The 72,089-nt window shown below is 36.2% G+C and overlaps 1 long non-coding RNA gene and 1 pseudogene across 1 annotated transcript; both read right to left on the bottom strand.

Annotated features, from left to right (window-relative positions):
- Positions 1-22,504: 22,504 nt before the first annotated feature.
- LOC145792196 (uncharacterized) lies at positions 22,505-23,945 on the bottom strand. The gene is made up of 2 exons (XR_014331573.1): positions 23,665-23,945; positions 22,505-22,777 (listed from the first exon to the last, which is right to left on the bottom strand). It is a non-coding gene; the product is annotated as an uncharacterized LOC145792196 (long non-coding RNA).
- Positions 23,946-43,615: 19,670 nt separating this feature from the next.
- LOC145793981 (putative histone-arginine methyltransferase 1.3) lies at positions 43,616-56,051 on the bottom strand (annotated as a pseudogene).
- Between the last annotated feature and the right edge of the window lie 16,038 nt (positions 56,052-72,089).

Here is a 72,089-nt window from a genome sequence, read left to right as displayed (position 1 = left end):
AAACCACTATTAAAAGATTATTGCATAAAAATCTATCGTAAAGAATCATAGGGGTTGTCACTAGAGACAACAAATTATATCTTCAAAAATTTATAAATGAGTTTAAAAGATACTTTTATGGGATTGGCAATTATTTTTTGGTACAGTATTTTTTTTTTTTTAACTTTTAAATTTTTTTACAATAAAATTTTTGCTAAAAAGAGTTAATGTGTCTTGGCTAATTTGATTTTTTTAAAAAACTTTTAATATCCCTCTCAGATAGAAGAATGTGAAAAATAAAAACTTTAGTACAAATTCTAAAAAATTGCATTAAATACAAACAAAAATTCAAAAAATGACTTTTTTTAACAATTGTCAAATATAAATTAATCTTGTTAATTTTTTTCCTTCTCAATTGTTAGCTAAATAAGTAAAAAAACAAACAATTTGATAAATATTTAAACAGTAACCAAACGCAGTCCTAATAAGTCAAGCATTGTGGTATGTATTTAATTAATTGGTGTTGCATGGTAGCAAGTGGGAAGCTTGTTTACAGACAAAGTAGGAAAGTTACGTGAAATATGAATAAAATATACCTTCATTTTAGTTTCACACACCTTTTTCGTTTCCCTTCCTAAATCCCTCAACCAAACACAACGTTAGTGTAACACTCTAATGTACATAAATAAATTTCTTAATGTACTTTTCTCAAATGTAACATTCCAAAAAAATGATGTAGGATTCTTTAAACCATTTCAAAAAGAGTACAAAAATCCCGTAGTAACCTTTGGGCAAATATATAATTTCAAACGGTGAGTATTACAATTATTTAAAGTACATTAAGAGTTTTTTAGTGTTTTTTTTTTTTTGGGTGTTATAATGGAGTACTACGCTTGAGAAAAATACACTAAGAAAATTTTTTGGAGTGTTACATTATTATGTTTGAAAAAAGTACACAGCGAAATTTTTTAGTGTTACATTGAATTATTACATTATTGAAGTGTTATATTAGAGTGTTATATTATTGTGCGTAATGTAAGATTTGTTCCAAATTTAGGAAAAAATCAAAATCTCTATAGTACGGATTGCCTAAATATGTAATTTTACATTTAGAGAAACCCACTTTTATCTCTAAAAAATTAAACTCTAATATGTAAGTGACTACTCTTTTATGTAACTTTAATGAGATATTTGGGTTTATAAGAAAAAATGAAAGATTAAACAATTTATAAGATTACATTTCAAGATTTATTGATACTTCATCCTATTAAAATCTACACCAACTTCAAGTTATCCAAGGTAAAATTACTTTAGTAATTGGCTTCCTCGATTAATGATTCTTTGTACTTGAATTTTTCTATTTAATATCTCAATGCACACTTAACTATTAAATTATATAAAACTCTTTAAATATATTTGAAACATAATCAATGATGGAAAGAATAAAATGGCTTGTTTGGTTTCATATGGGATTTTTTTTAAAACTATTGATGGAAGGACAATCAGCCGATTGGTTTGTTTGGGATTTCACAAAACCAAACTATTGATTGATTAATATTCTTCCCATACGGAACCAAACTATTGATTGATTACGTTTCAAATATTCTTTCCATCACAGTGGAATCCACCTCGGGTAGAATTTTACATAAATATTTGGCGTCTAATATTTTTGTTGGATTATTCCTTATTGATGGAAAAACAATAAACCTATTGATTGAATGTTTAAATTTTATTTTTAACTTTTTAAAAAAATTAAAATTAATTTATTTAAAATAAACTTGAAAAGACAAGAAATATATGAAAATTTTTATCAAATTAATTTTTAATTTTTAAAACCTCAACTAGCAGTTTGTGGATGACAACATGGCAAGTGAGTAGGAACATATCAATATTGGCGACGGTTTAATTTCACGGCCCGTTTGTTTTGCTCTCTCCAGGGCAGATTGCTAGTGGTGAATAGTAAATTTGGATGAGGGGTTGCTGTTGCGTCAATGACATAACAATAATTGTTAATTTAAGGTTTATTGGCTTCATTTGGGAAGAAGGGTTAGGTTGGGTAGGGTTAGGTTTGGATTATTTTAGCCACAAAAAGACGAAATATAACCCAATAAGATAAAATATCACATCCAACCCATAATCATTACATTTTTTCCTCACAAAAAAACAAAAAAAAAAAAAAAAAAAAAATCAAAAAGCCCTTTAGCCCCAGACTAAAAAATTCAAAAAGCCAAAAAACCAACACACTTCCCAAACAAACCCATTTATTTTTATGATTCAAACAGTCATTTTGTAGGGTTCGTCGAGTACTTTAAGCATGTCAAAAATTATCTTAATCAAATATCGATAACCATACGATCAAATTATATTTATCATAAAAAAAAATAAACAAAGTTTTTCTTTCGAGAAATATTTTTTAAAAAAATATGCAATCCGATCAGGTAGCTATCAATATCCGATCAATATAATTTTTGATATGCATGAAGTACTCAATGAACCCTACAAAATAAGCAATTCAGATTATAAAAATAAACACATAATAAGCCTCAAATTGAGGCACATTAGCAACCCAATACCTGTAAATTTGTATCAAATTTGTTTTGTTTGCGGTCCAAATTTGTAATCCATTCAAATTATAGAAGGCTTCACATGAGCGGATTGATAGTTTAGGCGATGAGATGATATTAGAAAATAATCTGTTCGGCTTAGGGTGTTATGGGACGACCGCCTAATCGTTTGGCCAAGTGCAATTTTTTATTTTTTTACTACATTTTGGACAGTACATTTTGAACCTTAATATTTAATTTTTTCTTAAGTAAAAACCATGATTTTTATTTATTTTATTATTTTATTTAAAACTAATTTAATAATCTCCACACTAACAACTATTATCAAAACAAATATAATTTTACGTAACCTCCTTACTATCAATTTCTTTCATTCTTTCTGAAATTAAACGAACCGTATAACTTTACAATTGATTATTAAATAATAATTTATAAGGGTACAAATTTAAAAAGCTTAAGATCATAATAAAATAAAAATTTAAATAGAAACAGTACTTTAATATTTAAAAAAAAAAGATAAATTACAAATACAATCTCTGAATTTTGCTTAAAATACGAATTATCCTCTGTAATTTGAAAAATTACAAATACTTCCCTATTAGAATTTTTTATTTAACAAAATTAATAGAAAAAATAAAATTTATAACTATTCACCTATACAATAATAAAATTATCTGAATTATTAAATGAAATAAAATTTTAACATTATTAAAAATTGTTAATTAACTTGATAATTTGCTAATAAAAAGACATATTTGTTATGAAATTAAAAACCTTAAAGGTATAATATAATTTCTAAAATTAGATAAAGTAATTTATAATTTGAATAAACCTTAAGAGTGTGTTTATAATTTACCTTTAAAAAAATTAAATTATGACCGGTGCACTTTCACTTTTTTTAATCCTGTTTTTCCTTTTCTTAATTCGAATTAAAAAATTCAAGCCTTCCCCTATTAGGAACTTAACATATAATCCACCGAAGGTCCTCCTCTCTCTCTCTCTCTCTCTCTCTCTCTCTCTCTCATCCATCGTAGTTTTCACTATAAAACACTTTCAAAATCACTCAGCAAAAATAATTTTCCCCTTTGACAAAAACCTTCTAAAATCACTCAGCGAAAACGTTTTCCCCTCAAACAAAAACCTACCTACAATGGGTGCATTAGGGAAATGGCTGAAATCACTGATTGGTCTCAAGAAGACCCAATCAAGCCACCAAGTAATCCCATACTCTCAACCATCACTGACCCATTAGCTTGATTTTCTTGTTTTCTTTGTTTGTAGAAAGTGTTTTCAACTTTATTTTATTTTATTTTATTTTTTGTAGGGAAATGTGGGCAATAGTGGTAAGGGTCGAAAGTGGAGGCTATGGAGGAGCGACAAAGCAGGCCACGTGGCTGCATCTGATTCATCTTTTGGGGTTGATGACCTGTTCACTGCTACTGTGCCGACTGTGGTTAGAGCTACGACCAAAGAGTTCATGGTGGTCAGGCAAGAGTGGGCTGCGATCAAAATCTAGACCATTTTTTGGGCTTTTCTAGTAACTTCATTTTTTTTATAAAAAAAAAATTCTCTTTATCACTCTGTTTACTCAATTTTTTTCATAACTATACATGTCTTAGCTATATGTATTTGATGGGTTTGTTTGGGATTGAGTTTTCAATTGCTGATGAATGAAATCAAATTCAATCAAATTCTAGCGGGAGGTGCCACAACTGCAATCTGGGAGATTGGTTGCCCATAATGGCCTTCTTCAGGTATTTGGATGTGAGGGGCATATATGTCAAAAAAAAATTATTGAGTGTCACGCCATGAACTTATCTCAACCCTTTGATTTCAAGTAAGTCCTATGTGAGTCATAGAAATTAAAAGTGAAGATGTGCTTGTGACATTGCTATGTCAACGACATTTGTAACGCCCTCAAAATAATAACAATAAACCCATCAGATAAGACATGCATTTACATTTAAACTAACCGCATTCCTTTCATTCATTAGAATTCCAAGACATAAGTATTACATGTTAACCTCATAACAAAATGCCCTACGGGCTTACAGCTTTCCAAGTTAACACTTGGTTACAACAAAGAGTTCTAACTCGTTTACACATTAAGCCCTTGGCTTGAAATTACATGTAATACATCAAAAGTAAAACGACAAAACTATGCCCGCCACTAGCCTCCCAGCTATGTCCTTGGAGGTGGCATGCTACCTGTACCTGAAAATGATATTCCCATATAGGGTGAGCCACAGCCCAGTAGAAATACACTAAACCAACCATGGACAATGACTAAAACATTAGCAATTGATAGTTGGTCAACACTGATACAATCACATAAATTACATATTTATGTCAACGACTTACAAGTCCCAATTACTTTTCATTTTCCCTTTTTAACAGATAAGCATGCTCGCTCTATCATCATTTCCACAGATATGTATAAAAACTATATCTCACATTCAGATAAGCATAAAAGCTATATCCACAATCTCAACAGATATGTATATCAACAATATCCACAGATAAGCATACAAGCTGTATCCACACTTCACAAAGATAAGCATATGAGCTCTATCTTCACTTCTCTAGACAAGCATATGAGCTCTGTCTACGGAGTTCATCCCCTATCTCCTCCCAATACCTATCCGGTTTAGAGGTACATCCCCTATCTTCCCCTAAACCGCGGAGTACATCCCCTATCTCCTCCTCTACACATAACGTATATAAACACATTGGTTCTATATACAATCACACAATACACACAATTAATGTATTCTATCAACCGTCAAGTTCCATGACACATTCCATTGATTAGTTTTCGTTTACCTAATCATCATGCATTGTCTACAACAATCTCGACTATCCTCCACCGATAGCCCAAAGCAGTTATTTCTAAAACAGAAAATAAATGCACAAATGGATATTCAATCAACATTCATTTCCTCATTTCTCACCAATTAATTATCCCAATTAATTAAACAATGTAATTAGGCCATTTTCCATAATTACTATTTCAACCCTTAGGTCCCATTTTTATCAATGATTCAACAATCATTCCACTTTTCTATGCCAAACATGCATCTAGGTTTATTATGAATAAAACCCCAACTTTTGTAAAATTACACAAAAGCCCCAAACTTTTACAAAATTACCAAACCAAGCCCAACATCTCCAAATACCAAAATTTAAAGACAAAACCCATAGAGAGGAGTAGGTTATCCCTACCTCAAATTCGAAGTCCCAAAGGAGAAGACGACAAAACCCAACGTGCTCCAAAACCCGAGATTTTCAGATTAAAATGAAGCCCTCGACGATCAACAACTTTTTTGTAAAGGCCAAAGGTGAGTAAATCACTCCTACTAGATCAAAACCTAGAGAGAAGGTAGAGTCTAGAGTGAGAGGCTCAACAATGGTGATTTTGGAAAAGTAAGAGAGAGAAGAGAAAGTGAAAAAGTGATTTGAAAAGTCACAACTTCGGGACTTTAACCCAGGTCTCCGCTCGAGCGTAAAACACCCCGCTCGAGCGGCCACTCACAGACTTCCGCTCGAGCGGCCAACCTCCCGCTCGAGCGCAAAATGCACTCGCCCAGCACTTTTGCAGAACCAGGCCTACGCTCGAGCTCCCAACCCTACGCTCGAGCTCACAACACTGCACAACAAGATACTGGATGGATGTATTCCCCGCTCGAGCGCCAACACCTCCGCTCGAGCGGACAGGACAAAAATCTGGGCAACTAGTTTTGGTTTCTAACTCAACCAACCTGTAACCAACCCGCCCAACACATCCTATAACTCAAATACAAAGTAAGAAAGGATGTAAACAAGATAATAAACAACTACCAACATCCACGGACACATGTCCGGATCACGGTATAACAAGGGTAAACCCGGGATCGCTATAACATTAAATAATTACTCCTAAGTCACACGAATGTGCAACCAAGCAATGACGTAAATACCATTCATTTGTATTGGATGTGACAAGAATGCGAAAGTGTAAGCTTGTTCAATTTTACTCAATTAAAACATGTTTAAACCAGTTCAAATCCATAATTGTGATCAATAAGGGTGTGTGTGGTTTGTGTTTTAAAACATGTTTTTGGAAGAAAATTTCTAAAACCATGTTTGCGTACAAATTTTTTCAAAAAATTTTTAAAATTACTTCATTCTCTATTACACATCAATCAATCACTTTTTCTCTCTCTTCTCTCCTCACTCCTCAATCACTTTTTCTCTCACACATATCTACTCAACTACAACAAAATATCAAATTATCTCAAATTTCCAAACTCCAAAACTATTTTCAAAATATACAACCAAACAAATTAAAAAAATTTCTAAACTCACTACTCAAATTTTTTTTTAAAAAATTTATCTCAAAACACAAACCAAACACACCCTAAATGTTTCCAGGTTGATTTGACCAAGGCCATTAACTTGTTGACAAGTTAACCCTTCCATTTGGGGCATTGGACATCCAAAAGTTAAAAAGTTAATAAGAAAAAATATCACATTTAAACCATAATCATTTTACCATTTTTTTTACAAAAGTCAAAAAAATTAAAAAAAATCAACCCAAGCGAATTTTTTAACCAAAATTTTAGAATAACCAAAAAATTTAAAAGTTAAAAAATCAACCCAACTTTTCAAACAAAGCCCTAATCACAACCAATGCTTCATTTGCTGATTTTTTTTTCTCTCTATATTTTTCAGGCTATATGGCCATGCAGTGGTCACTATTGCCCAACAGAAGAGAATTTCATGGAGTTCATTAGTTTCCTCCAAGAGCACAATGTAGACTTGAGCAATTTCATGCAGTTCACCTCCATCTCCCCTGTTATTGCCATCATTACTATTACTATTACCATCATTATTGTTCCAACTATCACTATCATCGTTATCGCCACTATCAATACCCCAACACCACACGATGACTGCCATCACATAGCCAAAATGCACAAGAAGAAATTGCACTTTGGAAACTAAATTTTTAGTCACCAAAAGTAAGGTTTTTAGTCGCCAAAATATTTTCCCTACTAAATATTTTGGTCGCGGGATTTGTCGGGGGAAGATTGTCAGGGAAGGTATTGGTGACTAAAAAAACATTTAGTCACCAAAAGGCATAACAAAATGGCGACTTTAGTAGGGAAAAGTGAAAGGTATTCGCGACAAAAATAGATTTAGTCACTGGTGAGGCAAAATGGCAACTAATCTATTAGTCACTCAAAACATACTAATTTAATTTAAATCACATCTTCAGCTACTAAATTTTTAGTCGCCAAAACTTCAAATAACTACAGCGACCAAATTTTTAGTCGACAATAGTGTTGTTTTATCTACCAAATACTCAGTCGTAGAAAGTCCGATTTCTTGTTTAGCTACTACACAGGTTAGAGACTTGGTCTTCACTTCCATGTCTAACATTTCTTCACAAAATTAAGGTTCCCCCAAAGTCAGTGGCCCAATGATTTTTACTTGATGAAAAGAACTTTCCATAATTTCCAAACTCCACTCAAATTTTATTTTCAACAAATTTCCAAGGAATTTTAGATCTTATTCGAAGAAATCAATCAAACAGTTACCTTATAGTCAAATGTCTTCAAAGGAAATTCAAAATTTAATTTCAAAGTGTAAGACTCTGCCATTAGCCTCATTAGCCTTTATCTAACACTTTTTCATAAAATCAAATTCCCTCAAAAGTCAAAAAACAAAAGATTTTGGTCTAATCAAAAACATTTCTTAATCTAAAAAATTCTACTTGGGTTTTCTTTCAAAATTCCTTCCTCCCAAGGAGCTGTGGATTTTATTCCAAGTATCTAATCAAATAATTGTCTCCTTAGTCAATTATCTTTTGGGGGATTTGGAATTTTATTCAAAATTGAAGATTTGGTCGCCACATCCTTATCTACCATTTTTCATAAAAGTTGAAATTACCCCTAAAGTCAATTAGTTAAAAGATTCTTATTCGATTAAACACCTTCCATAACCTCCAAGGCTCTACTTAAGTTGCAAAGTTTCATTTTTTTAGAAGTTAATCTTTAATCATATGTTTTGTTGGGGATTTAAATTTAAAAAGGCAATAAATCTCTTTTCTTTTCTTTTTTTTCTGATCACTAAGGTAAGAACCCAAATTCAAACTCAAATTCTTTAAAATTGGGAAACCACCCCCCTAACTACTACTGATTACTCATATCATGATCAAAATATGAATCAATGCCTAAATTGAACGCCCAAATCTTTGTAATTGGATCATTGCTCCAAATAACTCAAATAGCCACATAATCAAATCACAGAAATATCAAACTACCCATATTTTGGAATGAAATCACTGCATGTTTGATTGTTGATCCCTAGAATCAAATCAAATCATTTTCAAAATATCACATAAGCACATAATTTGCATTCATGCCTTTTGAAGGGTAGGGTTGCCCTGTCCTAATTTAGAAATGAGATCTAGGATTCACTAAATCATTCAAAGAGGCAATACTAGAATCCTAGAAAGGAGAGCAATAATACAATCCTAGAAAGGAGGGTCTACTACCCTAGTTTAGAAAGTTCTAATGCTCTCTATATGCAATAGGTAAGTTTGGTCACAAAAGAGCATCAGTTATTACTATCAATATACCTCTCATTCCACAAGGGAATGATCAAATAGTACTAATAGCATAATCCGATGCTTGCCTTATTGACATAACATAGTCCGTGAATAGTGTACGGGCATTATGTAACAAACCTAAGGATTGGTGAATAGACCCAATCAATTTTGCTTAACAATAACCATTGGATCTCGAAGTCGTCATCATAAACAAGGAGGTCATAGTTGCCAAACAAAGCTAATTTTGAGGAATTTTAAGGATTCCCACCAAAGTGATGAATCTAAACAATTGTTTTTCCATTATTTATTGTTTCCCGAAATGTACCCCAATTTATTTTCAAAAGTGCATGATCAAATTTCAACTTATATTTTTTTTCAAAATAAAGCACCATTTTTTATTTAAATTTTCATAGTTTTCCATTCATCTTTTTTTTCAAAAGTTTTGAGTTCGGATTTTATACCAAGGAATCAATCAAACAATCATCCTTTAGCCATATATCTTATAGAGGAACCAAAATTTTATTCAAAATGAGAGACTTGGTCATCACTTCCTTGTCTAACATTTCTCCATAAAATTAAGGTTACCTCAAAGTCAATAGGCCAAGGATTTTTACTTGATGAAAAGAACTTTTCATAATTTCCAAACTCAACTCAAATTTTATTTTAAAAATATTTCAAAGGAATTTCAAATCTTACTCGAAGAAATCAATCAAACAGTCTTCTAAGGAAATTCAAAATTTTATTTCAAAGTGAGAGACACAGACATTACCTCCTTATCTAACACTTTTCCATAAAATCAAATTCCCTCTCAAGTCGAAAACCTAAAAATTTCTGTCTAATAAAAAACTTTTCATAATTTCTAAAATTCTACTTGTTTTTTTTTTCAAAATTCTTCCCTCCCAAGGAGCTTTGGATTTTATTCCAAGTATCTAATAAAACAATTGTCTCCATAGTCCATTATCTTTTGGGGGAATTGAAATTTTATTCAAAATTGAAGTTTTAGTCGCCACTTCCTAATCTATCATTTTTCATAAAAGTTGAAATTCCCCCTAAAGTCAATGACTTAAAGATCCTTATTCAATCAAACAACTTCCTTAACCTCCAAGGCTCTACTTAAGTTGCAAAGTTTCTTTTTTTTTAGAAGTTATTCTTTAATCACATGTTTTATAGGAGATTTAAATTTTAAAAAGGCAATAATTCATTTTTTTTTCTTCTTTTTTTCAGATCACTAAGATAATAACCCAAATTCAAACTCAAATTCTTTAAAATTGGGAAACGACCCCCCTAATTACTACTGATTACTCAAATCATGATCAAAATATGAATCACGACCTAAATTGAACCAGCAAATCTTTGTAATTGGATCATTGTCCCAAATAACTCGGATTGCCACAGAATCAAATCACTCCAATATCAAACTCCCCAGATTTTGGAATGAAATCACTGTCTTTCTGATTGTTGATCTCTAGAATCATATCAAATCATTATCTAAATATCACAAAAGCACATAATTTGCATTCATGCCTATTGGCGGGTAAGGTTTCCCTGTCCTAAGTTAGAAATGAGATCTAGGATTCACTAAATCATTCAAAGAGGCAATAATACAATCCAAGATATGAGGATATCCTGCCCTAGTTTGGAAGGTACTAATGCTCTCTATATGAAAAAATTAAGTTCGCTCACAAAAGGGTACATCAGTTATTACTATCAATATACCTCTTATTCCACAAGGGAAAGATCAAACACTACTAATAGCATAATTTGATGCTTGCCTTATTGGCATAACATAGCCTGCAAATAGTGTCCAGGATATTATGCAACAAACCTAAGGATAGTTGAATGGACTTAATCAATTTTGTTTAACACATACCAATTGATCTTGAAGTCATTATCATCACCCATTAGGTCATAGTTGCCCAACCAAGGGAATTTTAAGGAATTTTAAGGAATCCTACCAACGTGATCAATCTAAACAATTGTCTTTTCATTATTTATTGTTTCCCAAAATGTGCCCCACTTTATTTTCAAAAGTGCATGATCAAATTTCAACTTCAATTTTTTTTCAAAATCCTTTTTCAAAATAAAATCTTTTTTTATTTAAATTTTCAAAATTTTCCTTTCCTCTTTTTTTCCAAAATTTGAGGACTTCAGAATTTATTCCAAAGAATCAATCAAACAATCATCGTTTAGCCAAATATCTTATAGAGGAACCAAAATTTTATTCAAAATGAGAGACTTGGTCACTAAGGTAAGAACCCAAATTCAAACTCAAATTATTTAAAATTGAGAAACAACCCCCCTAATTTAGTACTGATTACTCAAATCATGATCAAAATATGAATCACTGCCTAAATTGAACCCCCAAACCTTTGTAATTGAATCATTGCCCTAAATAACTCGGACTATCACAAAATCAAATCACAGCCATATCAGACTCCCCAGATTTTGGGAATGAAATAATTGTTTTTCTTATTGTTGATCCCTGGAATCAAATCAAATCATTTCCAAAATATCACATAAGCACATAAGTTGCATTCATGCCTATTGCGGGATAGGGTTGCCCTGTCCTAATTTAGAGAAATGAGATCTAGGATTCACTAAATCATTCAAAGAGGCAATAATACAATCCTAGAAAGGAGGGTATCCTGCCTTAGTTTGGAAGGTGCTAATGCTCTCTACATGCAAAAGATAAGTTGTCACAAAAAGATACATCAGTTATTACTATCAATATACCACTCCTTCCCGAAGGGAACGATCAAACAGTACTAGAAGCATAATCTGATGCTTGCCTTATTGACATAACATAACCCACGAATAGTGTTCGAAATATTATGCAACAAACCAGAGGATAGGTGAATGGACCGAGGCAATTTTGTTTAACACTTACCATCGGATCACAAAATCATCATCATCACCCATTAGGTGATAGTTGCCCAAGGGAATTTTAAGGAATCCAACCAGAGTGATCAATCTAAACAATTGTCTTTCCATTATTTATTGTTTCTCAAAATGTAACCCAATTTATTTTCAAAAGTGCGCGAACAAATTTCAACTTCCATTATTTTTTTTTAATATTCTTCTTCAAAATAAAGTGTCTTTTTTTATTTAAAATTTCAACATTTTCCTTTCCTCTTTTTTTTTTTTCAAATGTTGTGAGGAGTTCAGATTTTATTCCAAGGAATCAACCAAACAATCATTCTTTAGCCAAATATCTTATAGAGGAACCAAAATTTTATTCAAAATGAGAGACTTGGTCATTACTTCCTTGTCTAACATTTCTCCACAAAATTAAGGTTCCCTCAAAGTCAGTGGTCCAAATATTTTTACTAGATGAAAAGAACTTTCCATAATTTCCAAATTCTATTCAAATTTTATTTTAAAAAAAATTCCAAGGAATTTTAGATATTATTCCAAAAAATCAATCAAACAGTTACCTTATAGTCAAAGTTTTTCTAAGGAAATTCAAAATTTCATTTCAAAGTGAAAGACTCCATCATTAAATCCTTATCAATACTTTTCCATAAAATCAAATTCCCTCTAAAGTCAAAAACCTAAAGATTTCTGTCTGATCAAAAAGTTTTCATAATTTCTAAAATTCTACTCGGGTTTTCTTTCAAACTTCTTTCCTCCCAAGGAGCTTTGGATTTTATTCCAAGTATCTAATCAAACAATTGTCTCCTCAGTCAAGTATCTTTTAGGGGATTTCGAATTTATTCAAAATTGAAGATTTGGTCAGCACTTCCTTATCTACCATTTTTCATAAAAGTTGAAATTCCCATACAGTCAATGACTTAAAGATTCTTATTCAATCAAACAACTTCCATTATCTCCGAGGCTCTACTTAAGTTGGAAAGTTTCTTTTTTTAGAAATTATTCTTTAATCACATGTTTTCTTGGACATTTAAATTTTAAAAAGGCAATAATACTTCCTTTTTTTTTTTATCACTAAGGTAAGAACCCAAATTCAATCTCAAATTCTTTATAATCGGGAAACCACCGCCCTAATTTACTACTGATTACACAAATCATTATCAAAATATGTTTACGACTGATTACACAAATCATTATCAAAATATGAATCACTACCGAAATTGAACCCCCAAATCTTTGTAATTGGATCATTGCCCCAAATAACTTGGAATGCCGTAGAATCAAATCACTGCCATATCAAACTCCCCAAAGTTTGGGAATGAAGTCACTGTCTTTCTCATTGTTGATCCCTGGAATCAAATCAAATCATTTCCAAAATATCACATAAGCACATAAGTTGCATTCATGCCTATTGGGGGGTAGGGTTGCCCGGTCCTAATTTAGAAATGAGATCTAGGATTCACTAAATTATTCAAAGAGGCAATAATACAATCCTAGAAAGGAGGGTATCCTGCCCTAGTTTGGAAGGTGCTAATGCTCTCTACATGCAAAAGGTAAGTTTGCTCACAAAAGGGTATATCAGTTATTACTATCAATATACCTCTCATTGCACAAGGGAATGATCAAACACTACTAATAGCATGATGCCTGCATTATTGGCATAACATAACCCGCAAATAGTGTCCGGGATATTATGCAACAAACCTGCGATAGGTGAATGGACCTAGTCAATTTTGTTTAACACTTACCATTGGATCTTGAAGTCATTATCATCAACCATTAGGTGATAGATACCCAACCAAGGGAATTTTCAGGAATTTTAAGGAATCTTACCAGAGTGATCAATCTAAACAATTGTCTTTCCATTATTTAATGTTTCTCGAAATGTGACCCAATTTATTTTCAAAAGTGCAAGATCAAATTTCAACTTCAATTTTTTTTCAAAATCCTATTTCAAAATAAAGTCATATTTTTTATTTAAATTTTCAAAGTTTTCCATTTCTATTTTTTTTCAAAAGTATTGAGCATTTCGGATTTTATTCCCAGGAATCAATCAAACAAACATCCTTTAGCCAAATTTCTTATAGAGGAACCAAAATTTTATTCAAGATGAGAGACATGGTCATCACTTCCTTATCTAACATTTCTCCACAAAATTAAGGTTCCCACAAAGTCAATGGCCCAAGGATTTTTACATGATGAAAAGAACTTTCGAAAATTTCCGAACTCTATTCAAATTTTGTTTTCATAAAATTTCCAAGGAATTTTAAATCTTATTCGAAGAATCAATCAAACAGTTACCATATAATCAAATGTCTTCAAAGGAAATTCAAAATTTCATTTCAAAGTGAAGGACTCGGTCATTACCTCCTTATCAACACTTTTCCATAAAATCAAATTCCCTCTAAAGTAAAGAACCTAAAGATTTCTGTCTGATCAAAAACTTTTCATAATTTCTAAAATTCCACTCCGATTTTCTTTCAAAATTATTTCCTCCCAAGGAGCTTTGGATTTTATTCCAAGTATCTAATCAACCAATTGTCTCCTTAGTCAATTATCTTTTAGGAGATTTCAAATTTTATTCAAAATTGAAGATTTGGTCACCATTTCCTTGTCTATCATTTTTCATAAAAGTTGAAATTCCCCACACAGTCAATGACTTAAAGATTCTAATTCAATCAAACACCTTCCATAATCTCCGAGGCTCTACTTAAATAGGAAAATTTCTTTGTTTTAGAAGTTATTCTTTAATCACATGTTTTCTTGGAGATTTAAATTTTAAAAAGGCAATCATTCTTTTTTTTTTTTTTTTTTTCATCACTAAGGTAAGAACCCAAATTCAAAGTCAAATTATTTATAATTGGGAAACCACCCCCCTAATTTACAACTGATTACTCAAATCATCATCAAAATATGAATCACTACTTAAATTCAACACCCAAATCTTTGTAATTGGATCATTGCCCCAAATAACTCGGACTATCACAAAATCAAATCGCTGCCATATCAGACTCCCCAGATTTTGGGAATGAAATCATTGTCTTTCTGATTGTTGATCCCTAGAATCAAATCAAATCATTTCCAAAAATATCACTTAAGCACATAAGTTGCATTCATGCCTATTGGGGGATAAGGTTGGCCCTTCCTAATTTAGAAATGAGATCTAGGATTCACTAAATCATTCAAAGAGGCATAAATACAATCCTAGAAAGAAGGGTATCCGGCCCTAGTTTGGAAGGTGCGAATGCTCTCCATATGCAAAAGGTAAGTTTGGTCACAAAAAGGTATATCGGTTATTACTATCAATATACCACTCGTTCCACAACAGAATGATCAAACAATACTAGTAACATAATCTGATGCTTGCCTCATTGACATAACATAACACACGAATAGTGTCCGGGATATTATGCAACAAACCTGAGGATATGTTAATGGACTCTGGCAAATTTGTTTAACACTTACCATCGGATCTCGATGTCATCATCATCACCCACTAGGTGATAGTTGCCTAACCAAGGCAATTTTGAGGAATTTTAAGGAATCCTACCAGAGTGGTCAATCTAAATAATTGTCTTTCCCTTATTTATTGTTTTCCGAAATATGCCCTAATTTATTTTCAAAAGTATGCAATCAAATTTCAACTTCTTCTTTTACAAAATAAAGTGGCTTTTTTATTTAAAATTTCAATGTTTTCCTCCCCTCCTTTTTTTCAAATGTTTTGAGGAGTTCTGATTTTATTCCAAGGAATCAATCAAACAATCATTCTTTAGCCAAATATCTTATAGAGGAACCAAATTTTATTAAAAATGAGAGACTTGGTCATTACTTCCTTGTCTAACATTTCTCCACAAAATTAAGGTTCCCCCAAAATAAGCTGCCCAAAGATTTTTACTTGGTCAAAAGAACTTTCCATAATTTCCGAACTCTATACAAATTTTATTTTCAAAAAATTTCCAGAGTTTTAGATCTTATTCCAAGAAATCAATCAAACCGTTACCTAATAGTCAAACGTCTTCTAAGGAAATTCAAAATTTCATTTCAAAGTGAAAAACTCAGTCATTACCTTCTTATCAACACTTTTCCATAAAATCAAATTCCCTCTAAAGTAAAAAACCTAAAGATTTATATCCGATCAAAAACATTTCACAATTTCTAAAATTCTACTCGGATTTTCTTTAAAAATTCTACCTTTCCACGGAACTTACGATTTTATTCTAATTATCTAATCAAACAATTGTCTCCTTAGACAAATATCTTTTAGGCGATTTCAAATTTTATTCAAAATTGAAGATTTGGTCACCACTTCCTTATCTACCATTTTTCATAAAAGTTGAAATTCCCCGAACAGTCAATGACTTAAAGATTCTTACTCAATCAAACACCTTCCATAATCTCCAAAGCTCAACTTAAATTGGAAAGTTTCTTTTTTTTCAAAGTTATTCTTTAATCACATGTGTTCTAGGAGATCTAAATTTTAAAAAGCCAATCATTTCTTTGTTTTGTTTTTTTTTATCACTAAGGTAAGAACCCAAATTCAAACTCAAATTCTTAATAATTGGGAAACCACCACCCTAATTTACTATTGATTACACAAATTATTATCAAAATATGAATCACTGCCTAAATTGAACAACCAAATCTTTGTAATTGGATCATTGACCTAAATAACTCAGAGTATCACAAAATCAAATCACTGCCATATCAAACTCCCTAGATTTTGGGAATGAAATCATTGTCTTTCTTATTGTTGATGCCTGGAATCAAATCAAATCATTTCCAAAATATCACATAAGCACATAAGTTGCATGCATGCCTATTGCGGGATAGGGTTGCCCTGTCCTAATTTAGAAATGAGATCTAGGATTTACTAAATCATTTAAAGAAGCAATAATACAACCCTGTAAAGGAGGGTATCCTGCCTTAGTTTGGAAGGTGCTAATGCTCCCTATATGCAAAAGGTTAGTTTGGTCACAAAAAGGTACATCAATTATGACTATCATTATACCACTCCTTCCACAACAGAATGATCAAACAGTACAAATAACATAATCTGATTCTTGCCTTATTAACATAACATAACCCACGAATAGTGTCCGGAATATTATGCAACAAACCCGAGGATAGGTGAATGGACCCAGTCAATTTTGTTAAACACTTACCATCAGATCTAGAAGTCATCATCATCACCCATTAGGTGATAGTTGCCCAACCACGGCACTTTTGAGGAATTTTAAATAATCCTACCAGAGTGATCAATCTAAACAATTGTCTTTCCATTATTTATTATTTCCCGAAATGTGCCCCAATTTATTTTCAAAAGTGCGCGAACAAATTTCAACTTCTATTTTTTTTTTCAAAATTCTTCTTCAAAATAAATTACCTTTTTTTATTTAAAATTTCAACGTTTTCCTTTCCTCTTTTTTTTCAAATGTTTTGAGGAGTTCAGATTTTATTCCAAGGAATCAATCAAACAATCGTTCTTTAGCCAAATAGAGGAACCAAAATTTCATTCAAAATGAGAGACTTGGTCATTACTTCCTTGTCAAGCATTTCTCCATAAAATTAAGGTTCCCTCAAAGTCAGTGGCCCAAAGATTTTTACTTGATGAAAAGAACTTTCCATAATTTCCGAACTCTATTCAAATTTTATTTTAAAAAAATTTTCAAGGAATTTTAGATCTTATTTATAGTCAAAGTTCTCCTAAGGAAATTCAAAATTTCATTTCAAAGTGAAAGACTTGGTCATTACATCCTTATCAACACTTTTCCATAAAATCAAATTCCCCCTAAAGTCAAAAACCTAAAGATTTCTAACTGATCAAAAACTTTTCATAATTACTAAAATTCTACTCCGGTTTTTTTTTTTTAAATTCTTACCTCCCAAGAAGTTTTGGATTTTATTCCAAGTATCTAATCGAACAATAGTCTCCTTAGTCAAGTATCTTTTAGGGGATTTCGAATTTTATTCAAAATTGAAGATTTGGTCACCACTTCCTTATCTACCATTTTTCATAAAAGTTGAAATTGCCCTTACAGTCAATGACTTAAAGATTCTTATTCAATCAAACACCTTCCATAATCTCTGAGGCTCTACTTAAGTTGGAAAGTTTCTTTTTTTTAGAAATTATTCTTTAATCACGTGTTTCTTGGACATTTAAATTTTAAAAAGGCAATAATACTTTCTTTTTTTTTTCTTTTTTTTTTTTATCACTAAGGTAAGAACCCAAATTCAATATCAAATTCTTTATTCATGGGTTATCTCATTGTTGATCCCTGGAATCAAATCAAATCATTTCCAAAATATCACATAAGCACATAATTTGCATTCATGCCTATTGGGGGGGGTAGGGTAGCCCTGTCTTAATTTAGAAAAGATATCTAGGATTCACTAAATCATTCAAAGAGGCAATAATACAATCCTGGAAAAGAGGGTATCCTGCCCTAATCTGGAAGGTGCTAATGCTCTCTATACGCAAAAGGTAAGTTTGGTCACAAAAGGATACATCAGTTAATACTATCAATATACCTCTCCTTCCACAAGGGAATGATCAAACAGTACTAGTAGCATAATTTGATGCTTGCCTTATTGACATAACATAACCCACGAATAATGTCTGGGATATTATGCAACAAACCTGAGAATAGGTGAATGGACCCAGTCAATTTTGTTTAACACTTACCATCGGATCTCGAAATCATCATCATCACCCATTCCCAACCAAGGCAATTTTAAGGAATCCTACCAAGTGATCAATCTAAACAATTGTCTTTCCATTATTTATTGTTTCTCGAAATGTGGCCCAATTTATTTTCAAAAGTGCGTGATCAAATTTCAATTCTTTTTTTTTTTTTTTCACAATCCATTTTCAAAATAAAATGCCTTTTTTTATTTAAAATTTCAATGTTTTCCTTTCCTCTTTTTTTTCAAATGTTTTGAGGAGTTCCGATTTTATTCCAAGGAATCAATCAAACAATCATTCTTTAGCCAAATATCTTATAGAGGAACCAAAATTTTATTCAAAATGAGAGACTTGGTCATTACTTCCTTGTCTAACATTTCTCCATAAAATTAAGGTTCCTTACCAAAGATTTTTACTTGATGAAAAGAACTTTTTATAATTTCCGAACTCTATTCAAATTTTATTTTCAAAAAAATTCCAACAAATTTTAGATCTTGTTCCAAGAAATCAATCAGTTACCTTATAGTCAAATGTCTTCTAAGGAAATTCAAAATTTCATTTCAAAGTGAGAGACTCGGTCATTACCTCCTTATCAACACTTTTCCATAAAATCAAATTCCATCTAAAGTCAAAAATCTAAAGATTTCTGTTTGATCAAAAAAATTTCATAATTACTAAAATTCTACTCGGGTTTTCTTTCAAAATTCTTTCCTCCCAAGGAGCTTTCGATTTTATTCCAAGTATCTAATCAAACAATTGTCTCTTTAGTCAAATATCTTTTAGGGGATTCCGAATTTTATTCAAAATTGAAGATTTGGTCACCACTTCCTTTTTCATAAAAGTTGAAATTCCCCCTAAAATCAATGACTTAAAGATTCTTATTCAATCAAACACCTTCCATAATCTCTGTGGCTCTACTTAAGTTGGAAAGTTTCTTTTTTTTAGAAATTATTCTTTAATCACATGTTTTCTTGGAGATTTAAATTTTAAAAAGGCAATCATTCTTTTCTTTTTTTTATTTATTGCTAAGGCAAGAACCTAAATTCAAACTCAAATTCTTTATAATCGGGAAATTTACTACCGATTACTCAAATCATGATCAAAATATGAATCACTGCTTAAATTGAATCCCCAAATCTTTGAAATTGGATTACTGCCCCAAATACCTCGAATTGCCACAGAATCAAATCACTGTCATATCAGACTCCCCAAAGTTTGGGAATGAAATCCCTGTCTTTCTCATAGTTGATCCCTGGAATCAAATCAAATCATTTCCAAAATATCACATAACCACATAAGTAGCATTCATGCCTATTGGGGGCGTAGGGTTGCCCTGTACTAATTTAGAAATGAAATCTAAGATTCACTAAACCATTCAAAGAGGCAATAATACAATCCTAGAAAAAAGGTATCCTGCCCTAGTCAAGAAGGTGCTAATGCTCTCTATATGCAAAAGGTAAGTTTGGTCAAAAAAGGGTAAATCAGTTAATGCTATGGACTCCCTGGACTATGAAGCAATACAATGTGCAGATGTCAATGAGATTTCTAATTCTATCAGAGAACTAGGAATGAACAACTTGCTAGCAGAGTGAATCAAGGTACGAGTACAAATCATATTTGTCAAAATCAGCTTCAAATGGCTCTAGTCGTGTGTAATAACAAGCTAAATGCAGAAACCTATAAATAAAGTCAATAATGATTACATGATTATGCAGGATTTCCTAAAACCGAATGGTTAGAAAACATGGAAGCATTGACCTTGAGTGGTTGAGAGATGTTCCTCCAGACAAGGCAAAGTAAGTCATCTCGAACCACAGACTTGTAATCATGCATAAACCTTACCATTTTGTATAAACAGTGAAACATCTAATGAACCATGATAACAGAGCTTGCTATAACATGTATTTCATCAGGTAGTCTGTTTGTATGTGGGGAAAGATTTTCATTGATAGGGTTGCTTTTGCTACTCATTTAAGTGAATTTAAACCAAAATTTATATATAATCAATTTCATTTTCTTAAATGACCGAGTTTAACTCAAACTAATCATGCTTATTCTCTACGGAAGAGAATTTACTTACTAATTATAACTTAATGATCTTAGTTTAACTTAAGCACCTCACTTAAAGTTTTTTTTCCCTTCTACCTCTCAAGAAGAAATTTTCTCTCTAACTTTATCCATCCTTCTCTCTTTTGTTGTATGAAATAATAGCTTAAGCCACTAATTGTTTCATTATCTTAAGTGACCAAGTTTAATTAGTCTCTAAGAAAGAGAATTTACTGAGTAATTATAGCTTAACGATATTACTTTAACTTAAACACCTCACTTACGGTTTTCTAAATCACCTACGTGTTGATATTCCATTTTTGAAGTTCTTTTGTTCCTTCCTTTATTTCTATCATGAGTAATTGTTTCATTCCCTGTATCAGAATTTCATCGTTTATGCAAGACCTTAGCTACATTTTACAGTGCTAGGGCATTTCTTCAATACAATTGGTTTTCTCTATATACTAAAATTTTGTTTCAGAAAATAAAAAGAAGAATCTCATAGTTAAGGTTAAAAGGGAAAAGAGGTTAAAAGTCCCCCAAAAAACATATAAATACATAAATAAATAAAATAAAGTAGATAATTATTGGACACCCCACAAAATGGAATTTTCCATACAACACCAAGAATATATCTGATAACAAGAAAAATATGGCTTTAACAACAGAATCAAGAGAAGCATATTCTAACATATGTTTCTCCACAACTAGTACTAACTCTGCCGAAGCCACTTCTGCGTCATTTCAGTTCAAAATGATTTAGGTAACTATCAATTATGTCTAAACAGCTAGCATCACAAAGAGACACAGTTAAAAGGGCTTCAAAGATTTGAGAGTTAAGGACCAAAATACTATACAAGCACAAAAGATATAATTGGACTCTACTCTACTATTCACGATTAACCAAATATTTGGAAAGAGCGAAAGCACCAATAAAAGGAAGAAGATGATTCGTAGAAGCAATTTTCCTTATGTAGAAAATTGTGACCTTAAAAATTGTGCCTGACCTAGTCTCAATTAGAGCAATCCTCCCCCCCCCCAAAAAAAAAAAAAAAAAATTAATAATAAATAAATAAATAAATAAGAAGGTTGTTTCTCAATACCACACTTCCCCTGCAAAATAATTCGAAACACAATGAGGTACAAGTCCTTAAGCAGAACTTCACTCAATTTCTAGAGAGCTTGACAAAAATTTCTTAGTTGGTAACTTTTTCAAATCAATTTTTAATTTCTTGTTAAATTGTTTCAAGCATGAATTTATTGATCTTTGATGTATTTTAAATCATGTTTACAAGATGGAATGAAAAGAGGCTTTAGTAAAGCAAAAGCATAGCTATTTTGGGGGTGAGTTTTCATGATTGCGCAGAATTGAAATTGTGCAAAGGCCTGACTTTGATGAATTTTTAAAAATAGTTCTCTACCTCGTAATTTCATGAAATTTTAACAAGCAGTCCCTCCATAAGCCTAGTATATTGTGTAATAGAAGAAAATTCCAATAAATGAATTTTAAATAAATCTCAAACTAGTTTGTGTTTTGTTTTATTACTATGCTGAATTCTATTTTAACCTACTGTTTTCTATAAGTTTTTTAGTCGAGGAGACACTCAAAACAATTCAAAATAAAAATAAGTCAAATTTCTTGAAGTTGTACCAGGGGAGCACAATAAATCACTGCCTTCAAACTCTATTGCAAAATGTGCTAAAATTTTATTGGATTTTCACCAAAAATTTATCATTAGATCTTCAAGTTTTCTATCTGAATCAAAAATGAAAGAGTGAAAGAATCAAGTCTTATTATGTAGCAGACGCATAGAAGAAGTGTAAATTGAATCAAATTATGGTTGAACAACCTCACCTATTCACTTCAATGAAAAGCTAAAACACTTCCACTTAAACAAAACACATTCAGAAAGTAGCATTGACAGCAAAATCGAAAGAAACAATACATACACATACCTGTAGGGCAAAGGAAAATCATATTTGGATATGAGACAGAGAGGGCACAGCTTGTCAATACAAAATCAAGGCATCGACATTTCTACCCTGCAATGAATCCAATATTAAAGAGATGCTCGATAAGGACCAACAACATATGGTGAATGTCATTGTATTTTTATAAGAAAAGTGAGGTCATACCACCCCAGAATAGAGTAAACAACATAAATACAAGATCAGCTCTACAGGAAACATAAGCATGAGATGAGATAAAACTGTTTAAACTAGCAATATTATCATCATGACAATAATCTGTTTGACCCATCATAATCACTTTGTTGCCAAAATTCATGAGCCCATAAGAAGCTCAAGGAAAAGCCAATTCAATGTAGAGAGAAAGCTCATAACTTTGTCTAATTTCTTGATATGGATTCATAAAAAGCAAGCTAACAAATCAACCTAAAAACAAAAATATTTGCGTATAAAACTACGGCATTATGGTAATTATGTAACCATCCTCTATTTTTGGAATTATAACATCAGTTTTTAAATATTTAGCTTATTTTTTTTATTATTTTTTTTAAATGAAATGAAAGAAAGAAAGAAAGATGGAAAAGAAAAGGGAAAAAGATAGCACATAGAACTCTAGGTCAATACCAAATCAAAGCCCTAAATCTAAGAGAACCAAAAACTCTAGATTATAGCATTTCGAATTAGCTAGCTCAGGATCTGCATCCGTTCAATCCAGATCAAAGTCATTCAAATCAAAAACAACATCAGTCAAGTCCATATTTGAGCTTAAAATCTTAGGCCAGAACAATAAATAAGCAAACGAATAAAAGTAGTTTGATCTCAAATCCAACATCTACGAATCGAATGCAAATGACACGCATGAGGTGGATCGAAGCCCTAACTGTTGGAGAGAAAGAGATCGAGGGAGGAGAGAAGACAGAGAAAGAGATCGAGGGAGTGGAGGAGGGGAGAGGAGCCCTAACCTGTTCAGATCAATTGAAGAAGCTGAGGTATTCTTCGTCTGCTCTCTTCTTCTTCTCCTCCTCCTCGTCTTCGTCTTCTGTCTCCACCTTCTTCTCCTCCCTTTTCTTCGTCTTCTCCAATTCTCTCTCTCCCTTTCCTTTGTTTCTCCTTTTTATTTTTTTCCCCCTGTTGCTGATTCACCCGTCTCTCTCTCTCTTCTATTTCTCCCTCCTCCTTTAGTTTCTTCCCTCACTTTTTTTTTATCCTTATTTTTATTAAACTTAAAATTCATAAAATAAATTATTTTTATTTAAAAAGACTCATTTTTTATTAAAAAATTTAAAAAATATGTTTATTAATTTTATTATTATTGTAATTGTATAAAAATTAATGATTTTTCTTTTTATTTTAGACATATAATAAATAAATAAAATTATATATATTAAACGTGTCTCCAGCATGTCATGTCCTCTATTTTTTTAAAAATTTACGTGTCCCGTATCCATATCCGTGCATCATATCATATAACCATGAATATCCCAAGAACTAGTGCAAAACTCAACAATCCAAAGTCAATTACAAGAGAAATACCTTCAATGGGAGCAACAATAATGATTAATAATTGTCGTGTAACAGTTTGAATTCAACAACAAACATTATGAATCAAACCAAAACATGATTCTCCAAGAACCTAAAGGTTCAGATTATACAGAGCTTAGAATTAGAATTCGAAACTCAAGAGATTCATATATCTAATTGAGATAAATCATCAACCACGACAAGCAACGTAAATTATAGTTAAAATTTGAATCAAATTGTTTACCTGAATCGAACATTGAGGCGTACGATTCTCAGCTGACACCTAGCCTGCACCTAGCCCCTACTATCTCCATTGCCTGCACCTAGCCTGTCAAAACCTCCAAATTACATTTCTCAGCAAAACAGTCCCAACCTAACATGGTAACCATCTAATGCAAAATGCTTATATCAAAACAAGGCATGTTTTTTCCCCTAGGAAATTCAATTTTAAATTACATTTTCTTACAAAAACAAACTATTTCTCAACAACTACACTTCCAGTTATCCTCATTTATCTCAGCAAACTCACAGGAAAAATAAATAAAAAATAAAATAAAATAAAATAATAATAAATAAAAATGTGGAATCAAATAGAAATAAATGAGGAAAGTTGAATTGGGGAATCTAAATGAATTTGGTGGGTTTAAAACTTTATCATAAACGGGGTTTAGATAAAAATGAACAGGAAAATAAAACCCACGAAATCTATATAGAATCTCATGTGATTTTGCAAGAAATGTAATCAATCACCTACTTATATAAAAGCAAGAATTCAATGAGAATGCCAAATAGAGAAAATTGGAAAGATTTATCAGATGCAGCTGAGCTTACTGATCTCCGACTGTGCCATGTGGCCGAAGTGGTCTACTTGGGAATCCAGTCAATGCTGGAGAACCAAGTTCGTCTTCGGTGTAGCAGGAGAGAGAGAAGAGAGAAAAATGAAGCAAATATAGGGTTTGTGTTTTGACATATTATTTTTAAAATAAAATTTTTAAGAGAATTTAAAAATTTTGAAAATTTGTTTAATTATAGATTTTGAAAATAATTTTCAAATGTTGGAGTTTGGGATGATTTAATATTTATTATTATTATTTTTGTAGTTGATTAAATGGGTATAAGAGAAAAAGTGATTGAGAAAAAGAGGAGAATGAAAAAGTGATTATTAATGTGTAGTTGAAAAAAAAAGTGATTTTGAAAAAAAATTTAAAAATTTTCAACCAAACATGTTTTTGGAGACAAACCATATAGACTATTTTTTTTTACAAAAAAACTAGGTCTCAAAATTTGGCACCCCAAATTTATCCACAAATGGCTATATGTGGTGGAGATTGAATTCAATTCATGCTTCACTATAGATCATGTATGAAGAAAAATATTATGGCGATTTTTTTTTAAGGTCCCTGATATTAAAATTTTGTAGCATAAAGGGGACTTGATATTTTCATAATATCTAAGGTCCCTTAACATTGATCTAGAGAAAATTCGATTCAGAGAATTTCTCTGGATAAATCACAGAGAAAATTCCAAAGTTCTCTGGACATATCACAGAGAAAATTCCAATTCCAAATTTCTCTGGATATATCAAACAGAAAATTTTACTCATCGACACCAATTTTTTTTGGACACATCACAGAGAAAATTTTACACATCACCCACATGAAATTTCTCTGGACACATCACAAAGAAATTTTACACATCTCCAACACCAAATTTCTCTGGACACATCACAGAGAAAATTTTACACATCACCAACACCAAATTTCTCTGGTTTCAAACCAGAGAAAATTGAAATTTCTCTAAGTTCAAACTAGAGAATTTTTTTTTCTTTTTCCTTTTCTTATTTCAACTTCTATTTATTAACAATACTATTGTTGTTGACCATTACTCCATATCCAGTTTATGCAACCATTTATGTATAAACTAATATTTCTACAAAACCCTTTACAATAACATTAGAATTAAACATTCAAAAAATACAAGGACCAACCAACATTCTAATCCTTAGGGAGCATTTTATGTTGCATGATTTTCTTACCTAGCTAGATCTGGATAAACTTGGCCGCCTTGATCTCGCACGTCTCTAAACATCGAAAGAAATGAGTTGAACCCTTTAGATGAAGCCCCGCCCAATATCCACAGTAGCAAGTTACTAAACAAATTCATGGTCCCAACTTTGTTCACATCTGTAGATGCACATCTTGACCAGGTAGATGTTGTGTTTTCTTGGCAGCATTATCTTTTACTTTTGTGCATAACGATCGCTGCTTCTGCTTCATGTATTGGATGACTAGAGAAATTCTCTGGTTTGAACTAAATTTTTTTTAGGTTGGTCTAGAGAAATTCTCTGGTTTGGATTGAAATTTCTCTAGATTGATTTGAGAGACCTTAGACATTCTCTCCTTGACATTTCATCAAACACTTTCTTTGCTGAATCCATGTCCTCAGCTCCCGAATACACCTTTTTATGTGGATTTCTTCAATAAATGTTGTATGAAGATTTTAAGATTTGGTTTATTGAGATCAACAATAAAGACAATGAAGAAGAAACGAGAAAAAAGTAAGAGAAGCAATGATAAATATTTTTCAGTTGTGCTTGTGAATATGTAACTGATGCATTTTGTTTCTGCTTTCATATCTGCTATAATGCTTTATAAAGATTACTAGTGTTCTGCTTCTTGATATTTTTCCTCCGAGGGTAATGATATTTGTTGACGGAGGAATCTTCATCAGAGGACTAGTGATTGGAGGAACAATAATGAGGACTAGTGCGTTGCTTCATATAAATCTTGTTGTATAAAGCATTATCAAGAATCTTCATATAAATCGACGATCAGCTTTATAAATCTTGTTAGTGCGAATTCCTCTGTCGTAGTCAATGCCAATGAAGCTTTGAACAATGTTGCAGACAAAGAGGAGAGAGAGAGAGTTATTTGGTGCAAGAAGGGATAGGAGAGAAAATGAAAGAGTGGGTGTTATATATGGGTATAGGTGAGGGACCTTAGACTACAAATTTTTTTTATTGTGGACCTCTCCCATTGCTAAAAGTTGGAGAGGGATGTTAGACTAATTTTCTCTAAATAATATGAATGAAATATAAGTTTTTTTTTTAATTTTTTAAATCAGTATTTAAATTTATAATCTAAATACAATGAAAATGAAAATATTATGTATGAATCTTATAAATAGTATATTAAACGGTTGGTGTTGTTTTTGTGCAAAGTGTGCAGCAGACGATGATAAACCACCAGTGTGGAATTGAAGTCAAGGTCCATGAGACTTTCCCAAACAGAGTCTAGAATTAGCTGAAGTCAAGGTCCATGAACCATTTAGTCACCAAATGTAAAATAAAAAATTATTTTTTATCTTTGATGACCAAAAGTTGGTCGCCAAAAACATATTTTCAGCGACAAAAAAATATTTTAGTCGTCGTATATTGAGTTTTGGCTACTAAAGCCATTTAGTCGCCGAATGTAAAACAAAAAATTATTTTTTATCTTTGGTGACCAAAAGTTTTGTTGCCAAAAACATATTTTCAGCGACAAAAAAATATTTTAGTCGCCGTATATTGAATTTTGGCTACTAAAACCATTTAGTCGCCGAATGTAAAATAAAAAATTATTTTTTATCTTTGACAACCAAAAGTTTGGTCGCCAAAAATTTATTCTTAGCGACTAAAAAATATTTTAGTTGCCAAAGAACTAAAATATTTGGAGGGAGACATTTCAAATTTTGGAGGGATTTATAAAATTAATTGGCGACCAAAATGTTTAGTCGCCAATTGTGTAAAATTACCACTCATATATAGTATTTTGTTTCAAACCAAATCCTAAACAAACCAACGCCTCTCTCCCTCTCCCTCTCCGGTGCTCCTCTTCCCTCCCTCTCTCATCGTCGCTCCACCAACCACGGAATAGCTCTCCTCCGCCGCTCCACCTCGCATTCGCCGGCAATCGGAGCACCAATTCAGCTCCTTGTTCGTCACGATCGCCTGAGATCCATCACCCACGGAAGCTCGATTAGTGGCTCCTCCCTTACAAAGAGTGGTGTGGCCGCTGGTTTTATAGCGACCCCGGTCTTTTCCCATCTGATTATTGTATCCGGACTTAGGTTCCGTAGATTTTGTCATTGTATATTGTTGTTGTTGTCCTTTATTCTCTCATTTGGAATTATGGGTTGTGTTGGGCAGGTTTGTTTCAGGTTGGTTGGGTTTAGAAACCAAGTCTTGCTGTCCGGGTTTTTGGTTGTTCGCTCGAGCGAGGAGTTTGTCGCTCGAGCGAGATGTTATTTTGGTTCTTCGCTCGAGCCGGGGTTTGGTAGCTCGAGCGAGAGTTTGCGTCTGGGTTGAACCTGAAGCTTTGCATTCTTGGCTCGAGCGAGCTTTTATTCGCTCGAGCGAGTTAGTTTGTTCTTCGCTCGAGCAATAGTTCCTTCGCTCGAGCGTGTGTCTGGTTACAGACCTGAGGGTTTGAGTTCTTCGCTCGATCGAGCTTTCTTTCGCTCGAGCGAGCTTTTGGGTTGTTGGCTCGAGCAAGGTTTCCTTGGCTCGAGCATGGTTTCTCTGTGTCTGGTCGCTCGAGCGACCAAGTCTTCGCTCGAGCGAGCCTGTCCAGTTTATATACACAGCAGCGGGATTTGATCAGTCTTTTTCATCTTATTTTGATTCCAAACCCTAGGTCCGACTCTTCTTTCTCTCTACTCACCTTCTCTCTTAGATTTGATCCATTTAAGGAGTGTTTCTACCCTAGATCCTTCATTAAAAAGATAGAGTGAGTTGAGGGCTTCCATTTAATCTGAATAGTTGGTGATTTGGAGCACTTTGGTATTTGGGGTATCATCTCTGTCTTCTTCATTTGGGTTGTTCTCTTCGAGGTAGGGATTTCCTACTCCATTTTATAGGTTTTGCTCTAAGTTTTGGTATGTTGATATGTTGGGTTTACTTTGGTAATTTTTGGGAAAACCCTGGTTGTAATATTGAATTAATTTGTATAATTAATTTAAGGGATTTGGGGAAATATGGCTAAATTCATGGTATTGGGGACATTATTGAGTAAATGGTGTAGTTGGTTAGTTTAATCACTCACCTATGAAAATGTTGGAATTATGTTAGTTGATACATTTATTTCCTGTTTAGAAATAACTGTTTTGGGCTATCGGTGGAGGATAGTCGTGATTGTTGTAGACATTGCATGTGGATTAGGAATAACTGAAACTAATCACATTGGTTAAGTCGTTAATTTTGAATATTGCACTGATACAGAAAATACGTGTATTGATTGAGCATTGCATGTGCATTTGCATTTATATTGTTTTGTGTGGGAGGAGATAGGGGATGTACTCCACGGTTTAGGGGAAGATAGGGGATGGACCTCTAAACCGGATTTTGTTTGGGAGGAGATAGGGGATGGACTCCATTAGCATCACTTTTATGTGTGCTTATTATATAGAAGTGTTTTTATTGATACAGCACTAAAATGTGTATCAATCTGGAAGTATGAAGTGTTGTGAATTGAGCTTGAGTCTCATTTGTTTGTTGATATTGGAAGGATGTGAATATGGTATATGTAATTCACTGTTGTAAGTTTGGCCAGGTTCTGAGCCATGTTGATAAAATTGGGAAGTAAATTGTATTTTAGACAATAGTGTAATGAGACTGTAAAAATGAAGTGGTTGATTATCTTGGTTAACCATCTGTCAAATACTATTGCTTTATTCATTTCTTATATGTGGTTTAGTATATTTCTGCTGGGCTGTGGCTCACCCTTTATGGGAACATCATTTTCAGGTTCAGGTGATAAGCTACCTCCAAGGACTTAGCTTTGAAGGACTTGGATTCTGAAGACTATTTTTTTAGTTGTTTGATTTTGGTTGTTAGTACATGTAAACATTCAAGCCTAGGGCTTTTCTTGTATTGAGTTAGAACTCATATTTTTGTATCCAAGTGTTGGCTTGGAAAGATGTAAGCCTGTAGGGCATTTTATTCGATGTTACATATAATGCTTTATTTAGTAATACTCTGATGAATGAATTAGTAAATTGTCTTCTTTAATTAATGCATGTCAATGATATTTAATGGGTTAATTTTGAGGGCGTTACAACTTGGTATCAGAGCGTACCGGGTTTGAATACTTTGGGTACGTGGGAAGTGATTAGTATCACATTGGGTTCGTCTCGTTTGATAGAGACTTAGTGTAATGTTATATGCTTATGTGATAACATGTTTATGTGATTATGTGGGTATGGAATGTAGTTCTAGGATGTTGATTGGACCCTTGAGTTTCTAGTAGTCTTGTTGGAAAGGCACTTGATCACTGCTGCTTCCAATCGGAACTATAGTAACGCATTGGGACTATCATTATCCGGGAATGAAATTCGTAGGTGCTTATGTGATTATGTGCTTACGTGGAATGAATTATTGTTGTCCATTGCATTAGGATGCGAGTGTTTAGCTTCGGCACATTTATTAATGTGCTAATGTCTTTGTTTCCTTTATTAGGATGTCAGGACGAGGACGAGGACGCGGTAGGCGTGGTAGGACGGGCAGGCAGGAGGTGCCTGTGCCAGGAGAAATTCCGGCTGTTCAAGAGGGAATTGGCCAGGCCAATGTGGCCGAGCCAGTAGGCCAGCAGGCTATGGGCGCTCTAGCCCGAGAGATAGCAGGGGCATTCAGGGAGTCAGTAGGTATTCTCAGAGCTGAGAATCAAGCTCAAGTTGTTGTTGCAGATGCAGGACCTTCCTTTCTGAAGAGGGAGTTCTTCCGGTCTAATCCGGATGAATTTGTGGGTGATCCTAAAGAGCCGCTTAAGGCAGATGAATGGCTCGAACAGACAACGAAGACGTTTGAGATGCTTGGCATCGAAGACGAGGGGTTGAAAGTGACCTTGGCATCTTTCCAGTTGAAGGGGGATGCGGGTCAGTGGTGGAAGTTTACTAAGGGGCGTATAGGAGGTACGTGGGAGGCTTTTGTGAATGCTTTCCAGGAGAAGTACTTATCTCCAGCAGTTAGGGAGAAGCTACGAGACCAGTTTTGTCAGCTTAAGCAGGCGAGTTCTTCAGTGGCCGAGTTTGAGGCTGCATTTACCAGTTTGTCCAGGTTTGCACCTGAATTGGTGGCGTCTGAGGAACGCCGTTGTATTGAGTTTGAGAAAAAGTTGAGGCGTGGCCTCAAGCTGAGAGTAGGGGGAACTATGATTCGGGATTATGGGCGTATGGTTGATGCTGCAGCCCATATGGAGATTATGATGCAGGAAGATGAGGAAGGACAGAAGGGCTCCATGAGGAGTCAGGATAGTCAGAATGATGGTAGGAGACAGAAGGGTTTTAATCCCCAGCAGTCTCAGGGTAGCTTTGCTAGATCGACTTTTCCTGTACCGAGTGCTAGTTCGGGAAAAGGCAGTCAGGGAGACATTACCTGTTTCAAGTGTGGCCAGCTGGGCCACAAGTCTCCAGTTTGTCCTCAGAGGGGAGGAGTTCAGAGAGCAGCATCTTCTTCGGCTCGATCACAGAGCCAGAGTCAGAGTAGAGGTCAACCACTCTCGTGTTATCAGTGTGGTCAGCCAGGGCATATGAAGAGGTATTGCCCACAGTTGGGTGGCACACCTAGTGCATCTGGTTTGAGGCCGATTCAGGGTCAGCAGCCAGCTCAGTCGGGTCAGGCCTCGAAGGCTAATCAGGGGGCTTCATCGTCCCAGACAGTGCAGCAATCTTATGCTCCTAGGGGTGAGCAGGTTGATCAGAGGTCGTCTGGGCGCGTGTACGCTGTTACCACGCAGGACCTTGTACCGACTCCATCAGTTGTGAGAGGTACCTTCTTGTTTTGCAACTCGGTTGCTAATGTTTTGATTGATACGGGTGCATCTCATTCCTTTGTGTCTGCTGCATTTGCATCTGTTTTGGAATTGGAGTTAGCACAGTTAGCATCTCCTATATGTGTAGTGTCACCTCTTGGGGGTGAATTGATTTTGAAACAAGGTGTTAGGGGTTGTGATATAGAGGTTGATTATCATAGAATCCCATTTTCCTTTGTAGTTATGCCTATGAGGGGTTTCGATGTTATTTTGGGTATGGACTGGTTATCGTCATACCGGGCAGTTATTGATTGCTACCGCCAGAGGGTCACTTGTTGTACCGTGAGCGGAGAGTATTTTCATTTTCTGGGGGACCGGGTTGGTGATGTGTTGCCACCGGGGTATGTTCCGCGAGGTCGGAGTGAACTTAGTGGTCTACTTGCTAACCTTTCGATTAGTGAGGGTGATGAGACTCAGATTGTGTTACCAAGGGTGGTTTGTGAGTACTCGGATGTCTTTCCCGAGGATCTTGCTGGTTTGCCACCGCATCGGGAGATTGAGTTTTCTATTGACCTAGTACCTGGCACGGCGCCGATTTCTATGTCACCCTATCGTTTCGCCCCAGCCGAGTTAGTTGAGTTGAAGACTCAGCTCCAGGAGTTGCTAGACAAGGGTTTTATACGTCCTAGTGTTTCACCGTGGGGAGCACCAGCCCTCTTCGTTAAAAAGAAAGGTGGTGCTTTGAGACTGTGTATAGATTACCGAAAATTGAATCGGGCTACGGTTAAGAATAAGTATCCGATGCCTCGTATAGATGATCTGTTTGACCAGTTGAAGGGTTCCCGTTGTTTCTCAAAGATAGACTTGAGATCAGGTTATCATCAGTTAAGGGTCAGGGAGGAGGATATTCCGAAAACGGCATTCCGTACGAGGTATGGCCACTATGAGTTTCTGGTGATGCCATTTGGGCTCACTAATGCACCGGCAGTTTTTATGGATTTGATGAACCGGATATTCCGGGAATTTTTGGATCGTTTTGTAGTCGTTTTTGTGGACGACATCCTTATCTATTCGCCTTCTGAGGAGGAGCACGAGGCACACTTGAGGGTGGTGCTTGAGTTACTTAGAGCCCATAGGCTGTATGCCAAGTTTGGGAAGTGTGAGTTCTGGCTGAGAGAAGTCAAATTCTTAGGCCATGTGGTATCCGGGGAAGGAGTGTCTGTTGATACATCCAAGGTAGAGGCAGTGCAGGATTGGGCACAGCCTAAGAGTGTGTTTGAGATTCGCAGTTTTCTGGGATTAGCTGGGTATTACCGTCGATTTGTGAAAGATTTCTCCAGGTTAGCATCACCGTTGACTAGATTGACTCGGAAAGGAGTCAAATTTGTATGGAGTGAGACTTGTGAAAAGTCGTTTCAGGAGTTGAAAGTTAGACTGACTACCGCTCCAGTGTTGATTATTCCAGAGAGAGGGTTGGGTTATGCAGTCTATTGTGACGCCTCACGAGAGGGTCTGGGTTGTGTATTAATGCAAGAAGGGAAAGTAGTTGCCTATGGTTCACGTCAGTTGAAAATTCACGAGCAAAATTACCCTACACATGATTTAGAGTTAGCAGCTGTGATATTTGCCTTGAAGATTTGGAGGCATTATCTTTATGGTGAGAGATTTGAGGTATTCTCGGATCATAAGAGTCTGAAATATTTGTTTACACAGAAAGACTTGAACTTGAGGCAGAGGCGGTGGATGGAATTTATAGAGGATTATGATTTTGAGTTGCATTATCATCCAGGAAAAGCCAATGTGGTGGCCGATGCCCTTAGCAGGAAACCTGTTGGTGTCATAGCTAGTATAGCTATTCGAGAATGGGAGATGCTGGGGGCACTTGGGGAGTTTGATTTACTTTTGGGCGAATCCGTTGAGGCTGCGGCCTTGTTTTCTGTTGTTGCACGGCCTACACTTGTGACACGAGTGTTAGAGGCTCAGAGAGGTGACCTTGAGGTAGAATCTCTCCGTGAGAAGATTTTCGGTGGGAAAGTTGAGAAGAGTTTGACGGTGTATTCCGACTTGAGTGTGAGATACCGAGACCGTCCGTTTGTGCCGGAGTCTTGCCGAGAGGAGGTACTCCGAGAGTTTCATCATTCACGCCTTGCGGTGCATCCGGGAGGCACTAAGATGTACTGGGATTTGGGTCGTCAGTTTTGGTGGCGGGGTATGAAGAGAGATGTGGCAGTTTTTGTATCTAAGTGCCTTACTTGTCAGCAAGTGAAGGCTGAACATCAGAGGCCAGCGGGTTTGTTGCAACCTTTGCCTATTGCTGAGTGGAAGTGGGAGCACGTCACTATGGACTTCGTTGTGGGTCTTCCGAGGACTCAGCGGGGTAGTGATGCTATTTGGGTGGTTGTAGACCGGTTGACTAAGTCGGCGCACTTTATTCCTATGCGCGTGAGAGATTCGGTAGATCATCTTGCTGACTTGTATATTCGGGACATAGTGAGATTGCATGGGGTCCCAGTGACGATCGTCTCAGATAGAGATCCTCGTTTTACTGCCAGGTTGTGGCAGAGTTTGCAGAGTGCCTTAGGCACTAAGTTGACCTTTAGCACGGCTTATCATCCTCAGACTGATGGGCAGTCCGAGCGTACTATTCAGATCCTTGAGGATATGCTTCGGGGTTGTGTTCTAGACTTTAGTGGGTCGTGGGAGAGGCACTTGCCGTTGGTAGAGTTTGCCTACAACAACAGTTTCCAGTCTAGTATCGGTATGGCACCATTTGAGGCCTTGTATGGCCGACCGTGTAGGTCTCCTGTTTGTTGGGCCGAGGTGGGGGATGCACCTCTGTTGGGTCCGGAATTGGTGAGGGAAACGACGGAGAAAGTTGAGCTTATCCGTAAGAGGCTTGTTACAGCACAGAGTCGTCAGAAATCTTATGCCGACCGTAGGAGGAGACCTTTGGTGTTTGAGGTGGGCGATCATGTTTTTCTAAAGATATCACCTAGACGGGGTTTGATGAGGTTTGGGAAGAGCGGGAAGTTGTCCCCTCGGTTCATTGGTCCGTTTGAGATCCTTGAGAGGATTGGCGAGGCTGCTTATTGTTTAGCTTTGCCGCCGCAGTTGTCCGGAGTACATGACGTGTTTCATGTGAGTATGCTTCGGAAGTACGAGCCGGATCCATCACATGTGTTGGATTGGACCGATTTAGTGGTTGATGAGGATGTCTCGTATGAGGAGAGACCGGTTCGGGTATTGGATAGGCGGGATCAAGTTTTGCGAGGCAAGACCATCCCTTTGGTAAAAGTTTTGTGGAAACATCATGGAGTGGAGGAAGCCACTTGGGAGCGTGAATTGGAAGTCCGTGAAAAATACCCGGACATGTTTATTCATTTGTAATCCTGTATTTAGATTTGTAATGTTGTTGAACTTAAGAGCTTTACATAAGTCTTAAGTTGTAAAATGTTGAGTATGTTTTGGTAAATGGGTGTATCTTGAAACTTACTTCATTATAGAAGTTTGGTATAGCATTGCATATGTTGATTACATTGCTGAGTGTGTTGTATATATCATGCGATTTAATATGATATGAGAATTGTTAACATTGAAAGGAATAATGCATGATATTGATACAGGTTGAAATAAATGTTATTTTGTATATGTTATGAGATGCCTCTTGATAAAGAGATGAAGTGACCAGCATTGGGTCAAGCTGTCTATTATTGTTTTATAATATCATTGGGAGTTGAGAAAAATCTGTTTTCAAAAACTTAAGCTTAATTTCGGGGACGAAATTCTTTGAAGGGGGGGAGGTTATAGCGACCCCGGTCTTTTCCCATCTGATTATTGTATCCGGACTTAGGTTCCGTAGATTTTGTCATTGTATATTGTTGTTGTTGTCCTTTATTCTCTCATTTGGAATTATGGGTTGTGTTGGGCAGGTTTGTTTCAGGTTGGTTGGGTTTAGAAACCAAGTCTTGCTGTCCGGGTTTTTGGTTGTTCGCTCGAGCGAGGAGTTTGTCGCTCGAGCGAGATGTTATTTTGGTTCTTCGCTCGAGCCGGGGTTTGGTAGCTCGAGCGAGAGTTTGCGTCTGGGTTGAACCTGAAGCTTTGCATTCTTGGCTCGAGCGAGCTTTTATTCGCTCGAGCGAGTTAGTTTGTTCTTCGCTCGAGCAATAGTTCCTTCGCTCGAGCGTGTGTCTGGTTACAGACCTGAGGGTTTGAGTTCTTCGCTCGATCGAGCTTTCTTTCGCTCGAGCGAGCTTTTGGGTTGTTGGCTCGAGCAAGGTTTCCTTGGCTCGAGCATGGTTTCTCTGTGTCTGGTCGCTCGAGCGACCAAGTCTTCGCTCGAGCGAGCCTGTCCAGTTTATATACACAGCAGCGGGATTTGATCAGTCTTTTTCATCTTATTTTGATTCCAAACCCTAGGTCCGACTCTTCTTTCTCTCTACTCACCTTCTCTCTTAGATTTGATCCATTTAAGGAGTGTTTCTACCCTAGATCCTTCATTAAAAAGATAGAGTGAGTTGAGGGCTTCCATTTAATCTGAATAGTTGGTGATTTGGAGCACTTTGGTATTTGGGGTATCATCTCTGTCTTCTTCATTTGGGTTGTTCTCTTCGAGGTAGGGATTTCCTACTCCATTTTATAGGTTTTGCTCTAAGTTTTGGTATGTTGATATGTTGGGTTTACTTTGGTAATTTTTGGGAAAACCCTGGTTGTAATATTGAATTAATTTGTATAATTAATTTAAGGGATTTGGGGAAATATGGCTAAATTCATGGTATTGGGGACATTATTGAGTAAATGGTGTAGTTGGTTAGTTTAATCACTCACCTATGAAAATGTTGGAATTATGTTAGTTGATACATTTATTTCCTGTTTAGAAATAACTGTTTTGGGCTATCGGTGGAGGATAGTCGTGATTGTTGTAGACATTGCATGTGGATTAGGAATAACTGAAACTAATCACATTGGTTAAGTCGTTAATTTTGAATATTGCACTGATACAGAAAATACGTGTATTGATTGAGCATTGCATGTGCATTTGCATTTATATTGTTTTGTGTGGGAGGAGATAGGGGATGTACTCCACGGTTTAGGGGAAGATAGGGGATGGACCTCTAAACCGGATTTTGTTTGGGAGGAGATAGGGGATGGACTCCATTAGCATCACTTTTATGTGTGCTTATTATATAGAAGTGTTTTTATTGATACAGCACTAAAATGTGTATCAATCTGGAAGTATGAAGTGTTGTGAATTGAGCTTGAGTCTCATTTGTTTGTTGATATTGGAAGGATGTGAATATGGTATATGTAATTCACTGTTGTAAGTTTGGCCAGGTTCTGAGCCATGTTGATAAAATTGGGAAGTAAATTGTATTTTAGACAATAGTGTAATGAGACTGTAAAAATGAAGTGGTTGATTATCTTGGTTAACCATCTGTCAAATACTATTGCTTTATTCATTTCTTATATGTGGTTTAGTATATTTCTGCTGGGCTGTGGCTCACCCTTTATGGGAACATCATTTTCAGGTTCAGGTGATAAGCTACCTCCAAGGACTTAGCTTTGAAGGACTTGGATTCTGAAGACTATTTTTTTAGTTGTTTGATTTTGGTTGTTAGTACATGTAAACATTCAAGCCTAGGGCTTTTCTTGTATTGAGTTAGAACTCATATTTTTGTATCCAAGTGTTGGCTTGGAAAGATGTAAGCCTGTAGGGCATTTTATTCGATGTTACATATAATGCTTTATTTAGTAATACTCTGATGAATGAATTAGTAAATTGTCTTCTTTAATTAATGCATGTCAATGATATTTAATGGGTTAATTTTGAGGGCGTTACAGGTTTCTTTCCCCCATTATCATCATCATCTGAGGTCGTCTCATCGCCGACTGTGCAAGTAAGAACCGAAATTTTGGGTAAATTTTAAGTCTTAGTTTCCGGATTTTTTTAGTCATATAGTTAATTGGATGTGAATTAGAATTTAGATTGTAAAAAACATTTGAATTAGAATTTAGGGAAAATTGGATATGGTGATTAGCTCTGTTTATGTTCTGGTTTCAGAACCGCAGCTGTAGTATTTTAGTTGGATATGGTGATTAGCTCCGTTTTTGTTGTTTTTGTGTTATTGAAGTTGATTCCCACATGTTGGTTTACTAGCCTCTGACATGCAAAGAAATTTTGTAAGAAACAATTTATCAGTTCTTTTTTTAATTTATATATATATATATGTGCTTGATATTGTTGTGTCTGTGTTGATTTATAAATCTTTGTCTACTTGATTTGCTGCAACAATGGTTTTTAAAGATGTTCATTCTTGTTTCATTCATACAAAGAAACATTTGCTGGTTCTTTTCCATGGATTCTGAATTTGTCCAAGGCACTCAACAATAGAGTACCAACTCTGAAAAAATTCTGCCCACACTATGCTTATTATTGTTATTTATGTTAGGTTTTATTTCTTAGCAATCCCGTTTGACAAAACTCCTTTGAGTTGTAATTTTATTCGCATTTTTTTTATTTCAGTGAGGCTATGAGTTTATTAGATGCGAATCCAACCCGAATTGTGCTGTTCAGAGAAGTTTGTGATGTTAATGCTTTCAAGATTTCCACTTCGCTGATTATTACGGGGGTCGAGCTGCCCGGTCAGCTCGCGGCCGAAGCAAAATGCAAAATTGCATTCAAAATTGCATGTCCGTCGTTGCTCGCTCGAGCCAAGGAGTTCTCGCTCGAGCTAGGGCTTGCTCGCTCGAGCCAAGGAATGCGCGCTCGAGCCAAGGATTGCGCCCATACAAAAACCTGAAAGAGTGTATTCCTCGCTCGAGCCAAGGATTCGTCGCTCGAGCCAAGGCACTAGTAGAAATCATGAAAAATACACTACTCGCTCGAGCCAGAAAATCTTCGCTCGAGCGAGCCTCAAAATCCGGATTTCTCAAGGAGTTTGTTTTCTTCCCAATCTAGGATTACTTTTTGTTCTCTATATATATTTGGTTTTCTCCCAAAACTAAGTGATTTTGATTGAAGTTCTCCAGATCTTATTTTTTGGATCTTAAGGTTTATATCTAGAGATATTTTGTTTGTTTTCTTTGATGTTTTTATTGAGTCTTCAACTCATGATTTAAAGAGAGTACATCAAAGGTTTGTTTGTTATACACAAAAGAGAGAGTTGTTCTTCAGTTGTGGATTCTGAAGAATTTGAGCCTGAAGCTTTGGTGGAATCCAGAGTGGCTCATCAGAAAGACAATTCCGTGGTGAAGATGGGGTTGGAAGAGGCACATAGAGGTTGGTTCAATTAGGCGTTGTGGATTCGCTAGGTAATTGAGAGTATACCTGTGTAATTCCTTTAAATCTTCTTAGTGGATTGTTCTTGTGGCTGTTGCCCGTGGTTTTTTTTATCACAGTTGGAGGTGTCCAATTGTGGTTTTTTCCACGTAAAATCGTTGTGTCTCTTTGTCTTGATTGTTTGATTGGGATTGTTATATTCTGCTTAAAATTGATACATAATCACAAATCAACATCTAGGGGATTTCTAGATTTTTCAATTTAAATATTATAATTTAGGTTGTTGGATTTTGGTTTTCTGAGAGCCAGCCACTTGAGCATGGATATTGGTTCATTAAGTCCATCCTTGCACACAATCCTCATATCGAGCAAGTTCTGCTTACCATTGTTTTCTTTAATCTGGTACTTTGATTTTGAGAGTTCCATTCATGGTTTGTCTTGTCAGCATTTAAAGACTAGTAGTGAAATTGAAAGAAAGACTATTTTTTCTTTTCTTTCCTTCTTTTAAGGTGCCGTGAGAAGCAGAAGAAAGAGACTACCAACATTCAGTTAGTGAACAAGAAGTTAACTGCAGCAAACAGGCTCTTGAAGGAAGAGCATGATTGTGTTCAGAAACAGGTTTTGCATCTGGTATACGAGAATGAATACGTGTGGCTGCAACTGAAAAATGTATGTTCAAATCATTACATGCATCAACTATTGATATTTTGGGTAATTTATTGTTATTGCTTTCATTTCCTTTTCATTTTAGTTTTTCCCCAGGATTTAATGGTTTTGAATATTACTCAGATTCCTATTTGCTCTACCATATTATTGTTTATTTTTGTCCAATTCATCAACTTTTACTTTTTGAGAGTATTAGCATATAAACTGACTGGGAAACCTTTATAGATGTCATACTTCCATAGGCATCTAATGGACCATCCCTTATGGACACATGCATGCATGGGGTAATAGATGCTAGACAACTTAATAAGCATGATTCAATCAGCATAATTTTAAGTGGTACATTTTTATCAATATTCTATATATATTGGTGCTAGTAGTCATTTGGAGTAGTTCCATTGTTTGACCAATCTATCAATTGAGATGCTAGAAATACCTTAAACTAAGATATGTTGGATAGTTTAAAGCCAGAATTTCTTTGAAGGAGTAGGAATTACCTTCCTTTAATAATTTATAAAGGCACAATTTGTTAAAAGTTAACATGTTTAATTTGATTACGATGTCATAGAGATAAAACATTGTGATACATAGATCTTGCACATTTGCAAAGTAATGGCACAAAATGAATCTTCTTCAGCTAGGTTTTGAGATGAAAATCAAGAATATGTTAGTGTTGGTTGCTTATATTATATGATACCCCTTCTTTCCAAATTGTACTTCGAAATAGTACAATATATGCATGCCTTTTGTTTTTGCCCTTTTGAGAGTTGGCATGGTCTGTGTGCCGAAGCTGTAACTCTTAAAGCAAATTTGATTTGGAGAATGGAGAATTTTTTTGAACTTTTTTTTCCTCTGAGGTCAACTTGAGAAAGCAAATCCCAATTACTTGAGGCATATTATCTTCCACTTCTTGATCGTCATGTTTTGCATTACCTTGTCGTCAATCTTCTTTCTTGCCCTTGGTGCCTTAAATTTGAATGAAATCACTCTTCCTTCCTGTTCATCTCCAATGAGCATAACTGAAATGAACCATTTCAGACAACATTTTCTTATTTGGTTCTCAATTGGCACCATTTTTTATTTCTCATAGATGCATTTCTTACTACTACATGTCTTTCTATTCCTACATCATTTTATTTTGATGGGTTGATTCCAAGTAAGCTTCATAATTCTTTTCCATTTCTATTTAATGTTGGCCATCATTCTTGTTGTACAACACTATTCTGAGTTTATATGCTCTTTATTGTTGAAAAATTACCTGTATGCCTTAAATTTTTGTGCTGTTCTCACCCCTTTTCGTTCTTTCGCAGCAAGAAATTATTAATTTTATAATTATTATAATTTGCAGATATAATATAACAGAATTATTAATTTTATAATTGTTATAATTTGGAATGTCAATGTTATTGAATAAGTGCTAATGGTTTTTTTTTTTTTTTTGCTTTTGCATGGGCTATTGTGGATATTTATTTTTGTGTACGAAGAACATTTGTTCTGTATATGAAAGACATTTATTTTTATACAATCTTTTGTTTTGGAAATCCAGTGTTTTTGTATGTAATATTTAATTTAGATGGATCACACTTGATTGGTATGAATTTATATGATATTTGGAATATGATGTTATTAAAGTTTTTGGATAGTTAGCAATGAAATAGGTATTATTGATAATGGATTTAGATTGTAATTGATAGATGTATTATTCTGTATATGTACAGGTTATATGTTGCATTGATAATGGAATGCATATAATTTAGAAATTAATGAAAAATTTTCAATTTGTTCATTTTAAAAAAGTTAATAAACAAAGCTTTTGGCGATTAAACATTTAGTAGCCAAAAAATAAAAAGGGAACTTATTGGCGACTAAACAATTAGTAGCCAAAAAATATGAAAGTTTTTGGTGACTAAAAAATTAGAAGCCAAAAAGGAGTGCTATGTTTTTGGCGACTAAAAAATTGGTAGCCAAAAAGGAGTGCTACGTTTTTAGCGACTAAAAAATTGGTAGCTAAAAGATGAAAAATATTTTCTTTTTGGCGACTAAATATTTTCTTTTGGGTGACTAAATTTTTAGTCGCCAATTGATGACTTTCGGCGACTAAAAAAAAATTAGTAGCCAATTCTTTTGCCGACAATTAGTCAACGACCAAATGGGCGACCAAAAATTTTAGTTAGCAAAAATCTTTGGCGACTGAAAAATGACTTTTGGTGACTAAAAATTTAGTCGCCAAAAGTGTAATTTGTTGTAGTATATCATCCTTGGGCATAGCAAACACTCATACAAAACTGGTTCTTCCCACTTCATCCTAGGTTTAGAAATTTCTTATAGTAAGATGCACGAGTCAGGGTCATCAAATCGTTGATTTCTCAGTTACCATACTCTAGTTCTTCAGGTTTGCAATGATTATACAAAGAACACAAACATGACCATTATCATTTAAATGGTGATCTACTGGTACAGATTCTTTCGTCTATGGAAAATGTATAGATCAAGAACATACCGTACAGTGGAGAATACCTCATTGAAGGAAAGAAGAAAGTTTGAACGCAGAGGGCTCCAAATGTGAAAGATGCTGGAACAACTCTCCTCAAGTTTGTTCGTTTGCTAAGCACCCCATGCTTTGTAGCCACTGTTATAATGTCATTGCTATTCAACTGCTTCCATCTTTGGCAGCAGTTAGCTGAGACTCAACAACAGTGAGTTAAGAATGCAGCGGCAAAAGCTGATTGATAGTGGTGCGAATTGTGTAGGTCTCTCTATCCCATAGGTCCAACTTTTGGTGCCATTGAATTCAAAGGGTTCAATTCAGATTTTATGGAGATTTGTTGGATCAAAAAAGAAAGTGATGCTAGGGTATATAGCAGAAGCTGATCTTTTTTCATACCAAAAAAAGAAAAAGAAAAAAAGAGCTAATCTTTTGAGGAAAATACTTTCAATAAAAAAGAAAGGAAAAGAAAATATTACGATGAGAAACTAAACTATCAAGAATGTACATATATGTATATATATATATTCGTCACCTGTATATTCTCCATTCTTTCTTTTTATTTGAGTAAAGTATATTCTTCATTCTTTAAATTCATAAATTGTTCAACAAAAAAAAAATAATAATAATAATAAAAAAATTGATTGACAAAAGAAAATAAAGAATATAGTTATTTATTTATTTATTATTATTTTAAACTAAATGAAGAATATAGTAGTCATTAGCATTTCATTTTCCTCCATTTGCTTTTGTTTTGTTTAATAAATTATGCTAAAATTTCAACTATGCATCTTTTTCCATTAAACAAAAAAAATGACTAAAAGAAAAGGTGTTTTGGAATTAATTTTGTCAAATTATTTTTTAAGTTTGTCACAAACTATGCTTTAACTATAAGTTGGTTTTTTAACTTTAATGTGACCTAAATAGAACTAGCACCTAGAAACTAGCAGTCACCATTCCAACATTTTTTTGAAATTTGAAATTTTCTTTCAAAAACACTTCATTGGTAGGTTTGTTTGTATAACCCTGAAAATTTGTATAAATGGTTATAAGATGACATAATTTGAAGCAAGCCATATTTGATTATTCAACTAGTTTAATCGTTTTGATATGATTCACAGGGAATCAATCAGTATTTAGTAACTTCTCTTTCTTTTCTTTTTATTTATTTTTTCAGTGACTCACTCAATGTACTCAATATCCACATTTTGGGATGGTTGATGCATCAACTCAAATCCTTCTTCATCCTGTGATTGTATTTGTATGTCTTGCCAAGCAGTAAACCAAGTCACCAACACTTAGGAAAACGACCAAATTCATAGGAAAAGTGAAACAATGGCAAGGCATGGTGTGCCATTATCCCTTTCTTTCAAAACCAAATCATAAGGATCACAACAAGATGACAAGGATGATTCAATACCTGTGTATTTGTTAGATGATGTGTTGGCTGATCTTGGGCGATTGAGTAGGCTTGGGGTTGAGACATTCCGTAGTAGGGCTCCTTGAGATCAAATTTGCCGGATGATGTCCGGACTATTCCTCCTTGTCCGGCACCAGCGCCCCAACTTTTAGCTATTTAAGTTCATTTACCACTAATTAGATCATTTAAAGAATCCTATTAACAAACAAATACAACTGAACTAGCTAGATCATGAACACTAACTTGTCATCGTTAAGTTAATAGAATAACTCTGAGCATTTTGTGCAATCATGTGGAGTCGGCCTGTAATTTCTTGTCCTGGCATGACATAAATTGGTTGAGAGAGGACACAACGCAGCTGATACCAGTGGGTTGTAGGCGCATCAGGAGCTGTGCTCAGCCACCTTTGTACAATACTGTAGAACGAGGGATTAACAATGGTCGAGAGAGAGCGAGAGAGAACATTATTAATCAAACATCAAATGATTACCTCCCATCGAACAATACATCAAACCAACACGCCAACCCATGAATTCTAGTACCCACTGGATATATTAATTTCATACAATGGAACATCAATTTCATACAACTCCTCTTCCTGCAGAATGAAAAATATAAGACAATCATCAAGCTTTATTTCATACTTAAATACAATTCAACATGGATATATTACAGCCTCTATGGATAGTTTCATAATCAGGTTGCATCATATTCCATCACCCAAACAATCCCACAAAGTTTGCAAAACAGAAAGTCATATATACCCTGCAAAGAAAGACAATGTGAGCGGCTATCAAATCCTCTAACATTTTTGTACCCTAGTAGACCCCCGTTGTGATCCATAATTTCAGCAGTTCCATAGTTACAGAAACAGTAATTCCATTCCACAAAACCTTTTTAACTTGACCTCTTTGAATCCAAGAATGGCCACCAGTCATGGACTAGGAAAGAACAATTGCTATGCTAATAAAGAAACAAGTAATTTTTTATAAATACTATAACAAGTATTGTGATTGGCTAGTGATAGTTCTTATTTAGACAGTTAACTATACCTTTATAGAAGTGAAGTTAATCATATGAGATATTGCTGGAGCCACCAATAGACTAGGATCAAAGCATCCACCACTGGCTGTACAGAAAGTAAAGGGGAGAGAGAGAGAGAGAGAGAGAGAGAGATATCATTCAAGGTCACCATGATAATAACAGAAAAACCAACATAATTACTGTCAATAAACATGACGGACAGAAGTGAATGCACAGACACAATGTACTCAAAAGTTTCAAGAACCTTTGAACAGTGCTTTACTATCAAGTTGATGGTAACCATGGAGTGCACACACACACACACATTGTACTTGAAAGCTTCAAGAACCATTCAACAATGCTTTCCTGCCAACACATTTATAATATGAGTGTTCAAATTGACCTAATTCAATTCATATGTGGAAGCTGCAGGCAGCTTTTTTCTGTCATTGACTGTATCAGGATTTACCACAATCTAACAATGTGATTGTTCACAGTTTCTACTTTCAACTAGAATCCCTTAAAAGTTTCTCCTAATTTTTCTTTCTACACAGACTACATCCACATCATGGTCTAACTCTTCTAATGAAGGACAAATAACAGATTCTTCCAAAATGACACACTTCAACAAACATTGAACTGCCACAAATAAAATCATCTCAAACAAGCCTTGAGACCATCTGCTTGAGTTATGATATCTTAAATAATGTCATTTCGATATTTTTGAAAAGATTTTGAGGGTGGCAATCACTACAGGAAATATAGGATTTAATGGCGTTCATTTAACGGCGCTTTTTTAAACGTCACTGTTTTTAACATTTAACGACATTTTATAAACGTCGCATTTTATTTTGAATAAAAAGGTACCGTTTAGGGAATCGAAGTCGTTTTTTCAACGCCTTCACATGTGTTACAATAATGTTATTCCTCGCTCTCTCTCTCTTGGCTCTGTGAGAATCAGAGAACCCTTCTCTCTCTCTCTCTCTCTCTCTTCAAGCCCTCATTTTGAATCTGGGAAAGCTTCAGTCTCAGAGAAACCAATCCCTCAAATCTCTCACTCACCTGATCGCTGGCTCTCTCTCTAAACCCTTCACTCTCAGATATTACGATTCAACCTCAGAGTGATTTCGATTTCGAAGTTCTTTCTCTCTCTCTCGATTTGGAACCTCCACCGCCACCACCATCTGCATCGTTGACTAAGGTGAGCACCACTGTCTACAATCTCAATTTCGTATTCTCTCTCTCTCTCTCTCTCAAGCTCTTCCTTCCGTCGATTCTTCTCCTAGGGTTTACATATGTTTAAGATTTCAAATCTGAGATTTCTCATTCAAAAATATATGTTTCAGATCTGAGATTTCTCATTCAAAAATATGTTTGAGATTTTAGATTTCTTATTCAAAAATATATGTTTCAGATCTGAGATTTTTCATTCAAAAATATATATTTATGACTTGAAATTTCTCATTCAAAAATATTTGTTTGAGATTTGAAATTTCTCATTCGAAAATATATAGTCTTTCCTCATTAAAAATTTTCATTCGAAACAATATCCTTTTAGATATGAGATTTTCATTCTAAAATACATGTTTCAGATCTGACAGTTTTTATTTGTTTGAGATCTGAAAACTCGCTGGGATTTTTTTTGGGTATAGTCTTCTTTTTGATTGTTGATTTTTGAGGGAATTTGATTACTCAATGTTTTGCATATATAAATGACATCCTTGATGAGGTCTGCTGCTATGTTTTGTGTGTTATCAATTCATGCCATATTCATGGAACAAGTGTAATAACTTATTGACAATCTATCCTTGAATGTTATGAGTTTACCTTCAAATAGTTTATGCCAATGGATTTGTTTTACTATTTTCAACTTATTTTAATAGCGAATTTGAGGTAGTTTGCTATTTGAATAGCAAAATAACAACTTATTTTAAGGTAAACAATTAATATTTTCATGTTCCTGATGCTGCTAGTTGACTTGGTTTATCATGTATTTGCTAATGTTCAATGATCCACTAATCTAGTTATAGTTGGTAGTCAAAATGCAAAGAGAAGAGGTTGAAAATGATTAGGCTTATTTTAATATACAAAATTGAAAACAGAGACAGAAAAATTGTAAGTTTTCAAAATTAACAGAAACCCTTAATTCAAAAATAAGAGTGTGTGAAGCTCTGTGCACTCTGTCTCTCTCTGCGTGGCTGTGTGTGTGGTATGAGACAGACTTGATGGACGAGTGGATGAATAAGAGAGTAATATGTTATCTACATTCTTATTGCCATATTAGGACTTATGATCTCAAGCATATATAGCAGTTCAGTTGTTTTTCTACATCATTCTTTAGTACAGAAGCACTTTCATATTTTCGTAACTTCTTGAATCCCTAAAAAATGATTGCTTGAATTTGCTCATACATGGCATTGTGGTGCTACTTCATCTGGCTATATTAACCCTTTTTTTTTTCTTTTTTTTTTTTGAACATGGAACATACTCTACAATTTAATGAAATTTGTCAAAACTCGTTCACTAATATGAACTCATTGACAAAAGGTCAAAAAAGAGATAGAACGGTGCTATGAGCTCATTCACAGGCTGGGAATGGGAGTCGTGTATTTAATTGGGGAAAGAGGCAAGTCACTCCATATTTAACCTTCCATGTATATACTTATTTATGTGGATGTATATGGAGTGTGGATCTGCAAGTGAACAACACAAGATACATCGTAGGGAGATTTTATGGTTGCTAAAAACAGGTTCATTACTGAAAGTTTACATTTTGGTATGGCATTTAAAGCTTACAAGTGGAATGTCACTAGTTTGGGAGAAAACTTGTGTGACTGAGCTTGTCTATTTGTGTGAATAAGTTTAGTTTTCAGTACATGTTTTTGCAGACATAGCACAATAGTGTATATTATATTCATATATTCTGGTACAATTGAAACTTAGGTACTCTGCTCTTGCAAAATTTAGTTATGATCTTTTTTTCTATTTGTACCATTTGGGAATTTTTTATTTTTTATTTGAGCTAGAGAATTAGCAATTCAAATTATTGTCATCAAAAGAAGTGTTTTTAGGGAAGCAAGGAAAACTTTGTGGATCAAAGACCTGCTAAGGTTTTTTGACCTTACAACTGATTGGTCCAACCTAAGAACATGAACATGATCCAACGAAGAAGTTAATGGATAGTAGATTTCATCTAGTACATATATGATTCATTCAAATTATATTAATTGAGTTTTTAAATTGGGTAAATATTAGTCATTGTCTTATGATTTGGCTTTCATTCACTTCTTCATATTTGTATGCATCTAGGAGTTGGTCCTACCATTATGAAAACCTGTGTCCTGGTTTGTGCCTTTTGTTCATTAATTCATCATCTAAGAACGGTGGGTTACGATATTTTGTGATTTTCATCTATTACTGTCAATAAGTTTATCATATTGGTGATTTGAGTGTTTTCCTTTCATATTGTTTTTCTTTTTCCAATGCTTTTTGGGTTAAATTGAATTTCTTTTGCCTCAGGCACCATGGTTGCAATGGTTGGACTCTTCGTTCTTTTCATTTTGGGCACTAGCTGGGCATGTGATGCTAGAGAATTAACGACAACCGAACTCTCTAGTAGAGAAACGATGATAGTTGATGTTTCAGGTAGTTCTCTTTTTTCTTTTTTCCTCTTCCAAATTTATATAATTTTAAGATTTTAATGTTCGCAGCACATGATACTTAAGTATATATCCAAATAAATCAATGTTTTTTTGGCTACAGTGTTGCAGATAAATCACCAGGAATCAGAAGGCATAATTAAAGCTTCAGAAGAAGTTGGAAGAAATGAAAATGTGTGCACGCTGTGTGAAGAGTTTGCTGCCAAGGCAATTGAGTACCTCGAGGACAACAAGACTCAGACGGAGATCATTGATATCCTTCACAACACCTGTGCTCGGCTGATCCCTTTTGAGCAAAAGGTAGTAACTGACATAAATGCCATTGGATTTGAATAAACTTGTTTGTTCACCACAATCCCGAACTTTAGGCACTGTCAAGTTTCTCATGCCTAATTTGTAAACACTAATAGGATTAATGAATTCCAATCATCAGCTGATCTCCAAGAAATACAATTATAAATTGTATTTTTCAATTTACAATTGCAAATTACCTTTGTGACTTTATTTTGTTCTTCAATGTGGATTTCATGTCTAAAACTCATTTCTATCTCTAGAACATTTTCTTTCTAGTTGAGGACGGTAAATGATATTGAGTGATAGTTCAAACTCGTAAATTTATCTTATATGTGTCTTGAAGCATTAATATTTCACAATCTATCTCAATGCACATGGATATTTAGTTTTGTTTTTGCCTTTTAGTTCAGTTGGAGATAATTGAGCTGCTTCTGAAAGCATGTGATGCTGTGGAGAACTATGTCAAAAAGGTTAGAAACATTTTAGTAGCTTAAGTAAGATGAACAATCCATTTTGTGACTCCAATTTATGCTCCTCTCTTTTTTTGATTCTGTTATTTCAATTCTTTGGGCAGTGTAAGACTTTGATATTGATTCTGTACCTAAGGAGGTTAAGTCTCTTCCACTTGCCGAGAAGAAGGCCCCTGGTAAAAAGCCAACTGGTTTAGGTGCTGCTCCAACTGCTCCCACGTCCACTGTTGATGCTTATGAAAAGCTTCTTTCCTCTATCCCAGAGTTCTCGAGCTTTGGGAAGCTTTTCAAGGTTTTTTACCAGACACTCCTTCCATTATATATACTGATTTTGACTATTGTTGATAATCTGCTGATTCAGGCTTTTTTTTCATATAAATTTTTGTTTCCTGTACCAGTCTTCGGCACCTGTGGAGCTTACAGAGGCTGAAACAGAATATGCAGTTAATGTTGTTAAGCACATTTTTGATAGGCATATGGTGTTCCAGTACAACTGCACAAACTCAATTCCCGAGCAGTTACTGGAAAATGTAATGACCATCTTAAAAAAAGTAGTAGTTCCTTTATTCTGAAATTATTTTGGGATAATCTCTCAATTTTTTTGTGCTTACTGCCAGGTCACCGTTGTTGTGGATGCTTCTGACACCGAGAAATTTACTGAAGTGTCAACAAGGCCTCTAAGATCTCTTCCATATGATTCACTAGGACAAACATTTATGGTATTTGAGAAACTAGAAGGAGTCCCACAGTTGGAAAATTCTCAAACATGTTGAAGTTTATTGTGAAAGAGGTACTGTTCGTGCTTTTATAGTCATGTTAGACACAGGGCTACAAAGTATCTTGGTGTTGCTTGGTTATATTTGGACATGTTCAAGCTTGGCTTGAGCTTATCGAGCTGTAAAAACATTTATGCTTGAGCTCAGCCCGATGGGTACTCTACTTTAGCTCATGAGCCTGTTGGTCTTGTGTATGGCAAGAAATTTGAAAAAGTTCACGGCCTGATTTTTTATTTAAAAAAAGAAGTTAAAATTAAAATTTTAACAAAACATTGTTGTTGTTGTAGACCACATGGAGGAAATTGCATACTTTTGTACACTTTCCACTCAATAAATCTATGTCCATCACTGGTTTCTTAGAATAGGTTGTTAACATGCAAGAGTAAACTTATCCTATAGATGTATGGACAAAAAAGTTACTTACCATTTCCTTTGCTTATTACTTATTTGTGAGGTGAGTTTTTCACTTAAAAATGCCATTAGTTAAGCCAAAAATGCTAGAAAGCTAGCATTTTTGGAACTGTATGATTAAGGAAAAAAAAAACCCTTCTGTATTTTCCTCTATTAACTTTGTAGAACAGTCTTTGGATGCAATAATAAACAGGTCTGTAGTTAAAGATTTCCTGTATCTATTTTCGTTAGATACTCTCTTGGTAATTTCAGTTTTCGTCTGTTCTTTCAATGTTGGTAATTTGAAATTTGCTGAGTTCTTAGAATGTGTTCTGGGGTTACATGCCACTGATATCGTATTATGAAATCTCATTTTATCATGCTTATCTATTTCTATTGCATTTGCATTGAGATTACAAAGTTGCTGATGCTGATCTTTTCTTTTTTCCTTGTCAGACATTGGTCAATTTAATGCATTGTATGATGCTTGCTATCCAGTTATGAAAACTGAGTGGAATGTGTTAAAGTCTGTGGGAGACGTATCTGCAAAAGAGGTACATGAGTGAAGACCATTGATTGTTTGGTCATGTATCTTTGTACTAGATTTGATATTTTATTATTTGTGTTTCCTATTTCTTATGATTATATATCTTTTTTGTTGAGTTGCATTTTATCTGACCCTGCTATATAATGTATAGTCCAATGCAGGAATGCTAGATGGGGACTGTAAAGGATTTCTGGATCAGCTGTTTGAGGCCAACTTTAAGACTAATTTTAGGCAACTGAATGCTAAGATACTAATATGTGTGTTTTGGAGGTTACTTGGGGGGTTTATTTCAACAATGCCTGCAGATACTCACTGAAGAAGGTTTTGATCATGACATCCTCTTCAATTATTTGTTTTGTCACATTTGTTTTGTTTTGTTTTGTTTCTTTTGTTATAAGCAACACTTTTGGTAATTGTTAATTTCATATATCTTGTATTTAGTTTTTAATAAACATACTTGGTATTCTGTTTTAATCTTTTATTTGAGTGCTAGAAACTAATGAAAGCTTTCAAGTTTGTAATTATTTAGGCAAATTTGTTTGCTTTTGTTTTACTGGATATAAGGACTAGATAGGAACTGTATTGTGTAGGATGTATTTGAACCCCTGGTGAAATTTCTGAATGAGGAATTGCAAAGATTATTTGAAACAGATGATGCTGTCGCCCAATGGTGCAGAGATATGTATGTGGCGAAGGTGCACACACTCTTCTTTCTTATTAATTTGTTTGTTGGTGTGTTGCATTTTTGAGAGGAATTGCTTCCTTTTGAGGCTTATGGTTTCTATTTCTGTTATGGTGTATATCAAAACCATCAGAATGTCTGGTCCTTTATTTCCTATTTTTTACTAATATTTGTTCTGAGAAGATTGTTTATTTGTTATTGACTTTTCTTGTTTACTGTGTCTACTTCAAACTGATTTTATGACATGTAGCAATGTCAAATGTGATTAACTAGTTAAATGTTTTCATTAGCTCCATGAAGTTAATATTTTTGGTAGTGACTAGGGTTCATGAATGTAAAATGCTTGGAGCAAAAATGTAGACCTAATAGAAGGCTAGTATGAGCTATAAAACTGTCATGTCAGTTATAATCTGTTATACATTCTTCGGGGTGTCATCATTCTGCCTACATTTTTTTTTAGTGTCTTGCATATTCTCATTCACCCATGGGTCTACATGCTTCTAGACAATGATTGGAAGATGTGGCTGTAGACAGATATGAACTATTAACTAGAATTCAACCCCAAATGGTAGAGATTTGAGCTTTCTTCTGGAGTTTTGAGTTGCATATTAGCTGCTGAAATCCTATATCACTCGTTTATAAACAAATGGAATAAAGAAAGCATAAGTTGTTCTGCTAGTTTTTGGTGATTACTAATTCTAATCTACTTTTATGGATATTTATAAAATCATGCACCTTTCCACAGCATACCAAAGGCATTAAAAGTAAGGTATGAACCAATTATAGATGTTTTGCTGGTGATGGTCAAATATAGCTCCTTTGGTATTTTCCAAAGTATATGTTTAATTAATTTGTTTTCAGTTTTTACAAAATTGTCAGAATGCTCTCCATGTGCTAATTCGATTTACTTCTGTTGCAGCTTACGAGCATCAATGGAAGGTTTTCTTGATGCTTTTATGGAGCAAGTAACCGCCTTTCCGAATGTAAGTACTTAATTGAGTTCTGCTTTCTATGGTATGATTGGTGTCTCATGATTTAATCTGTGCAGGATGTTAGAGAAGACCTTAGATGTTCTATGGCTAAGGATGCAGAGACTATCAAGAACGAGAGCTGAAGCATCAATAAAGATCCAAAATGTGTGGAACTATCAATAAATGCAGACAAAGACAAATTGCAAGCACAGCTACCTAAGGATATACCATTGGATTTTCAGAAAAAGGTTATTATAGCCAAACATGAGAAGCAAGAAGCCAACTCTGATATTTTCTTGGGAAAAAATGAAACTTACAAGCGTCTTATGGGTATGTAAACAGTGGGAATGAACTGCTTATGCAAAAAGGGTTAACTGAATTCTTTCTTCAAGAAGCATAGTGTATGGTAATTGAACCATGTTTTGAACATATATGTCTTCTATCAATGGTCTAATGGCAATTCATAGAAAGTTCTTAGCCCTAGTTGAACATTTAAAATTGATTACCTCCATTTTCCTGATTTTAGATATTGAAATGCGGTTAACTGCCTTTTTGTATTGCATGGTCTATCTTTTCCTATGGAGTAGGGATAAGGTTGTAGCCATAAATATTATTTTCATGTCCATGTGAGGTTGAATCATAAGCCTCAAAAGGAAGCAATTCTTGTAATTTCTTCACAGCATGGTTTTGACTTTACCAGGATAAGTTATTAGACAAGCATATAGACCATTTTGATTTTAATTGATGTATTTAAAGTTTGAATTGTTTCTATTCTTAGGTATGCAATGCATTGTTTTTAATTTTTAATTTTGTTTTCAAGCTTAGTTTATTTATTATTTTAATAAACATTAATAATTAGTTCTTAATAATTGTTTGCCAGGTTTTTTTTTGTTCAACCATATAAAATTAACACAATCTAAAAATTAAAAAAAGGCTATGGCGGCGTCTAAAGAACGTCACTATATCCCATCCCAATGGTTCGATTTTTAAAATGAATAAATGTCTATGACGGCGTTTTAAAAAACGTCGCTAAATGTCAGAGTGACGTCATAGTACAGTTAGGGTAGGACATTTGGCGGCGTTTTTAAAAACGCCTCCTATACTAATATAACGACGTTTTTTAAACGCCATAAAGTTATAGCGATGGCCGCGTCGTCGACGTTTGGTACTAAACGCCACAAAAAAATTAACGACGTTTTTAATACTTTTAGCGGCGTTTTTTAAACGCCGTTAAAAGTGAATTTTCCAGCAGTGAATCCAAAGGGCGGGCTACCTTTCATAAAAAAAAAAATCCCAGAGGGAATGATTTATGCTAGTGGATTTAATTATTAGTTATTTCAGTGTTAACAAGAGAATGAAATTTATTGACGTTCTAGAAGGTACACATTCTTCAAAATTGCGTACAATCTAAGATTGTAGATAATCTGAATTAGATGTGCATAGACAAAATCTCCACTGCTCGGTAAAGAAGACACTCTTACAAATGGGATCAAAACTCATAAGCTCGGTGTGTACCTATAAGAAAAATTAACATTCTTCAAATGATCACTACTTACAGTTATCCCAACTTTAACCAAACCAAGCCTTAACTCCCATCAAATGAGGTCGGTTACATGAATCCTTCTTCTCTACTCCCAACTTTATTAGTCAAAATACCCTCTAGAGCTTTTAAATGGTGATGTTCTTCATTGTGATTTTGTATAATAAGAAAATTTTGCATAATGTACAAAAGATGTAACTTCAAAGAACTAACCTCAACAAAGCAAACTCTATGTATCAACAACTAAATTATCGACGGAAAAGATCAGGAACAGGTTCAACAAATAAGATGCACTACAATGCACTTGTAGACATTTAAAGCCAAGCATAATAAGAAAACTGTGACACCATCTTAAAAATTCAATAATATTTGTAGTATTGCAAAGTAAGCCGGACCTGAGAAAAGTACCCTTGGAAAGCAGATCCATATAAAGGTGTTAGATCAACCTCATAATAATTTCGTTGCTGCCAAAAGAGGGCCTGCGTAGATAAGAGTAAAAAATATTAGACCACTTTCATTGCCAAAAAAACCAAAACGCAACAAAAAACAAAAAACAAGTTTTGATGGAACTAAGAAATAAACAATATAAAGCAAATGGATGCATTTAGGAACAAGTGACCAAACAAAAATAAACTGATTCTAAAACAGAAGACAAAATTTTCCTAGTGAAGATATTATCTTCATTAAATAAGAGCACAATAACAAAGGGCAAAAGCAGTGATATAATTCAATGTATCTTACCTAAACTTACAAATAATTCAATGACCTAATATTGTTTTTAGCCCCTTTTTTCCTTGTTTAATTGCTCAAAATAACAGCACTGATTTTTTGATCCAGGACTTTGTCCTAGTAAAATGCAGCGCGCACTACAATTTGCATACAAATAGGTGTAAGACTAATTCGATCACTATTTAATTGGATAGATTCCAAAAGGTCAGCTTACATTTAAAAACAGATTTATTTTTATTTTTATTTTTGATAAATAAATTTAAAAAAAAAACTGAAATTGAATTCTTTGGACAAGAAATAGGCAGGGAAAATCACCTACAATTGAGGTCAAGCAAATTTCACAAATCATTCTTAACCTTCACTTAATCACAGGGGACATGATAGTGATTAACCCTACAAGTGCTTCAACTCATTTCACTTACCTTATTTGCAATCTCAACATACAAATATTCATCACTGAACGGAGTCATATGTATTCTGTAGGAGCAATCAACCTTAAACATCAAAACCCAAACAAATGACACATAACAAAGCACACACATATTAATCTTTGCAACAAATATGATAAAACACAGTGAAACAAATATATGTAGGCACTCCTAGGGACCCTTCCTACACTTGGGTTCAGTCAACCCCAACCCCACTATATACCTAAGCCGCTAAGAAATAAATAAATAAATAACGCCAACCCTCCCACTTATAGTCCATAGTGAAAATTTAAAAACTGTTCCTGACATAAATATCAAAGAAATACACAAAAACAACAATAATTAACATATTGTGCATAAAAAACAATAGATAATCTCCCCATCCCTATTAATAGAATAGATTGCCCAACATGTAGACTGGGTGGGGTGCCATTCTAAAATACCACAATGAGTCACTTTTTTAATAGATATTGTGTGTATCAATTTTTGACCACACTGCCAAATTAGTACTTAGCTGGAGAGTACAGGCAAAATAGATTAAACCCGAACGACCTGCAATATAAAGAAGAGATTTCAGCGGTGGTTCGTCCACCCGAGGGCACTCCGATGATCAAGTCAGTTATCTCTCAAAGATAGCAAAATTGCTTAACTCACTATTCAGAATATAAATTGCGTACCTCAGACCCATGGGGTACCTCTCTTTTATAGCCAACACTTACCTAGTCCCAATAGAAGCCTAGCTCTAATGGACTTAGGATTACTGTTAATCTTGGACTCCCAGTAGGATTAGGATAAGCTCTCTAAGAGTCTTGTCTTTACCCAAACTGGAGTCTTCTCTCATTCTAGGACTCTTGTCCCTTATTTTCTTATCCCGGATTCCGATGTCTTCAGAGATAACCTCGGCCTAGCCAAGACGATCTCGACATCATGACCAGGACACGTGGCACCTCGGCTAACACTTCGGCGTCACCTTGGCCACGTATTGGTACTCGGAAAATATGTCCCCACAACTGCCCCCTAGGTTCTATTACCTCGGCATCCTGAGGTGATAGACCTTATATCGTTATATCGTATAGCATGTTGGCTATCTTGCTCTATCATCCATTACCGATGTAATAATACGTCGACTTCACACGACCAGGTCCTGTAGTCTATCTCATCAAGGCTTTTAGAACCAATAACCTAGTTTATTCGAGTTATTTAGTCGAGATATTTCTACCAGCCGAGGTCATTTGCTTTATTAAACCAAGAACTCCAAGAGTTTTATCACGAGTATGAGTTGTCACGCACAACATTTCAACCGTTTCTACCACGCGTCTGTCCCCCACTAGACCATTCTCGACACGCACCATCAAGTCGCTTCACTCGTGCGTGCGCCGTCTGACAGGCACGTCATCCTAGGCTCATTGATGGTATTTTGCCGCCATTCTCTGCGTTTCGATCAAGAATTCCTTCTATCTCTCCGTCTCTTCACTTTTTGCATCCTTGTTCTCAAGCTCCCAACTCTTTCTCTCTCTAACTTCTCTTCTCCAAATCCGCCATTGTTCCAGATCTTTAAGCTTTGTAACCATTTTTATTCCTCTCCTTCGGTGAAGCTTTCGCTGTCCTCTTCCGATCGTAACCGCCTCCTGACTCCGGCGTCTTCAACACCAGCTTCACGTCTCTAGTAAGCTACTGTTTTCATCCTGGTTCTTGGTTTTCTTTGAATTCTGTTACATTCGTGCTCTGTTACTGTGGCTTCGTTCATATTTTTACAAATCTGTGTATATGAACTCAATCATGCATTTGGGCATATTTTCATCGTGATTTTATTTTTGGCCCAATCCACTTTTGATTATTCACACACTGCTTTCATATCTGTTGATCTTTGCCACTGTTCTTGGCCTCACACACCTGCACAATCTTTGTCAGTGTTCTTGACGACTCCGTCACTGTTCTTGTTTCTGAATCACATTCCTGTTTCTGTTTGCCGTGTTTTTTCCAGATTCTTGCCTTCAATCTTCACTTGCCTAGACTTAGGATTGGGATTTGCCTATAGAACTTACAAACCTTAGGAAGAACTGACACAAATTCCCCTTAGACCCGTACAAACTCTTATCATAGTACAGTTTTAGGTTTTAGCCGAGGTCCCTCAAACCTTTTCAAAACACTTCCCTTTGAAATCCAACACCTTTAATCAAGCCGACGTCATGGGTATGTGGAAGCATAGGGCAGATACCCCGACCAAGTTGGAATACTTTAGGCGAGAGTTTTCCATTCCAGCCGACGTTCACCTTAGGTTGGCTGGGGAGGATGACTCCATGATGCCCATAGTCAACTCCATGCCCTTTTCGATCATCGCCTTCGTTGAGTATGGACGCAGGCTTTCACTAGACATCATTTTCCGTGAAGTCCTTCATTATTACAAGCTTAACCCAATGCAGTTAACCATTAACTCATACAGAGTCATTAATGGTATCATAGCCTTAGCACGCAGAGAAAATGCTAGGGTGACTTTAGCCAACATCCAATACTGCTACACCATGTGTGGCCTCAAATTAGAAAAAGGCTATGTCTACTATCTTAAGCCGAGGTCTACTGAATACAAACTTGTTGCCGACCTCCCAGACTCTAACAAGGGAGCCGGGGATGATTACTTCATTGTCTCGGGCAACTGGGAGTTTGCTCCAGATGATGACCTTCACCTCTACCCTTTCAGCCGAACAATATTCGTAGAGGGTAATGGTAAGAGCCAAGTGCTACCTTCTAACACTTTTTTTTGAAGTTTTCAATACTTTGTTTTAACGTTTGTGCTCTTCTTTTTGCAGTACTTCCACAACCACCGAAGGGCTTTCGTATGTCCTTCTTTCCCAGCAAGGACTTGAAGAAGCTACTGGATCTGCCAGTTCACAAGCGGAGAGCTCCCTTGCTTCTGAACTTCATCCCGACCTACAAGTCGGTGCTTCCCGACGTTCCAAAGAAAAAGAAGAGTCAGTCTCTTCCTTCCGCCACAACTCCTTCAAAAGCCTCATCATCTCGGCCAGATCAAGGATTGACTTCTGATCCAGCAGAGCAACTGTCAACCTCGGCTCTATATCTGATCCCACCATCTCAACGCCAACGCCATTGTAGAACTGCAATTGTCGCCGAGATGGGTTGCAAGAAAGCTGTCGCTGAAGATCTTCTAGCCAACATCCCTGACTCAGTTGACGCTTAACTAGCACAAACCCAGTCTCAACCAAAGCCAAAGCCAAAACGTCTGAAGAAGGCTCAGCCCAAGGCAACAGTGACTCAGATTGACACTAAGGACACCTTGCCAATTTCTAAATTGGCCGAGAGCAAGAAGACCCCATCTGTTGCCGAGAAGAGGCCCGCCGAGGCCTAACCATCAAAATCTACCAGATCAAAGAGGCAAAAGTCGTCCTCTGTGACCACCTCGGGGCCATTAAAACATGATTCCCCTTTAGCCCCGCCAATCACAATTGATAACAAGCCAGTTAAGGCTAGTAATAGCGCCGATGACATTGAGGTCGGCGTTGCTCTCTCCACTGCCTTGCTTCTGCCCAAAGTTCTTAATCGTAACGCTAAGATGAGCGAATACGAAAATTTTGCTCTAATGCTCCAGCATTCTGTTCAAGTAAGTCTCTTACACTTGGTATTTTTCTTTCTCTATTCTTTCATACTTAGAGAATTTTCTAATAACTTCTGCTCTGTCCATTTTCCTTCAAGCGATCCAGCACGCCCACTCCTTCTCAATGCAATCTTTTGAGATGAGGAATGAGTTGGCCGACAAGATCAGGGAGGTCTCTGGTTTACAGAAGACCCTCAACAAGACCGAGGGAAAGATGAAGACCATGTCAGATCAGGTCGAGGCATCCATCAAGGCTGAAGATGAGGCCGAAGAGAAAGCTGATGCTGCCGAGGCTATTGCCAAGGTCCTCATGGCTGAAAAGAAAGAGGCCGAGACAAAGATGGCCGAGGCCCAAAAAGAACTTCAAGATGCCTTGGCCACAAAATCTGCCGAGATCAAGGCCGCAGATGAAAAGACATACAATGAGGGGGTGGCCGATGTCACGGCGGACTACAAAAAGCAGGTGAAGTAGGCATACAACAAGGGTTTCACCCTTGGTTGGATGGCTGTTCTAAAAAATCTTGACGTCCCTAAGGACTCCTCCCTCAAGAATGCCGACGTTCTTCCCCTGCCATTCCCCCCTATTCCAAGCCAGTCCGAAGACGATTCTGAGTCTGAGGAGGAAGCTTTGGTGAGGAAATCAAAGGAAGCTGCTGGGGCCAAGTCCCCTACTCCAAATGAGTAAGTCCTAGACTTGACTTAGGACGAGGAGGGTGAGGTCTCCAAAGACACTGTTCCTGAGAAGGCAACATCGGATGTGCCTATTGCCGACAAGAGCCTCAACAAAACTCTTCAAGAAATCGATGCCGAGCTTGCGGCTGAGAGGGCTGCCGAGATGTCTTCTCAACAATCTTCCGAACTCCAAACCCAACCGCCTAAAGACGCCAAAGAGTCTTAGTTTGATCCTTTTCTCTTTTTTCTCTGTAACTTATACTTTTTTCGTTCTTTGAAACAATGTAAGCTTTCTGTCTGGCCGATGTGCCTTCTTTCGAATGTAAATACAACTTCCTCTTTTTGAATGCTTGTTTGTTTGTCTTCATTGCATGACTCTATACTTAGAATAATTTGCATGTCTTCAACATACACCTTAGTCTGTGCAATCTTCTCGGGGTGAAATACCTCGATTATACCCATCAATGGTTTATCGCGGCAAGTACATAAGTACTTCTTTTAATATAACCTTGGTCTTAACTTGTAAATTTTTCTAAAAAATTTCAACAAATGTTTAGACCAATTTTTCTTTTAGTCATAACCTCGGTTTAACTTCAACTTGTAAATTTTTCGCAAATTTCAACAAGTGTTAAACATGACCTCGGTTTAATTTCAACTTGTAAATTTTTCATAAATTTCAACAAGTGTTAAACATGACCTTGGTTTAACTTCAACTTGTATATTTTTCACAAATTTCAACATGTGTTAAACATGACTTCAGTTTAACTTCAACTTGTAAATTTCTCACAAATTTCAACAAGTGTTAAACATGACCTCGGTTAACTTCAACTTGTAATTTTTTCACAAATTTCAACAAGTGTTAAACATGACATCGGTTTAACTTCAACTTGTAAATTTTTCACAAATTTCAACAAGTTTAAACATGACCTCGGTTTAACTTCAACTTGTAAAATTTTCACAAATTTCAACAAGTGTTAAACATATTTTAGCTTGTAATTTCTACCTTTCCAGGAACCATTTTCTAGCTCTCTGCCCCCTAATGGTTTCTCATTATGCATGTATTCCAGAAACATCGTCAAGTATCTTATCAGTCACAAATGTAAAAAATCAAGCTAAAATTTTATTTATTACTTCGGCTAATAACAAAGAAAAAAAGTCTAATAGAAAAATTTCAAATTGCAAGTATTCCAGAGCTTTGGCAACTCTTTGCCTTCATTATCTTCAAGTCGATATGCTCCATTGCCCAATACCGAGATGATTCTGTAGGGTCCCTCCCAATTCGGGCCAAGCTTGCCCTCTCTGGGATCTTTCTGATTGCCGACGACTTTTCTCAAGACGAGGTCATCGACTTGAAACTCCCTTCGTTGACCTTTTTATTATAAGCCCTGGTAAGTTGCTGTTGGTATGCTGCCAGCTGAATTACTGCTTTCTCCCTTCTCTCTTCTAGAAGATCCAGATCTCGGGCTAAAACTACATCATCAATTCCATTCTCCACTGCCTGGGTTCTGATTCCTGGGATGCCGACCTCCAGTGAAATGACTGCTTCTGTGCCATAAGCCATGGCAAACGGGAATTCCCTCGTTGATCTTCTCGGCGTAGTCCGATATGCCCAGAGTACATTGGGCAATTCATCTACCCACTTTCCCTTTGCTGCTTGCAGCCTCTTCTTTATCCCATCCAAGATAACTTTGTTGGTCGCTTCTGCTTGTCCATTGCTTTGAGGAAAACTTGGGGTCGAAAAGTAATTCTTGATTTTGAATTTTGTACAGAAGCTTTTGATTAGCTTACTGTCAAATTGTGTTCTATTGTCTGCAACTATTGCTCTTGGGATCCCAAACCTGGTGATGATGTTCCTCCATATGAAGTTTTTCACATCCACATCTTGGATCTTGGCAAGGGGTTCAGCTTCTATCCACTTGGTGAAGTAATCTGTTGCTACCAGCAAGTACTTTCTTTGCTCAGTTGCTTGGGGCAATTTTCCAACAAGATCCATGCCCTATTGGGCAAACGGCCAAGGACTGGATACTGGGGTTTAGGTTTGCTGCTGGTTGGTGTATCAGTGGTGCAAACCTTTGGCACTTTTCACACTTCTTGACATAGGTTTCTGCATCTTTTTGCATGTAGAGCCACCAATACCCCTGGGTAATGGCCCTATGAGCAAGTGATCTTCCCTCAGCGTGGCTCCCACATACTCCTTCATGTATTTCGTACAAAAAATCTTCGACTTGTGAAGGATGTATACACCTTAAAAGGGGCCCAGTGAAGGATCTTCTATAGAGATGTCCTTCTGCTGTTAGACTGAATCTTGCCGACTTCAATCTGATCTTGTGTGCTTCTTTGTGATCATCTGGCAGTTTTTGTTTTTTCAGGAATGTTATTATTGCATCCATCCAGCTTGGCCCCATGTCCACACACATTGCTTCATGCGCTGTGGTTAGTGGTTCGATACTTAGGCCTGACAAGTAGTCAACCATTATCGTCCTTGCCTTTCCAGGTTGTATTGCACTAGCCAGGTTAGCCAGGGCATCAGCGTGACTGTTATCATCTTGGCTAATCTGCTGTAGTCGACAATTCTGAAACAGGGCCACCAATCTGCCGACCTCCTTTACATAGGCTGGCATCCTTTTGTCTCGGGCTGTGAACTCGCGTGTTGTCTGGTTGACTATAAGCTGAGAGTCACAGAAGACTATCACCTCATCTGCTTCTACTGCTACTGCTATTTTCAGTCCTGCAATCAATGCTTCATACTCTGCTTCATTGTTTGAGGCTTTGAACCCCAAACGAATGGATTGTTCTAGTATCTGTCCATCTGGAGATACCAGTACTACTCTTGCCCCCGCTCCTTGTCGATTTGAACTCCCATTAACAAACAGTCGAAAGGAGTCGCCGATGTAAATGCTGCAGGGTCTGAGTTTTTCACCCTTCCTCTGTTCCGTTGCCCTCGACTGGGCCCCTCTTTGCTCGCTTGGACATCGTTCACCTCGGCTCAACGGAGCCCGATGTACGATAGATCCTGGTGTGAACTCGGCCACGAAGTCAGCCAAAACTTGGTCTTTGATTGCTGTTCTGGGTCTGTATTCTAGGTCATACTAGCCCAAGGCCACTGCCCACTTGGCTATTCTTCTTGTCAGATCTCCCTGCTGCAATAGGGACTTCAAAGGTTGTTCAGTTAGCACCACAATTTTGTGGGCTTGAAAGTAATGGTTCAGTTTCTTTGAGGCCATTACTAAAGCCAACATTAACTTCTCCAAGGGTAAATACCTGGTTTCTACATCAGCCAGGGTTTTGCTTACATAGTAAACAACCCTTTGTTCCCCTTTTTCTTCTTGGATTACCACTGCGCTTACCGCATGTTCCGAAACTGCCAAGTACAGGAACAACTCCTCTTCAGGTTCTGGATTTGAGAGAACTGGAGTTGTGGTCAAATACCTCTTCAAGTTGGTCAAGGTGACTTCGCATTCTTTGGTCCATAAAAAGTCTGTGGCTTTTTTCACTAAGCTGAAGAAATGTTTGCACTTGTCTGAGCTTCTACTTATGAGCCTATTCAGGGCTGCAGCCTTCCAGTCAGCATTTGCACCTGTTTTGTCGACGTTGAGCTCTTTAGCTCTAGGATGGCCTTGATCTGACCTGGGCTAGCCTCAATGCCCCTTCTGGTCACCAAGTATCCCAAGAACTTACTAGATCCAACTTCGAATGCACACTTCGATGCATTGAGTCGGAGCCGATATGTTTTTAGGATGTCAAAGATTGTCTTTAAGTCTTCTAGATGGTCCTTAGGTTCCCTGGTCTTCACGACCATGTCATTAATGTATACCTCCACTGTTTGGCCAATTAGGTGTCTGAACATCTTGGTTACCAATCTCTGGTAAGTTGCTCTTGCATTTTTCAACCCAAAAGGCATCATTTTGTAGCAATACAGCCCTTTTGGGGTGATAAACGCAGTCTTCTCCTCATCTGGGGCGTACATGGCTATCTGATGGTACCCTTGTAAGCATCCAGGAAGCTCATCCTTCCATGCCCTAAAGTGGCATCCACTAGTTGGTCAATCTTGGGTAAAGGAAAACTGTCTTTGGGACAGGCCTTGTTTAGGCTGGTAAAGTCCACGCAGGCCCTCCATTTACCATTCTTTTTCTTCACCACCACTGTATTCGATAGCCATGTCGGGTAATTTACCTCTCAAATGGCTCCGGCCTCCAAAAGTCTGCTTACTTCCTCTTCCACTGCCTCAACATGCATCAACGTCGGTCTTCTTGCCCGTTGGATTACTGGTTTGGCTGACCTGTCTACGTTCAGTTTATGGCAAGTGACCTCAGGGTCAATGCCAGGCATTTTGTAAGGCGTCCAGGCAAACACCTAAATATTTGCTCTCAAGAAAGCCTGAAGTTCTTTTTCTTCTTCTTCTTCAGCTAAGCCCGAGCTGAGAAAGAAGAAGCGTTCCTCATCCCCTTGCTGGACAAGGATTTTCTTCTGGGCTTCTTCACTCTTCTCGGCTGGCTCTTTGCCGACGTCATCTAGGACTTCCATATCCTCGTCTTCGATCTCTACTGTCTCTAGTTCTCATATGCTGCAGGTGGATTTCATTGCTGTCATAGAGCAGTTCTTTGCTTGCAGCTGATCCCCTCTGACCTCCTCTATCCCATGCTCTGTTGGGAACTGTAATAGCTGATGCAACGTTAAGGGAACGGCCCCCATTGCGTGCAGCCATAGCCTTTCCAAGATAGCATTGTAGGGGGAGGGTGTGTCGATTATGGTGAACTCTGTCTTTACCTTTTGGCACCAGCCTGCACCTCCAAGCTTGCTGCTCCCAGTGGCCACATCGGCGTTCCATTGAACTCGACCATTGGGCTGTTGGATTGCTCCATATCGTCTGGGTGAAGGCCAAGCTCCTTGTAACACCTGGCATACATGATGTCACAAGAGCTGCCTTGGTCAATTAGGATACGCTTCACTTGGCACTCCCCAACTTGAAGGGATACTACCAAGGCATCGTTATGTGGATGCTGCACCATCTCAAGGTCGGCTTCAGTAAATGACACTACTGGTCCCTGGAACTCCTCGGCCCGAGGTCTTTTCTTCCGGACCTAGTACACATGCTGCAAGTGCTTTACCTTCTGGGTCTCCCCCCGTATTTCGTTTTTGTTGACCTTCGAGTGAATTACATTAATTACCCGAGGTCCTCCTTCCTGCGGTTGTTGTGCTGGAAGAGATGGAGCTACTGGTGCCTGAGACAATCTTGCCTGCTCTTCCCTTGTCCTAGCTTCATCTACAAGGTCCCTTAAATGGCCTTGCCTTACCAGGTCTTCTAGGTGTGCTTTCAGGGCTATGCAACCCTGAGTCAGATGCCCATTTTCATTGTGGTAAGCACAATGCTTACCAAGACTTCTTCCCATAAACTCTCCTGGTACCCTTGCTGGTGCTCTGAAATAGGGCTGGGTTTAGATTTTATCCAGGTCTTTGTGAATTGGAATTCGGAAAACAGTTGTGACTGCCTGTGCAGCCCTCAATCCTATCTCTTGCTTGTTGGATCCATTGTTACCTCGGCCTCACTTTGGCGAGCTGTTTCCTTTCTCTTGCTTTGTCTCCTTAGTCCCTGGTGTGTCTTCTTCGGCTCTGGCATATTTCTCAATTCTGGCCATGAGCTCTTCCATGCTTTTTGGCAATGTCTTTGCCAATGACTTTCGTGGTAGACAATCATCTTTTAGGCCATTCTTGAAAGACACGACCGCCACCTCTTGGTTGCACTCGGGTATTCGTTTGAATACCTCATAATACCTTTTAGCATAGGCTCTCAGGCTTTCGTCCTTGCCAATTTTCGGAGCCATCAGGGCGTCTACCCTTAACGGCTATAGTTTGTTCGTCACAAACCTGGCCACAAACATCTCTGCCAGGCCTTCCCAGGTTTTCACAGTTCCTTTCGGCAACTTGTGAAACCAGTCTGATGCAATTTCTCCGAAGGATGAGGGGAACACCTTGCAAAGCAACGGCTCGTTCCCGGTGTATAACGCCATCGAGTTTAGGTACAAACCGACATGAAAGTTGGGGTCTGACTTCCCGTCGTAAATTTGGAATCTTGGCATACTAAACCTCTTCGGGGCTTCGAATTTGTCCAATTCTACCAAGAATGGTGTTCTCGGTTCGACCAGGGGGGTTACCTCGACATTTTGTTGCCTCCTTTGTAGGTAATCCCTTAGGTCCTCCTTGGTCCGACCAGGAGCTCAGCTATCTCCTGACTTCAAACTTTTAGGTGCACTACTCTCAGCTTCATTGTGAGCCCTCTTCGACCTTTCTCCATTAGTTGCGTCGAAGCACAACTCCTGCCTTTGAACATGCCGATGTTCTTTGGGGTCTGCTTCCTTAGTGCGATGTGTCCTTCGAGATTCTTCCCTTCTTGACTCTCATCGCCCGACCTCCCTTGAAGGCCGGTGAAAGTGTTTTTCGCTCCTGGTGTGCTGGGGGGCTACAAGGATTGTTTTCTACCCTCCCTTTTGGGCATTGGCCGCTAGAATCGGCGTGTTCTGCAGCGGGAACGGTGGCTGCATGACGTTGTTTTGCATCATGAAATTGACGCCCGATTGCAGGTCTGCCAATTTGTTCGCCATCCCTTTCATCTCTTCGTCCCTCCGTAGGCATCTATCTTTCCATACCTGGAGGTTATCCTTGTTATAGTACTCGTCTTGGTCCGATTTCTTCGGTACGTCGCTCTCCTGGCCGACATCCTTTCCTCTGTGATTCTTATCACGAGTCTCTTTGTTGCAGTTGTCTTCTTTGACGTCAAGGTCAATATGTTTCCCACTCTCAGTAGGGGTGTTGTCCCCAACCTTCTCTTTCTGTCCGTCGTTGGCCATCTATTCTCCTTTCTTTACTACAGACGGCGCCAAATTGTGTGTGTCAATTTCCGACCACACTGCCAAATTAGTACTTAGTTGGAGAGCACCGACAGAATAGATTAAGCCCGAATGACTTGCAACAGAAAGAAGAGATTCCGGCGGTGCTTTGTCCACCGGGGAGCACTCCGATGATCGAGTCAGTTATCTCTCAAAGATAGCAAAAGTGCTCAACTCACTATTTAGAATATAAATTGCGTACCTTAGACGTATGGGGGTGTATCTCTTTTATAGCCAACACTTACCTAGTCCCAATAGAAGCCTGGCTCTAATAGACTTAGGATTGCTACTAATCTTGGACTCCTAATAGGATTAGGATAAGCTCTCTAAGAGTCTTGTCTTTACCCAAACTGAAGTCTTCTCCCATTCTAGTACTCTTATCCCTTATCTGCTTATCTCGGATTCCGATATCTTCGGAGATAACCTCGGCCTAGCCGAGACGATCTCGGCGTGATGACCAGGACACGTGGCACCTCGGCTGACACTTCGGCGTCACCTTGGCCACGTGTTGGTACTCAGAAAATATGTCCCCACAGATATCTTTCCCAATTTTCACTTGTGTCCAAGCATATGCTAATTTCATCCCAATTCTATAATGTTACAAAAGTGTCTCCATTACTTAACTAGAAAAGAGGGTTAAAAGCGCACACACACACACACACTTTGTAACATAACATTGATGGTGTGACTAAATTGCATAATAATAATAATAATAATAAAAACAACCATGGCATTATATGTTTAATATCACAGAAAATGCCATAGTTAACTAGAATTTATCAATAGCACACATGCCATTATAAGCTTACCCATTGGCCCCGAGATCAAAATATCTGCTTTCTCAGGCAATTCAACTTCTTCAACTTTACCCTTGACTACCTATAATTTAAGTGAAAACATGCCCCCAAAAGGAATAAGAAATAGTGTACTAACTCCATTAACATTTAAACTGAAATGTAAGAACGCAAAAAATTGCACCATAATTCTTTGAGCCAACAATGGGTTCCCAGCAGTAAGTTTGCGGGCATATTCTGCCATTTCAGATGCTTCCACTACATAAACATGTTTAGCACCAGCCTGATATAAGACAAAAAGTGAGGCAAAGAAAAAGAGAGGATGGAGTTGGGATAGAATTCCAGAAGACCAACAAACAAAGATAAATCTGTTATGTCAGTATATTTTCATGCAAAAACACAGACAAAACTTAGGCAATCTGAGCGGCAAATAATGACAGAATACTGCTACCAGCACCAACATCCACAACCATACGACCAACAAAATCAGTGCAATTCTCAACGACTGCCGCATAATAAGTTCCTGAAACAAGCATGTTTATCATGTCACTCACACATGCACCTTGTGATCTATAACTACTCAGTATAGACATGCATTTCTTTACAATTAAGGACAACACAAATGTTTGACAAGACACAAAGCATTTTACCGACAGCACAATGGCACATATGCCTTTAACAAAGAATTTTAATTACAAACACAAAAAGCAAACACCTACGACAAGAAGAAATTTTGTAGTACTTGTTGATCATTGGCGGATAAACACACAATTTTTTTTTTTGGTAAATCGACACATGCTAGGCACGCGTCATCTTGATGAAAACAAATTTTTGGCGACCAAACTTTTGGTCGCCAAAGATAAAAGGTAAATTTTTATTTTTCATTCGGCGACTAAATAATTTTAGTAGCCAAAAGTAACTATACAACGACTAAAATATTAGTTAGTTATTAAAAATAAGTTTTTGGCTACCAAACGTTTGGTCGCCAAAGACAAAAAGTAAAATTTTGTTTTTCATTCAGTGACTAAATAATTTTAGTAGCCAAAAGTAACTACACATCGACTAAAATATTAGTTGGTTGCTGAAAATAAGTTTTTAGCTACCAAACTTTTGGTCGTCAAAAATAAAAAGTAAATTTTTGTTTTTCATTTAGCGACTAAATAATTTTAGTAGCCAAAAGTAACTATACAGAGACAATTTTTTTTTGTCATCAATTGTGGCATATTTAGCAACTAAAATTTCTTTTAGTTGCCAATTGTGGAATTTTTAGTGCCTACATTTTTTTTAGTTGCCAATAATCAATATACCCCAACTAAAAAAAATTAGTAGCTAACTCTTATACTTTTACTAATATAATTTTTGGTCGCCAATTCCATAACTTTTGGCGACTAAAAATTTGGTCGCCAAAAGTGTAATTTCCTATAGTGACACTTCCATCTACCGTCACTATATTGCATCTCTTTACTATTGTCTCTATTGGTCTCCATTGTATATGACTAAACCATCTCAATCTATTTTCCCTCAACTTATCTTTTATCAGTACTACTTCTATCCATTCTCGAATTTGCCCATTCCTAACTCTATATTTTATAGTCTTACTACACATCCACTTAAGCATCCTCATCTCAACAACACTCATCTTATCTACATGTTGTTTTTTAGTTGTCCAACATTCTATCCCATACAACAATGATGGTCTAATAGCCGTTTTATAGAACTTCTCTTAATTCAACTGGAGGTTTGAAAACATTTTAGTTTGCTCTTTTGTATGGCACATTTTTCATTTATTTTTCCCCTTTTCAGATCATTCAACAGTTTGCAATTGTTGATTTATCAAATTTCTATTTTGATGCTACCAAAGATCGACTTTATGTTGGGTACGTTACTTCGCATCATAAAGAAGTATATCTTTAGGTACTTCTTTTCTTACTTTACATCATAAAGAACTAAATAATTCCTTGCGTGTGATTCCTTTACCACCTAGCTATCATTCTACATTTTTTGGCACGAGGGATGTTGCAATATTGATGGTTAATGAATTTAGATTCTGTTTTCCATGTAGGTTTTCTGCATTCAATGTTTTATGATTTTCAATTGTCAACCTAGTATGGGGCACCCTATTTCTCATTTTCCCTTATTGGCCTCTGCACTTTATCTAAAATGTTGATTTTACTGCACCACATAATTGATTTATATGTTCTATAGTCACATCGTGTAAAGAAAAGTGATGGCATATGTGTACATTGAATTCCTGACCCCATACTTCTAGCTCCTATAATGTTATGAAGTGCATTTTTTCCCCTCCTATTAATACCCAATACTTAACTAATTTCTGTTCATTATTAAGGTGGTTAATTCTTTTGAAACTGTTGTGAAAAATCTAGAAATCCCCTAGATATTGATTTGTGATTATGTATCAATTTTAAGCAGTAGATAACAATCCCAATTAAACAATCAAGATAAATCGACACAACGATTTTAACGTGGAAAAACCACAATTGGAGCACCTCCAATTGTGATAAAAAACCAATGGCCAAAGCCTTAAACAATCCACTTAGAAGACAAAAGGAATTACACAAGTGTACTTTCAATTACCTAGCAAATTCACGCCCGAATTAAACCGACCCTTATATGCCTCTTCCACCACGATCTTCACTTCGGAATTTTCTTACCCAACGTTGAATCCACAATGCCGATGTCGAATCACGACGATGAGCCACTCCAGAATCCACCAAAGCTTTAGGCTCGAATTCCCCAGAATCCACTGAAGAACAACTCTCTCTTTTATAAAGAATAAACAAATAATCCTTTGATGTATACTTCTTAAACCATGAGTTGAATATTCAATCAAACATCAAAGAAAATTAGCAAAATAGCTCCAGATATAAACCTTAATATCCAAGAAGAAGATCTGGAAGTGTAACCCTAGATTTGGAGCAACTTGAGGTTTTATAGAAGCTGAGATCGCGAGGTCCGCTCGAGCGGGGACTCTATATCGCGTGTTCCAAACCAGAATGTACGCTTGAGCGTAAAAACACGCCTCACAGTATATTTGTAGACGGGTCAAACTTCTGAAACCCAACATTCTCCGCTCGAGCGGACATCCAACTTTGAATGTATTTTTGCATTTTGCTTCGGGGGCGTTGCCCGTCAACCCTGCCATGGCGCTGCCTTGGACCCGCCAAGGGGCGCTACCCCTCAACACCGCCGTGGCACTGCCCTAGACCCGCCAAGGGGCCTGTTCATTTTATGGTGGTTAATTCTTTTGAAACTATTGGTTAATTCACTTTGACCCCTTGCATTTCAAAATGTCACATGTATATGCCATGTGGTCATCTTAAAATGTTTTATTTTTTATTTTTTGGGTACATTTGAAATTGTCATCTTAAAGTGTATATGCCATTTAAAGTAATACCACATGAGTATCATGTATGAAAAATGTAAAATTATCATCTTAATGTTTCATTTTTGGTTTAGCTTGAGACATTTCCATTCAATTAACTGTTTGACAAAAGTAACTTATATAAGTTGGAAAAAAAAAAATTAACTTATATAAGTTGGAAAAAAAAATTGATTATCTAAAAGTTAGGAAAAAGGTGCTTTTAACTTTTATTTTCTAATTATCAACTTTCAATTTGAAAAAAGTTGCGCCAAACAGGCCCGATGCCTATATTTAATTTTTTATGGGGGGCTCTACAAGTTTTACAAGGAGAAGTTATCAAACAGTTCTTGCTGCACATCTGCTTTCCATTGTGAGGGTAATTGCTCTAATACTTACTTGTTTGGCTGAGGATGTTTGGCAGAATCTTCCTTTTCAGTACAATACTGAAGATGGTTCAATTGCTAAATCTGTTTTTGAGTCAAGATGGCCGGTATTGAGCGAAAGATGGCTTGCTTTCCCTGACAAAGAAATCGATTTGTGGGCAAATATTCTTGAGGTAATTTCTCTGTTCCTCAACTGAAAAACGAAATGACCTAAGATGACTATTTGTGCAGTTGAAGTGTGTTCTTATTTACAAATAAAATATGTTCGTTTTCATTAGTGGATGACATTGGCTTAAGATATTGTTGGCTTTTTGGCTTTTCGAAGGGTATTTTTGTGAATGTGAGCGTGCCAGCAAGGATCAATCAGTCCTTACAGAAATTATAATTGCCAACCAATTATCAGACGATTGTGTTTTAGTTCTTTTCAGCCTCAATGAAGAGGACTTTTACTGGTGGCTTGACTTAGGAGAAATTAAGAGAAATAACAGTAATATGAAGAACAATTGAAGTATTTCATAAAAATGAACACTTACAACGGTCCGAACTCAGCCTCGGAGAGGTTTACAACAGCAATCTACTTGAATCTACTTGAAGCTACTCCTATGAATCGAAGTGCAGTGCGAGTATTTAAAGTGCAGGTATTTAAAGAACAGGTATTTAAGGACTGGAAATGTAAATGACTGGAAAGAAAATATATGAAGTAAATGACTGGTTTGTATGGTCTGAGTCCGTCCCTCTTTCTGGGGGCTACCCTGCTATTTATACTCGTCAGTGATGACCTTCGAACTGCACTTCGAACTGTCGAACTGCTCCTCCATGATCGCTGGTCATGCTTCCTTACAAGTAGCTCCATTACGCCATTACTGGCAGTTGAGCTTCCCTCTTGTACTTAGATTTGAATATGAGTAACCGTTTGAAGACACGTCATCTTGCATCCCGTTTATTTGATCTAGTGTTACTCGGATCATGTGAGGACCAATGTTTATTGTCACGTGTACGAT

Source organism: Camellia sinensis, chromosome 6, assembly GCF_055761805.1.
Source record: "Camellia sinensis isolate YWXY chromosome 6, ASM5576180v1, whole genome shotgun sequence".
NCBI classification, from domain to species: domain Eukaryota; kingdom Viridiplantae; phylum Streptophyta; class Magnoliopsida; order Ericales; family Theaceae; genus Camellia; species Camellia sinensis.
Note: the sequence above shows the minus strand (reverse complement) of the source record. Positions and strands in the feature narration are given on the sequence as shown.